This window comes from Diabrotica virgifera, chromosome 10, assembly GCF_917563875.1.
Source record: "Diabrotica virgifera virgifera chromosome 10, PGI_DIABVI_V3a".
NCBI lineage: Eukaryota > Metazoa > Arthropoda > Insecta > Coleoptera > Chrysomelidae > Diabrotica > Diabrotica virgifera.
In genome coordinates, this window is record NC_065452.1 from 107,140,399 (window position 1) to 107,212,487 (window position 72,089).

The 72,089-nt window shown below is 32.6% G+C and overlaps 1 protein-coding gene across 1 annotated transcript; it reads right to left on the bottom strand.

The window, feature by feature from the left end:
- Window positions 1–14,122: 14,122 nt before the first annotated feature.
- LOC126878555 (RNA demethylase ALKBH5-like) lies at window positions 14,123–38,154 on the bottom strand. Its single transcript, XM_050641338.1, has 4 exons — window positions 38,086–38,154; window positions 37,839–38,033; window positions 22,184–22,558; window positions 14,123–14,604 (listed from the first exon to the last, which is right to left on the bottom strand). Exons 1-4 carry the CDS (start codon window positions 38,103–38,105, stop codon window positions 14,298–14,300), a joined length of 897 nt encoding a protein of 298 aa, XP_050497295.1. The 5' UTR covers window positions 38,106–38,154; the 3' UTR covers window positions 14,123–14,297.
- Window positions 38,155–72,089: the final 33,935 nt, after the last annotated feature.

A 72,089-nucleotide genomic window follows, 5' to 3' on the forward strand; every position in this document is an offset into this window, starting at 1 on the left:
TTTGGACATTCTCTGAAATATGTCGTCAGTGATGTGACAATACCTCCTATATGTTTTTTCATGAGTTTTGCAGGAGACGAAGAACGTTTTTTAAGGCCACCTCCTGTTTTCATACGTAAGTTTTGACTTGTTTTGTAGTAAATAGATAGTTGAATTTACTACAAAACAAGTCAAAAAATATATGAAAACAGGAGGTGGCCCAAACAAGTGTTTAGTCTCTCTTACAAATCCCATGAAAAAACAGATAGGAGGTATTGTCACATCACTGACGATATGTGGCCATACCAAATAATGCATCCTTGATAAATATAAACATTTTTATTGCACAAAATCTTTTCATACATTTTTTTAATGTAATTTGCTGATATTCCTATAAAAAAATGTGTCACATTTGCTTTGTAAACCTTTCTTTTGCCTTTCGTAGCCACATATTTCGTTTCCTTCCTGGTTTTTTGTAGAACACTTCTCTCAGCTGATTCTAAAAAAAAATTAAAATGGTAATTTTTCTATCCTTTACAATTGACAATACGAAGAAATATTATTTACAGGTAATAATATGAATAAATAATAATAATAAAATAAATATTAAATAATATTTAAATAAATAATAAATAATATTTTGTATTTTGACAATGACGTCCGATGTGGAAGTAGAAACCTTAAATAGAAATAAAATTATTTTTTCAAGTAAATTGTGGATTATTTCCCAAGAATAGTTGATTACAAAATTGCCACAAAGAAATAGCTTTTTCACAAATAAATAAGTATTTATTTTATTATATTTATTGTTTTTATTATTTACTTTAACGTAAGATATTATTAATTCTTGTTTTCTACTTCTGATGTTTTTATTTATTTACATTGAATATCAAACATTGAATATTAATCAAATAATTAAACAATGTCAACTTAGATCTCTGATGTAGATAATGAAGTGCAACGGTATCTATATTGTACGGACTGTATTATTAATTAGGTTAAGCACATTACCTGTGTGACATAAGCTATTGGAACAGCACAGTCTCTCAATGAACAGATGAAAGTGAAGTTCTGTCAATATCTTTTTCTAAAAAATTCTATTAACAAATCTGATCTATACTTCACGCCTTCTTCGCAGGATCTTCTGGAAAGCTAAAAATACAAATATATGCATTACTAAGCATTATTAACGAATTTATGATTTAAATAAAAAATATGATTAATGAACTCAATAATATTATAAAACAACTTAGAAATTGTTTATTAATATAGTCGGTTCCCTAAACTCAGACACAACTGGCTAGTGATTTTAGTAGGTAATTTTTTTGTTTTTGGCCAATTTTGCCAAAATTGGCAAAATAGGGCTTTTCATCAATTGTCATTTGATTCCAGCTCCTGTCATATGTTGTATAATCTGTGTATAATATTAATATACGCGGATTATACGACATATTATATATTTTTTTATTATTAAACACAAGCTGTGTTTAGACTACTGAAATTTGGTCATCAGTTGACCAATTATCAGTTCTTCGTTAACTTATATTACTAAATGATACATAATCTAAGATCTTAACCCTATGGTGTCCTCTTATTTTTTTTAACAAGTATGAAATTTTAAAACTAAAACTAACACACAATACAACACTATGCTCTGCTTTTACACTAACACTTTACACTAACTCAAATGGTTTTCTTCGTTTGAGTCTTCTTTCTAGCCCAGTATTATCGAGGAGCTGGATGGCCTCGATGTTTACATGACTATGGAGCCGTTGTTCGTGACTACCTGCCATCTTCTTGATAACTTTGTCTACATCTTCCATCTCAAGATCCTTGTGGAGGTCGATATTTCGGATATACCAAGGAGCATCAACGATGTTCCGTAATACTTTATTCTGGAATCTCTGGATAATCTGAATATTACTTGAATTGGCACAGCCCCAGAGTTGGCAACCATACATCCATACTGGTCTAAGTATTTGTTTGTATAAAAGTATTTTGTTATATATGGACAATGCAGAGTTTCTTCCCATCAGCCAATACATTTTTTTGTAACGGATACCTAATTCTTCCCTTTTCTTTTTAATGTGGACTTTCCAGCGAAGCCTTGCATCAAGTGTGATACCTAAATATTTTGCAGAAGATGCATATGGTATTTGGGCATCATTTATTCTAATTGGAATGTTTTCGATTTTTTTATTTGTAAAATTGACATGAATAGATTTAGATTCATTTAATTTGATTTTCCATTTTTTAGTCCAGTTGTGTATTTTATTGATTGCCAACTGTAATTTTTCTGCTGCTTCTTCGCTGGTATCACCTACTGCTAAGATAGCGGTGTCATCTGCAAATGTGGCTATAGTATCATTTTCCATTTCAGGTATATCGTATGTGTATAACAGGTAGAGAACAGGACCTAATACGCTTCCTTGAGGGACTCCTGCTCTGATTTCTTTTAGATCAGTGTACACGTCTTCTTGCTTAATTCTGAAATATTTGTCAGATATATATGACTGTAAAATTTCTGAATATTGTTTAGGCATAAGAATTTTGAGTTTGTAGACTAAACCTTCATGCCAAACTTTGTCGAAGGCCTTAGCTACGTCTAAAAAGATTGTAGAACAGACTTTCTTTTCTTCTAATGATTTCTGAATTATGTTAGTCATTCTGTGTACCTGATCAATCGTAGAATGTTTATTTCTGAAGCCAAATTGGTGGTTTGGAATCATTTTTTTCTCTTCTATTATTGGTTTTATTCTTTTTAGCAGAAGTTTCTCAAACAGCTTCGACATCACTGGTAAAAGTGATAATGGTCTATATGAAGACACTTCATTTGGTGATTTTCCTGGTTTTGGTATCATTATAACCTCAGCTATTTTCCATAAATTTGGAACATATCTCAATCTAAATGCAGCATTGATGATGTTGGTCAATTTGACTATGGCTTTACGAGGCAGGTTTTTTAGTAATTCTCCAGTAATTACATCATATCCTGGTGCCTTCTTAGGATTTATATTGTCTTTTATTTTATCAGCTACTTCCTTCGGGGATGTTGGTCTGATTCTCTCCTCTGTCTGATTAGGCTCTATCGATATTTGATCATTATTTTGGTCATCATGCGGTTTAAATGTATTTTCTAAATATGTGGCAAATCTCTCTGCCTTTTGCTTATTACTTCTAGCCCAGCTACCATCTTCTAGTTTAATGGGTGGAGAATGGGTTACTGGTCTTTTTAGCCTTTTTGTAGCTTTCCATAGAGAGTACTCTGTGCTATTATTATCCGTCAACTCTCTCAGGTAATAACTGATTGACTCATTTTTTATATTTTGAATCTCTCTTAAGTTTTTGACTAGCATTGTTTAAATTTGTTTTATCTTGGGGTGCTCTGGTTTGTTGCCACTTCCTTCTAAGTTTTCTTTTCTCTTTAGTTAACTTTTTAATTTCTTTCGGATAGTTGTTTCCTTTGACGTTTGATCTCATAGTAGGAGTACTTTCCCATGCTGATTTTTGTATATTTTGTACAAGCAACTCAACTTCCTCTTCTAGTTGTTCAGGTTTTTTTAATGGTACTGCTAGTTCAATTCTATCTTCAAGGATTGATCTAAAACTTTCCCAGTCTGTTAGTTTATTTGTTAGTATTGGGTTACAATCCTTTCTGATAATCGTGTCACTCACAGTGAGTATTATGGGTGAATGATCTGAACTCATATCCCAACCTTCATTAATATCTACATAGTTGGATGAAATATTTTTAATAACAAAGAAATCAATTAAGTCCGGTATTTTGTTTGTATCTGTTGGCCAATAGGTCGGTCTACCTGTTGATATTACTTCACATTTCTGTTCTTTTATGGCTGCCAGTAACTCTTTTCCTTTAGTTGTTGTTAATCTTGATCCCCATTGGGTGTGCTTTGCATTAAAGTCACCTCCAATGATATATCTTTTTCGCAAACTTTTCAAGTATTCTACATACTGTTCTTTTTTAATGGAATGCCTAGGGGGGCTATAAATTGAGCTTACATTAACTTCGCAATTAGTTTTGAGTTTGACACATACCGTAGTTGCTTGTATGTGTTCTGTTTCATATTTTAGCTCCTCATAATGTTCAGTGTTATCTTTTATTATTAGTGCGCTGCCTCCTTTGGCTGCATTGTCAGGATGTATAGTGTGGTATATCCTGTATCCTCTAAGCTTTATAAAAGATTGTTTCGTGAAATGTGTTTCAGCTATGAGACATAAATCAACTTCTTCTGTATCTAGGATAGTTTGCAGTTTATTTTTATGTTGTAGAAGCCCATTGGCATTCCATTCCATGATTCGTAGTTGCTTAGCCATTTCGAATTTTCGGTATAGCTCCTTTAGCGCTATGTTCCAATCTAGTAACGCGTATATCTATTTGTGTTATTTTGTCATCTATCTTGATGAGTTTTTCTAATATTATTTTCAATGTATTCTCGGTTTCCAATTCTTGGTCCGTTTGTTTTACATTATTAACTACATCACTGTATTTTCTATTTGCAGTGACGTTTTGTGCTTTTGGCTTTTCCTTCTCATTGGCCCTTTGTGGTGGTTTTGGTAGACTGGCCTTATTTGTTCTCTGATTTCTCAGCTTTTGTATTTTTTTGGCTACATAACATCCTCGGTAGCTTGCAGGATGATTTTCACCACAATGGTTCACCACTTTGGTTCCTCTTTTAGTGGTTTCTGACAATCTTTGGTAAGGTGCTTACCGATGCATATATTATGATATGAAATGAAAGAAAAGCCCTATTACTAACTATTTAGTAATTATTAACTATTTAGTAATTTTTTTTTGGTAAAATTTGCAAAATTATTTACTAAAATCACTAGCCAGTTGTGTCTGAGACTCAGTGGTACTGGGACTCTGAGTTTAGCGGACCGACAATAACTTTATATTCTGTGTATTCATTATATTATGTAGTTGGTACTATTATAGTGTGTGGTCTACAGTCGTGTTTATAAACGCATACATTCGCAAAAACGCAAAAAGAATTATTATTTTAATATTACAAATAATTCTTTTATTATCTCTGTTTACTATTTTGTTATTATATTATCTCTATTTACTATTTTAGTTAGGAATAAGCGAAGTTTGTGGCTTATTCGCAATTAAAATAATAAATGGATATGACCAATTATTAACTTTTATTTTCTGAAATAGGGGTTATTCCTTTGTTTACATATTTGCATACTAACCTATCATAGTATGAAACGTTATTCCTGCAGAATATATTGCTTCTGCTACTGCAACTTCGTTGAGAACAGGACACCATTTTTTATGCACTATACAAGCACAAATACAAAACAAACAACAAAAAACATACACGTTACACGTTTCGTTTACCAAACATTACCAAACAAAACGGCAAGATGACCGAAGCGAAGCCACGCGAAGCGCCGGCGCCGAAGTGAGGTCGTTCGTTGTGGTCGTTGGTCGTTTTTAGTCACGTGATGCCCTCTGTAAGCGCCGTTCACAAATTCTGACAAATACACGCGCGGCGAATTTGAAAATGAACGCAATTAAGAATAATTATAAATGCCTCTCTTCGTTTTTGCACAAGTTTCTGTTATAAGTAATGTTATATCTGTTACACGTATTTATTATTTGGCAGCTTAAAATATAGGAACATTGGTAGTATGTTCACAGAATGTCTTATGGTAACATTCCAGGAATAATTTAATCAGATGTTCACCGAATGTTCCCTGAATGGCCAGGACATTCAAATATTGATAGAACTTTGGTAGTACATTCCTGGAATGTTTTGTGTTGTTAGGGATTCTGTCACGTAATCGGTCGCGCGATAGATTTTGTCTAACAATATGAATTTAGACGCGAATTTACAACAAATCTTTATGTTATAGTATTTTTATTTACTTGTAATGTTAGAAATATAATTTCTAACAATTATTCAAGCTAATTTTTTCTCACCAAAGCCGTAAATTCCACAACAGAAGAAAAAAGAAAAAAAAAAATAAACCTACGCATTACCACACCCTTCCTCGAGGCACTTACCGAGTGGAAAGTTATGTTGCAAAAGTTTTCATCAAGTTATCACGAAAAATGATAAAATGTTAGATTTTTTTCAACGGAGCGACTGCCCGCGGGTTAACGACCAAATTATTTTTTTTTTCAAATTTCAAAATTTTACCTAAACAGTCAGACCTGCTTATTGGAATAGCCTTCGTGCCAAGCAAAACTATTCCTATAACCGGGATATTCCAATAACCGATCATTGGTGGCTATTAGAAACGTTCGGGACCTCAAATTTTTATTCCTTAAACTGGGATATTCCTACAACCGGTGGGCTATCTCTAATAAGCGGGTTCTACTCTATATAATTATCAGTAATATTGTTTGTAATATGAAAATATCAAGTTGTTTTATATCTCTGCATGTTTGAATTTTGATCCGTCCTATAAATAGATCACTGCGGGCATTAGTGTTATCATAATTACAAGTACATACAAATGAGTTAAAAATACTTATGGGAATTAATATGAAGTATGACAATCTAATAAAGTAATAATTTACTTATTGGCTTGTTTTTAGAGTGTGAATCATGTGAATATAATATGTAAATATCACTTCTTAGCTCTAATTTTAGTGACAATATTTTCCAATAAACCAGTAGTGTTGATTCATGCCTTCTATTGAATGTATTATACAGTGAGCACGTAAAAGTTGGAATAAATTCATTTTCTCGAGAATGGCAATTTTGGAAAAAATACCGAAACAGGTCGATTTTTATTTTTTAAATTACGACTTTTTGGCATATATATCATACTAGTGACGTCATCGATGATTTTTTTAAATGAGAATAGGGATTGTGTCATAGCTCATTTGAAAGGTAATTCAATTCTCTATTCAGTAATATAAATATTAACATAAGTAATTATTTATACAGGGTATCCAAAAAAATTTTTAGAATTAAATTTATTGACATAAAAAAGAATCTGTCACTAGTATGATATACAGTATGTCCCTGTAAGTTGTATCCATATGGAAAACTTTTATTATTAATTTTACGAAAAAAAGTTATTCTTCATAAAAAGCTCTGCATGGTCCAAAACCTAAGATTTAACCATCAAATATCAAATTTTTTGAATATTATACGAGGTATGTCAAAAAGTTTGAATTTCACTCAAGAGTAAAGTAGCTTTATTTTTCACAATATTGAAAATTGCTATTGGGAAAAGTTGTTTGGAATTAAAATCTATATTCTAATATGCAATTACATCCTTCTAATTAAAAAAAAGTTTTGAAAAATTATGGATAACTTAATTATTTTCAGTTATTTCAATTCTGATAACTCTTTTATTATTAGTTTTACGAAAAAAAGTGATTCTTAATAAAAAGTTCTGGATGGTCTAAAACCTAAAATACAACCATCTTATATCAAATTTTATCAATTTTATACGAGGTATGCCAAAAAAGATAAATTTAGATCAAAAGTAAAGTACCTTTATAGTTCTGAATATTTCAATTAGAAGGATGTAATTACATACTGAAATATAGTTTTTAATTCTAAATAACTTTTTATAATATCAATTTTCGATATTGTGAACAATAAACGTATTTTACTCTTGAGCGAAATTCATATTTTTTACATACCTCGTACAAAATTGATAAAATTTGACATAAGATGGTTGTATTTTAGGTTTTAGACCATGCAGAACTTTTTATTAAGAATAACTTTTTTTCGTAAAATTAATAATAAAAGGGTTATCTGAACTGAAATAACTGGAAATAATGTTAGTTACAACATAAATTTTTCAAAAAAAAAAAAATCAATTAGAAGTATGTAATTGCATACTAGAATATAGTTTTTAATTTCAAACAACTTTTCATAATAGCAATTTTCAATATCGTGAAAAATAAAGCTACTTTACTCTTGAGTGAAATTCAAACTTTTTGACATACCTCGTATAACATGCAAAAAATTTGATATTTGATGGTTAAATCTTAGGTTTTGGACCATGCAGAGCTTTTTATGAAGAATAACTTTTTTTGTAAAATTAACAATAAAAAAGTTTTCCATATGGATACAACTTACAGGGACATACTGTATATGCCAAAAAGTCGTAATTTAGAAATAAAAATTGACCTGTTTCGGGATTTTTTTCCAAAATCATCCATTCTCGAGAAAATGAATTTATTCCAACCTTTACGTGCTCACTGTATACTTGCTATTAAGAAATAAAAATTTTCCTTTGATTTTGTGATTCCATATACTAGCTTGTGCGGGAGGTTCTGTATTATCAAAATTAGATGCTATAGTAACAAACTTATTATTATTCCATTGTACAAAAAGTATTTCTCCATTTACATCAATTTGAAAATCATACCAAATTTACCTAGAGTTTTTGTATCTTATATACTATATAGGACAGTTCGGTATTCACATTTTGTAAATGAAATAATCTCTGCTTGCAAATAAATTATTACAAATACCCAGTGGCTTGCGGGTTCAGAAATGAATCTAACATGAAGCATTACTATTGATATTCGTGATCATTTTTAGCGATTGTTTTGCCAATATAACTGGCTACTTCCACAAAAGTCTCAAAATTTGTAGCTAAATCAAATAAGCTTTCTACATATGTGTATAAATTATTTCAATGAATGTCCATATCACTTCACAATAATTTTATTTACTTTGTTTAACAAATGTAATATTAAAAAAATATATAACGACTTGTACTGTACACAGATTCACATTCGACTGAATTCTGAAATACTGCACATTTTGATAACGCTAAGTACCAGTGCCCTGTTTATAAACTTACGTGCATAGAAATCGGCCCACTTAAAAATTTGGTCATTTTTGATGTCTTATATTTCCTAAACCTGGTGGCCGATTTAAGTGATTTTTTTAACATGTTATAGCCTGACTCTTTATCAATACCACTGTAATAATATTGTTGCTAAACAGGTAAATGTTCATTGTATACCAGGTGTACCAATCAAACTGTGTTTTTTTCTCAAAGTTCGCATCTTCTTCAAGTGCCATCTTCGTTCCGAAGGTTGGCGATCATCAGGGCTATACGTATTTTCGAAACTGCTGACCGAAACAATTCGTTGTTGCTACAGCTATACCATTCCCGTAGATTCTTTAGCCAGGAGTTTCGTCTTCTTCCTATGGATCTTTTTCCTGCAATCTTCCCCTGCATAATTATTCGAAGCAGTTCATATCTTTCGCCTCTTGTAATGTGTCCCAAGTATTGCAGTTTTCGTTTTTTGATCGTAAATATGACTTTTCTTTATTCATTCTTCTCAAGACATCGACGTTTGTGACTCTCTCCGTCCATGATATTCTCAAGATTCTGCGATACATCCACAGTTCAAATGCCTCCAATTTTTTGATATCAATCTTTTTCAGCGTCCATGACTCCATTCCGTAGAACAGCACAGAAAGAACGTAACATCTCATCAGGCGAAGTTTCATTTCAAGGCTCAAATCTCTTCCACAGAACACTCTCTTCATTTTAGTGAATATGGATCTGGCTTTTTCTATTCTTATTTTGATTTCTGCTGAGCTATCGTTTTCTTCATTTGCAAAAGTGCCTAAATATTTGTATTTGCTAACTCGATCGATAATTTCATTGTGCAAATATAAATTTTGGACATTTCGTGTTGATTTCGATATTACCATAAATTTAGTTTTCTTTATGTTCAAAGATAGTCCATATTCTTCGCTGCAGTCTGCTATCTTATTCACCAATGTCTGTAGCTCTTCAAGTTTTTCTGCGATGAGAACGGTGTCGTCGGCAAATCTCAGATTGTTTAATCTAACACCATTTATTTTAATACCTATGGATTGCTCAGAGAGTGTTCTATTCATTACGTCTTCGGAATAGAGATTAAACAGGGTTGGTGACAGTATACACCCTTGTCTCACACCTCGCTTTATTTCAATTTCTTCAGTGGTATTATTCTCTACTCTCACTACTGCTTTCTGATTGTAGTACATATTTGCTATTAGTCGGATGTCTCGTTTATCTAAATTCTTTTTTGCCAGGAGTCTGATTAGATGATCATGCCGCACTTTATCAAGTTCGAATCACCCTTTGGAATATTCTAGCATTTATAAAATACTGAAATTAAAACCCAACTATAGCCTCAGGTTTTCTTAACATTCTGTTTTTTGATTCATTCGTTTATGTTGGAAAATAAAAAAGTTAGGTACTTTAACAACTAGACATGTTCTTCATCAATACCCGGTGTTTTTCAAATAAGTGCGACAAACTTTAAGGGGTAATTCTGCATGAAAAAATAATGACAGTTGGCTTTATAAATGTATGTTCGCAAATGTTTTGTTTCCGAGATACAGGATGTTGAATTTTTTCTTAAAAACTGACGATATATTTTATTGCTTTAAAACCGGTTGAGATATGCTAATGAAATTTGGTGGGTTTTAAGACGTAGTTATTGCACATTTTTTGACATACAATTAAGAATTTAATATTCACGATTAGCGCGCATACGTGTAATATGACCGATCATATTACCCGTATGCACACTAATGGTGAATATAAAATTCTTCTTAATTTTATGTCAAAAAATCCGCAATATCTATCTCTTAAAACCTACCAAATTTCATTTGCATATCTCAACTGGTTTTAAAGCAATAAATAAATCGTCAGTTTGTAAGAAAAAATTCAACATCCCGTATCTCGGAAACGAAACATTTGCGAACATACATTTATAAAGTCAACTGTCAACGGGTAATATGACCGGTCATATTACACGTATGCACGCTAATGGTGAATATAAAATTCTTCTTAATTTTATGTCAAAAAATCCGCAATAACTATCTTTTAAAACCCACCAAATTTAATTTGCATATCTCAACTGGTTTTAAAGCAATAAATAAATCGTCAGTTTGTAAGAAAAAAATCAACATCCCTTATCTCGGAAACGAAACATTTGCGGACATACATTTATAAAGTCAACTGTCATTATTTTTTCATGCAGAATTACCCCTTAAAGTTTGTCGCACTTATTTAAAAAACACCGGGTATTGATGAAGAACATGTCTAGTTGTTAAAATACCTAACTTTTTTATTGTCCAACATAAATGAATTAATCCAAAAACATAATGTTAAGAAAACCTGAGGCTATAGTTGGGTTTTAATTTCAGTATTTAATAAATGCTCGAATATTCCACAGGGTGATGCGAACTTTGAAAAAAAAACACAGTTTGATTGGTACACCCGGTATACAATGAAAATTTACCTGATTAGCAGCAATATTATTACAGGGATATTGTTAAAAAAATCAGGCTATAACGTGTTCAAAAAATCACCTAAATCGGCCAACAGATTTAGGAAATATGAGACATCAAGATTGACTAAATTTTTAAGTGGGCCGATTTCTATGCACGTAAGTTTAGATCAGGAAAATTAAACTTATTCGCGGTGTGCAAGTACTTGGAAGGGAAACGAGAAACGACTGTGCGCGAGTCGCGGAGAAATATTGCAACTATCTTAAATAATTCATATTGTCAATTGAAATTGTCAAATTGACGTATATTTCATACCTTCTGTCATTGAAGCAGAAAAATTATATATTGCTCCACAATATTGATATGATATGCAATTATTATATAAAGGTAAATTTAATTAATTGTATTTTGCTTGCACTACTGCATTTTAATAACTAATTTTATTTACTACATACAATTGTTTACGTTTGCATAACATAACCTGCATCTTATTTTTTCTTCTTATTATTTTTTTGGACTATGGCCTTGACAATTATCCAGCAACCAGGACTAATATAATTGGCCAAATAATTAAAAGTGCGAATAAAAGTACAGAGCGTAGAAATAGAGGTCGCTTTGCCGAACTTGCACGGTCCCAATAATGACGATTCACCAAATTATATTTCCGAGATGAATAACAGTAAGTTCTCGTTTTATGCGGTGGATACGTTCTTTGATGTTTTTGATGTTTTTTTTTCTTCATTGGTCCAAATAAAATCTTAAAGAAGAAATTAAAAACGCAGACTAACGATAGATATTGAGATTGAAAAAACCTCTTCTATATGGAACATAAAATTTACGACACTTAATTAAATGTTTCAATCCAGAAATCAAAATGTGCTTTTTATTATACTGCAACTTGAAATCAGCAACATTTAAATTTAATTTCAAAACAATTATTACAGGTTATATAGGTCTGGTCTGGAATAGCAAGCTGAAAATTTGTTAATAGCTTAAGGGTGTCGAGTCGGACAAACTTTGATATTTGGGAACACTGAAACAGGGGAAGTTTTAATTGTGGAACAGGTTAAAAATTTGGAACTGTCAGACCACGAAAACGTCACAGTTATTTTGTCAGACAGAACTTCCAATTGATTTGTTACCCTTTCATTAAACTCTCATGCAAAAATCAGACTGCTATTTATCACCTGTCATTTGACATATTCTACTTGTTACACTCATTAAAATGCCCGTTTGTTGATAAATAGCAGTCTGATTTTTGCATTAGAGTTTAATGAAAGGGTAACAAATCAATTGGAAGTTCTGTCGGACAAAATACATGTGACGTTTTCGTGGTATGACTATTCTAAATTTTTAACCTGTTCCACAATTAAAACTTCCCCTGTTCCAGTATTCCCATATGTCAAAGTTTGTCGGACTAGACACCCTTAAGCTATTAACAAATTTTCAGCTTGCTATTAATCAACTTTTTTTTTCTACGCGGGATCCAGACCTAATACCTTTCAATGCGAAATTCAGATTGATATAATATATAATAGCTGCATGGTACATCATGTAACAAGGGGTATACCCGAATTGCAAACTCTCAGACTACTGGATGGGAATAGTTAGTATTAATTATAGTAATTGTTAATAATAGACATTTTTGAATGAAATACCAACTGCATAACTTCAAAATCGCATAAAAATAAACCGCATAAAAAGAGACCTTACTGAATAGTTTATAATAAACATTAATAAACAAGAATAACCAGGAAACCATAAAAAAGGGCCGATATGAACTTTTATGATTAAATGTGTAAATCTAAATGAAGTTGCAAATTTGTCCAATGTTTATATTTTTTTATTGAAAGGCTGTTGGGAATATAATTCAGTTCAATAATAATAATAGGTACATTAGCACTACAGTCCTAGGAGGCCCACGGCTTGGTTGACTATTATTTTGCATTCGTTTCTCTTCCTTGCTTTTCTTTCCCAGTCGGTCACTTAATCTGATATCTTCCTGCACTTACGCTTTCCATCTTGTCCTTGGTCTTCCTATTCTCTTCTTTCCTCCTATTGCACTAGTTAGGAGGCACTTTGGTATCCTGGTTTGAGCAGTTTGAGGCATTCCCTGCAAGTATCCCATTGCTGTTATTTCAGGCTCTTTGTATAGTTCTTTTAGTTCTGGGTTTGTTCTGCGTGTCCATATGCCATTTATGGATTTTCCGCCGTATATTTTTCTCAACACTTTTCATTCCCGTATCTGAAGTTTCAACTGTTCTGCTGCTGTTCACTGTTCTGCTGCTATCACCTCGCTCTTACCAGGTTCACACGAGATGACAAGAATACCGCTTCCAGGTACTCAAATTTCTTGACTTTTTCAAATTTGTAGGTTTTATTCTTGGATCTAATCAGCGTAAGGTACTGTCCATTAATGAACGGTTCGTCCGTCCATGCCATATATTTGGTTTTCGTTTCATTAATCTTCTCACTGTCTCACTTAATTCTGTTTTACTTCTGCCTATTATCACAATATCGTCTGTAAATGCTAGGTAACGGTGTGTTTTGGAATATACGAGGCCAGACCTGTTTATGTGTGCCTCTTGTAGGTCTTTCAATTTACTACATCCTAAAATATTTTTGTGAAAGTTTTCTTAAAATTAACAAATTTTAAGGGTTGAAAACAAATTTTTAGTCATCTGTTAATAGGACGTTGGCGTATAATGGGTTAAGAATCTTCTTTCTTCTTTAGCCCATTTCTATCCAACTTTGGACATAGGTCTTCCCCAAGTCTTTCCATATCTGTCTGTTCTTGACTGTGCTTTTCCAGTGAGTTCCTGCAGCTTCTTCTGCTTCCTGTCCATGGTCTTCAGTTTTGTTAGGAAGCTGTTTGGGTTAAAAATAGTTACAATAAATTTTGTAGTCAATAGAATATATACATTTATTTTGTCTTATACGTAGCTTGGTTAACATTTACAAATACAGCTATCTAATGTATTAACATATTCCAGTAATTAACAACACAAAATTAACAATACAAATTTTAAATTCGATGTACTAGGTATATATAAATTATAAATAACATACTAATTACAGCATCTTGTACAAATTTGCAGTATAACGAGGATTGCCATTTTTCTTTTTAAAATACTTCTTTGTAACTTTTCCCGTTTGGCCATTTTCACATTGCCTTATACGCTCATAAACTTTCATGAAATCTTCCATTTTTAGTTCAATACAGTCACATATGTTAAATATTCTTTTTGAACAGTCCATTTGATCATCTTGAGGTAATCTAGGGGCATATTGATGAACTCTACGGAGGATTATAACAGCTCTTCTTTCGGTTGTGTCCTCTGGTCTCACACAGTGAGTTATTTCATTTGCTGCAAACCCACTACAACCAATTGAAAAATATTTTTTTAGGAAACTAAGCATAATTCTCATTTCTAGATACTCAATCCGCCTAGCAAGCGTGGTGTTTAAATGCCAAAACCCCCTCAGCATGACAAGACATTCAAGAAAAGTCCCCTACCCTCAGTCCCCAGCAGCTCAATTGTTTCCAACCAAGTTAGCGGTAGGATTAAGGGACAGCGGGCAGAGTGTGCGAAAAATCCCCGGGTTGTAGGAGACTACTATCAACGACAAACGCTGTAGGTACATATTACATACAGGGTGAGTCATGAGGAACTACATACTTCTACCTCGTATGGTTCACTTCACCAAACTTAATTCATAGTCAAATTTGTTTTTTTTTTATAAAAAATTAAGTAATCGTGTGGGAAAAAAATAAATATGCCATTTTAATTGCCTATTTGTCTAATTTGTAAAATTCTTATTAGAGTTTTCAAAAACCGTAGAGGGTTACATTTTTCCTAAGACCAAAACGAACTAATTTTTTAAATCCGGAGAGGATGTTTTTCTAGTTTGAATAAATCAGTTGGGTGATAACTTATAAATTAAATATTTGTTAAAAAAATTTGATTTTTTTAATAAAAGTTAATTTTTTTAAATCTATGGTTCACTTCACCAAACTTTTAATTCATAGTCAAAGGATCCCGCCGAAACCTTATGGGAAATGGCTCTCTGTCAAATGCTCTGAAACTTTGGATTCTGGTAGTCCTTGATGTGTAGAACAAAAGACTCCATGGGCGCGTAGCTCCAAAAAATCATATTTCTAAGATATAAACTTCTGAAGTTATAGGTATAGTGAGGACGTTTGAGACGGAATAAATTCATTTTCTCAAGAATGGGCGACTCTGGAGATAAATTACGAATCAGGTCAATTTTTATTTTTAAATTATAATTTTTTGGCATATATATCATACTAGTGACGTCATCCATCTGAGCGTGATGACACAATCGATGATATTTTTAAATAGGAATAGGGGTCGTGTGATAGCTCATTTGAAAGGTTATTTAATTCTCTATTCACTAATATAAACATTAACATAATCATTTATACAGGGGGCTCAAATTTGTTTTTCAATTAAATTAATTGAGACAAAAAGAAGAATGTATATAATTTATTTAATTCGAAATACATTTTACTGCTGTCAGAAAAGAGAAAAAAAAATGTTTATTTGATAAATAAATATTGTTTTTCGCTTAAATTCAATATTAAAGCTGCCACCCACCTGCCTCTTAGCAGTTTGAACATTTAATTTAAGCGAAAAGCAATGTTTATTTTTCAAATTAACATTTTTTTCTGTTTTCTGACAGCAGTTAAATGTATTTCGAAATAAATAAATTATATACATTTTCCAAATTTGCCTCAATTAATTTATTTAAAAAAAAATGTTTGGCCACCCTGTATATGTAATTACGTTAATGTTTATATTAGTGAATAGAGAATTGAATTACCTTTCAAATGATCTATCACACGACCCCTATTCCTTATTTAAAAATAAGCGTTGGAGGAAGTGGAAGGGAGGGGGTTGACAAATTAATATTTTTTTCTGTTTTCTGACAGCAGTAAAATGTATTTCGAATTAAATAAATTATATACATTCTTCTTTTTCTCTATCTTAGAACTATGATTTTTTGGAGCTACGCGCCCATGGAGTCTTTTGTTCTACATATCAAGGACTACCAGAATCCAAATTTTTAGAGCATTTGGCAGAGAGCCATTTCCCATAAGGTTTCTGCGGGGTTCTTTGATTTTTTTATAAAAAATTAAGTAATCGTGTGGGGAAAAAATAAATATGCCATTTTAATTGCCTATTTGTCTAATTTGTAAAATTCTTATTAGAGTTTTCAAAAACCGTATACAGGGTGAAATTTTTTTTAAGACCAAAACGAACTAATTTTTTTAAGCTGGACCTGATTTTTTTCTAGTTTGAATAAATCAGTTGATTGGGTGGTAATAGTGTAACGATTGACCAAAATAAGAGACACATCGATCTTACCGTTCAAAAATTATGACGAATACAAATTTCTGTAAAAATGAACAACTCGCCCTGTATATTATTAAAAAATTGGGGCAGACACTTTTTAATGGTCATTTGTTATCCCCCATAGGGGCCTCCATACGAGGTAGGAGTATGTACAATTCCTCATGACTCACCCTGTATAATAGTAAGAAATTTACCGAAAGATGAGAAAATTATGCAACTGGAAAACTCAAATATGTCAAATGGGGTATTATAAGAATTAGCGAAGTCAAAAGAAGAAGCGAAGATCAGGTCAAACTAAAATAGCAACATATTCCACTATAAAGGGGAAACAGAATCGACAACTTGAGGAATATATATGTTTATTAATACACAAAAATACAACAAAACATACAGAGGAAAATGCATCGAGGACAACATATACCACTGGTCCTTGCATTTGTCGATTACGAGAAGGCTTTTCATTCTGTAAAGTTTGGAATAGTACTGGAAACATTAAAGCAAAGCCGAATAGATTACAGGTATTAAGTCACTAATCAAAACATTTATGAGAACGCTACACCAAGTATGCGACTACACGAAGACACAGAAAAATTCAGCTTAGGTCGAGGAGTAAGACAAGGAGACAATATTTCACAAAAATTGTTCACGGCAGCTTTAAAGACAATATTTAAGCACAATCAATGGTAAGATATGGGCATCAATATAGACGGAAAAAGATTAAATCCTACGAGGTTTGCGGATGGCGTTGTATTAATCTCAGAAAACTTACAGGACACAATTTATATAATAAATTCGCTTAAAACTATGTCTGATAGAGCAGGATTAAAAATAAACTTTGAGAAAACTAAACTTATAACAAATCCCGTAATGAGTGGAAATATAACTACTGACAATAAAGCCATACAACAAACAGACACAACTCAAATGGACATCGCATATAAATGAATTAATTAAATCATGCCAACAGAGAATAAACCTTCTAAAAGTTCTTTCTAATCACAAATGGGGTGCAGATACAACTATTCTTCTATGGTTGTATCAAGCTCTAATTAGAAGCAAACTAGATTACGGATGTATATGCTACGAAACTGCTACTAAAAATCAATTGAACAAACTGGACATCATCCAATCCACAGCATTACGCATAGTTTTCGGAGCTTCCAGAAACACGCCAGTTAGCAGCCTTCAGGTCCTTGCAAGAGAACCTCCACTAAATGTGTTGTGCTAGTAAATATCTCAGTGTAAATGAAAATGAAAATCCCTTCATAACAAGCTTAATAAAGAAAAACTCTCCAAATCTCTACTCAAGTTCTACTCTTAGAAACTTATCATTCAACGAACGCATTAGTCGATTTGAATATGATGTATATCAGTTGAGAGCCTCGTCTACAAACAGATGCCAGTCTCCTCCCTGGAATGTTCAAATACCAAAAGTAGATTTTACCTGACTCAACCATCCCAAGCATTCACACAATCCTTCTGAATTAAAACAACATTTCCACTCTATCATCTCCAGATATCCTGATTTCAGACTAATTAGCAATGGTGTAGCTGCTGCAGCTATTTTCGAAGACAGTACCTCTGTCATCCGCCTAGCCAATGAGTGTAGCATATATACTGAAGAACTGCAAGCAATCTGCAATGCAATAAACCTGTGAACCACCTCAGATATAAATTTTCTCATCATATCAGATTCTATGAGTGCCTTAAAGGGTATCAAACAGATGTATCCTACTCATGGCAACTTAACACAAATAAAAGACATGCTTTACAATGCTCAAACACGCAACAAAAACATAAGATTCTTATAGGTGCCATCCCATGTTGGGATAATAGGCAATGAAGCGGCTGATAGAGCATCAACAGAAACAATCAATAACACAGCAATTCCTGTGATGGAAAACATACCATTTTCAGACCAAAAAACATTAATAAAAACCCTCCTTCACAAAACCTGGCAGGAAAGATAGAGCCAAACAGAAGCAAAACTAAAAATTATCAAACCAGATGTTGCTTGGGCTTCACTACCACTCCCAGCTCAAAGACATGACCAAGTAGTCCTCAACAAATTGCGGCTAGGTCATACAAAATTCACACATGGATACATAATTTCCAAGAATCCTCAGCCGATGTGCCACAACTGCCAAATACCAACTTTAGTACAACATATAATGATAGACTGTCCAGTATATATAACAGCAAGATCCACAGCAAAAATACATCCCAACCTGAAAGAAGCTTAATAAAAAACATTACTGAAACAGTAAACTATCTTAAAAATTGTAAACCTTATAACAAACGGTAAGATTTCACATGTATTTTTCAAAATTGCTATGTAAATATGTCATGTATAAAAACTATTTCTAAAATAAAATAAACCACCCCGCTAATAACCCTAGGGGTTGACGCAGTTAAAAAAAAACAGACACTTACAAATATCTGAGATATGATGCAAAAATCCGTAAATAAACTCACAATGAGCCATGCAACGTGCAATGCTAAACGTAAGCCTTCGAGACCACATACATAAACCAACAAATTAGGCAAATATCAAGAGTTCAAGACTTCATCGAAAGAATCACGACGCTTAAGTGGAACTGGGAAGAGCACTTAGCTAGAACACAAGATGGTCGATGGACAACACGAGTCATGGAATGGAGGCCCAGAAACTATAAAAGAAGCCGAGGACGACCACCGGCTAGACGAACCGAAGACATAAAAAGAGTAACGGAAAACTGGCTACAAGTGGTCCAGTGTAGAGAACATTGAAAGAAAACTGAGAGAGGTCTATGTCCAGCAGTGGATGCGATTGGCTGACTGATCATGATACTGAATGTAGTCTGCAAGAATACATTGAATAAAACATAAAACAAATAGCAAAACCATCCATCAAAGAAAAATTTAGTTTCTACTGGAAATGTACATTCAAAAGAAATATAATACTAATTCAAATTCCTAATCCTAAAGAAGAACAGGAAGCATTTACAATACCGTAGATACAATTGAATCCAAACAGCTTTTATTGTAAGGGCATATGTAATGCGAATGAATAATGAACGATGGCCAAAAATTAAACTATATGTTCCATGGAACAGAAAAATGAGAGGAAGACCAGCACTGGAATTGAGAGAAGGAATCAGAGGAATAATGAGAGATAGAGCCATAAATGAGGAAGAATGGACCGACCGAAAAAGGTGGAGATCGAAATGTGGAATGCGGCAGAGGCTGTAGGACCCCCGTAGGCATCTAAACATACCGTATATGTATTTGGAACCTAGGAGTTTTCTATTGGTTCGTTGCAGCACGCGGTCATATTTTAACCAATAGGCGGCGAGGTCCCAAACGCATATACGGAATGTTATTCGGTTCCAAATTCATATACGGAATGTTAAATATTCGTACACCGAAAAAGATAAGTTTTTATTAGAGTCTGTTAAAAGGAGATTAATTTTAAAATACTTGTTTTGTTACTGTATTATTAAATAAAAATAAAACAATTATAGTATTTGGAATGTTATTTGGTGCGAAATTCATATAGTGTATGTTAAATATTCGTAGAACAAAAAGACGTTTTTTATTAAAGCCAATTAAAATGAGACTGGTTTTTAATAGTATATTATGCAACGAGCATTTTTATATGATGGTCATTATGAAGCGCGTATAAGGGATACGAAACGAGCCGCCTAGCGGCGAGTTTCGTATAGAGTACGAGATTCATAATTATAATTAAATGCAAGTTGTTTACACGATTTTTTCTATGATCATTCACAAAAAAATATATTCAAATTTATTAATTTTGTAACGAAAACAAATTAAGTAGTTTGTCAGTCTGACAGTTTGTTTACATATTGAGAACTGTCAAAGAGTATGTATTTGATTCGCCATTGGTTACTGCGCGTGTGCCACTTTTATCGCGAATGTCATATCGCGATTCTATTGGTTAAAAATCTGTATCCTAATGAAAATATGTATCATAATGAAGTTTATTATGATACAGGTAGTGACATCATAATTGATATATTATAGTATGAGAATAGAAAAATTATTGTTAATGTATTATTAAAGATCCACAAGGAAAAAGGTTTTCCTGTAGTTGGCTGTATATCATATAATACAAAAAAAAACGAATAAAGTCCTTTATAAAAAGTCTATATTTACAATCCCTAAAAAGGCTACATCACAGAACTAGTTTTAGATTGATTGACCAATCATCATCAGTGCTTTCCTAAAATGAATATAACCTGATAAAATGATGCAAAGGTTTTAAAATTTTGAGTACGTTTAAAAAAGTCGTAGGTTATACCTACTCACGTGTCCTTACCACGCTAACCACCAAAATATAATATTACAAATTTTATTTACATATATTACATAATTACAAATATTTTGGTGGTTAGCATGTAAGATCACGTGAGTATTACGTACAACTTTTTTTAACCGTAGTCAAAATTTTAAAACCTTTGCACCATTTTATAAGGTTATATTCATTTTAGGAAAGCACTGATGATGATTGGTCAACCAATCGAAAACTAGTTCTGTGATGTAGCCCTTTTTAGGGATTTTAAATATAGACCTTTTATAAAGGACTTTATTTGTTTTTTTGTATTATATGGTATACAGCCAACTACAGGAAAACCTTTTTCCTTATGGATCTTTAATAATACATTAACAATAATTTTTCTATTCTCATACTATAATATATCAACTATGATGTCACTACCTGTATCATAATGAACTTCATTGTGATACAGATTTTTAACCAATACAATCGCCATATGACATTCCCGATAAAGCTGGCACACATGCAGTAACCAATGGCGAGTCAAATATATACGCTTTGACAGTTCTCAATATGTAAACAAACTGTCAGACTGACAAACTACTTAATTTGTTTGCGTTACAAAATTAATAAAGTTGAAAAAATTTTTTTTGTGAACGATCATAGAAAAAATCGTGTATACAACTTGCATTTAATTATCATTATGAAGCTCGTATTCTATACGAGACTCGCCGCTAGGCGGCTCGTTTCGTATCCCTTATACTCGCTTCGTAATGACCATCATCAAAATATACTATTAAAAATGTATAATAAAATGTATAATAAAATGTGTATAAAATGTGTAATATACTATTAAAAACCAGTCTCATTTTAACTGGCTTTAATAAAAATTATCTTTTTGTTCTACGAATATTTAACATGCCGTATATGAATTTCGCACCAAATAGCATTCCAAATACTAAAATTGTTTTATTTTCATTTAATAATACAGTAACAAGTATTTTAAAATTAATCTCCTTTTAACAGACTCTAATAAAAACTTATCTTTTTCGGTGTACGAATATTTAACATTCCGTATATGAATTCGGAACCGAATAACATTCCGTATATGCGTTTGGAACCTCGCCGCCTATTGGTTAAAATATGACCGCGTGCTGCAACGAACCAATAGAAAACTCCTAGGTTCCAAATACATATACGGAATGTTTAGATGAACCCCATAGATAACAAAATAAAATTCCAGATTTATTATTATACATTGAGTTTTAAATAATATACAATTTTCTATGATTCTTAATTACCTGATTGAAGTGATGACTCCTCTGGGCATTGCTAATTCAAATAATGGTTTGGAGCATCTTAGAGGCTTATATTTAAACTTACATCCAAAGCAAAGGCAGCTATCACTAAAAAGACTCAGAGACACTATTGGTCTGTCGAAAATATGAGGCGGATCAATATGAGACACTATGCAACCACCTGGTCGATAATCGTTGATGACTACACTGTTAACGAAATTCTTTGGAAGAATTTTTGCTTCAATGAGGGGATTGATAATGCTTACTGTAATCCAACTTGGTATAGGATCTACGGAATTCTTTGGGAACAATTTTTCTCTTCCTATACCACTTTGTGGATTCTGTGAGCCATAGGTGTACCGTTCGCCAAAAAAATACCTTAAACATATAAATAGGTATACACGTAGACAAAAATATTGCATATTTTATCTTCAATCATTATTTTTTTTATATTTTTTATCTTTGAAATATTATGTATTTTTTTTATTTGCACGACCTTTTCGCGACTTTTTCGATTTTTTGCACTTCATTCAAAAGCTAAAGAGTTGACATAAAATTACAAAATTAAGTTTTTTAGAACATTGAAATGAACCTTCAAAATGCCGGTATTTGAAAGTTAAAAAGCTAATTTGTTGCTACGCAAACTGCAAAATAAGTGAAAATGGTTATTTGTTAATAACTTTTACTAAAACTAACCTTAGAACTTTAGTGTGTCACCCAAAGTTGGCTATTGACGTACTTAACAAACCTTCAAAATTTGAGACCGATCCATTAATTAGTTTAAGAGTTATTCTATTTATTTATCCCAGATACCTTTATTTTGCAATAAGATAAGACAGCAAATAATGAAGTTAGGGCAATTCTGAGTATGCCAAATGAAAGTAGAAAAGTGATAGTATCAAAATATATGAAAAAAGATAAAAAAATAATTAAAATAGTCAAAAATCCTAATGCCAAATTTTTGAAATTTGGTAGTTTATAAACATTTAGAATAACTTTAAAAATGTTCTCCGTGGAAACAATCTTTTTATATATTCGAAAAGATAGTGTTTTAACACGAATTTTCAAATAAAAAAATTTAGCCTGGGTTTATTTGGGACAAAGTTAGCCATATGTTTTTTGTTTAATTCACAGCTAATTTGTTTATAATAATTAAGAAATCTCATTAATGCCATTTTAAAGAATGGGATTTTTATTTTTTCTTAAAAAATTTGCACAAACATTGTAACTTCACTGTACCCTCTACGATTTTTCAAAAATGCAGTTCAAACGATTACTAGGGGGAACCTACAAATCCACCAAGTTAAAATACCGAAAAAGCAATTTCAAACGAATATAATTTTCTGTATCTCCGGATCAGCTCATGGGATTTTGATCTTTCTTTTTTTAATATGTATGTAATTTCTACGTACATTACAAATATGCAATTTGTTTATAAATTTATTAATTAATAAACAGTCTAATTTGTTTAAACAATTTTTGAAAAATATTTTTTTTACAAAAGTCTATTTTTTTAATCATAGTATCATTAATGATCATAGAAAAAGTTAAAGTACACTTTAATAAATAAATTATTTTTATTAGATAATTATTTATTGAAGATAATTTATTTATTAAAGTATACCTTGACTTTATCTATGATTAATAACGATAGTATGATTAAAATCATGGATTTTTGGAAAAACATTATTTTTTCAAAAATTGTTTAAACAAATTAGACTGTTTATTAATTAATAAATGTCTAGACAAATTGCATATTTGTAATGCACAGAAAAATTACATGCAAATTAAAAAAAGAACGATCAAAATATATTCAGTAGATCCCGAGATATAGAAAATGATAGTAGTTTTAAGTTGCCTTTTTAGTTTTTGAACTCGTGCATTTGTCGGCTCCCAGCTCCCCCTTCACTTGTGAGAGGGCGGCACAGGGGCTTGAAATTTTGATTGGGGGGGGGCAAGCATTATATAATATACAATACATTATATTATATAATGTAATGATGAAAACTGAAAGTATTTTTTGTAAATTTCAGTCATTTTCAGTTTCAGGGGAGGGGGCAACTGCCTCCCCTAACCCTATCAAATGACGCCGCTGGGGCGGCAAAAATACTGTACAAAAAATATTTGTATTTAAAAATTAAAATCGAATAGCAAATATGTATATTCATCATTCATCCATCAATGAAATAGAAGTGGGCGTTCGTTTCTAAATAAAAGAAATTGCATTCATATCAAAAATAAAACAAACATAGCATTCTGTTATCTGAAACCTAACACTATTCATCCAAAAAAACGGAAGTCATAAATTTAGTGATTATTGGGCCGCCAGAAGCTCCGCAAAGACGGTGAATTGACTGATCACATCAATATTGCACATATTGCAGAAACTAAAGATTACCAGTAGGAAATCGAGTTAGAGTTGGGATTTTCAAACTGAATTATTACAAGGAGATAATATTCGTGTCGTCGCACTGATATAATACTCCAGCCAGGGAAATAAGCAAGAAATAGACCATGTTCGGGACAATGAAATTAATATCAAGGTAGCTGACTACTTTTTAGTTATTGTGGACTTGACCTATAGGATGAAAACCATCATGTTTCCTGCCTAGAGTTCGTGTTTTTAATTATTAACAATTTGGTGCAATCAACGCGATTTTTTCCATTTCTTGCACTCAATTAAAAAGCTAAATAGTTGATATAAAATTACAAAATTTATTTTTTTAGAACATTGAAAACCTTCAAAATGACGATTTTTGAAAGTCAAAAAGTTAATTTGTAGCTTCGTAAACTGCAAAATAACTGAAAATCGTTATTTATTAATAAGTTTTCCTAAAACTAACTTAGAACTGTAGTGTTTCGCTTTACTCAAAGTTGGGTATTGGGGTACATAACAAACTGCCAAAATTTGAGACCGATCCATTAATTAGTTTAAAAGTTAGGTATTCTATTTGTTTATCCCAAAGACCTTTGTTTTACAATAACAAATGACAGAAAATAATGAAGATAGGACAATTCTGCGTATGCCAAATGAAAGTAGAAAAGTGATCCTATCAAAATGTATTAAGAAAAGATAAAAAATTATCTAATATAGTAAAAAATACTAGTTTATAAACATTTACAATAACTTTAAAAATTTTGTCGTAGAAAACATCTTCTTACATAGATATTCGGAAAGATGATATTTTACTCGAATTTTTAAAAATGTAGTTCAAATGATTAGTCATAGTAAGTGAAGGGGGAGCTTCTGCGTTGATTGCACTAAATTGTTAATAATTAAAAAACGAACGCGAACTCTAGGTAGGAAACATGTACGTTTTCATCCTATAGGTCAACAATTAAAACAGTTGTCAGCTACCTGGCGGGAGCCGAAAAATGCACGAGTTCAAAAACTAAAAAAGCAACTTAAATCTACTACCATTTTCTATATCTTGGGATCTACTCAATGAATTTTGATATTTCTTCTTTTAATTTGTATGTACTTTTGTGTAAATTACAAATATGCAATTTGCCTAGACATTTAATAATTAATAAACAGTCTAATTTTTTAAAAAAATTTTGAAAAAATAATATTTTCTCAAAAATCCATTTTTTGTAATGATACTATCATTATTAATCATAGAAAAAGTTAAGGTATATTTTAATGAATAAATTATGTTCAATAAATTATTATTTAATAAAAATAATTTATTTATTAAAATATACTTTAACTTTTTCTATGATCATTAATAGTATGATAGAATTGATTCAAAAAATGACATAACCCAGACATCCAAAGTGAAAGTTATCCTCGAACATCAAATTGTTCTATATCGTCCATATAATGTTCAGAAAAAAGGTACACTTTTTGAGCGTCGGGCTTGGGGGGGAGAGGGAGAAGTCGGTAAATTCGTAGTTTTTTACGTTTTTCGTCAATATTTCTAAAACTATGTGGTTTAGCATGAACAACATTTTATACAAAAATGTTCTACAATAAATTTGAAATAAAAAATGTCCGATACATAATCCTTCTAAAATTAACGATTCCAAAGTTACGGAGGTAGTATAGTATAATTGGTCCAAAAAAAGGCCTAACCTAGACATCCAAAGTAAAAGTTTTCGTCAATATTTCTAAAACTATGTTTAAGCGTAAACAATGTTATATACAAAAACGTTCTACATAAAATTTAAAACAAAAATGGTCCTATCCTTAATTGTTATAAAATCAACGGTTCCAGAGTTACGGAGGGTGAAATGTGGAGGTTTTCGATACTTTTTACATTTTTTGGGCAATTGAAGATGATTTTGGGTGGTGAGGTTGACGTTTAATTCTTCAAGGGATTATCACTAACATACCATCGGCCACTGAAATAGCAAATCCTGTTAAAGAAAATTTATTTCAATCAGTAAAAATATTATAAATTGCCCAAAAAATATAAAAAGTATCGAAAACCTCCAATTTTCACCCTCCGTAACTGTGGAATCGTTGATTTTATAACAATTATGTATAGGACCTTTTTTGGTTTAAATTTAATGTAGAACATTTTTGTAGAGAACGTTAAAGTATATTTTTAGAAATATTGACGAAAAACATAAAAAAACTACTAATTTACCGATTTCTCCTCTATTTACCCTCCAAACGGGACGCTCAAAATGGTGTAACTTTTTTCTGAATAATATCTGGAGCATATAGAACAATTTGGTGTTGGAGGAAAACTTTTACTTTTAATGTCTGGGTTAGGCCTTTTTTGGACCAATTATACTATACTACCTCCATAACTTTGGAGCCGTTCATTTTAGACGGATTATGCAGAGGACCTTTTTTGTTTCAAATTTAATGTAGAACATTTTTGTATAGAAGGTTGTTCATGCTAAACCGCATAGTTTTAGAAATATTGACGAAAAACTTAAAAAACTACGAATTTACCGATTTCTCCCCCCTCTTCCCCCCAAACCCGACGCTCAAAATGGTGTGACTTTTTTCTGAACATTATGTAGACCATATATAGTATTTTTACTACAAAAACGTTATTACGTAGCTCAAAATTTTTGACGTAAGAGAACTGTCAAAACATTAGAATGTGACTTTCCATTACTGCCATGTTTATTATAAATATGGCAATAATGAAAAGTCACATTCTAATGTTTTGACAGTTCTCTTACGTCAAAAATTTTGACCTACGTAATAACGTTTTTGTAGTAAAAATACTATAGAACAATTTGGTGCTGGAGGATAACTTTCATTTTATATGCCTGGGTTTGGATCTAGTTATACCATACCATAATGATGTGATTAAGAAAATAGGTATTTGGAAAAAAATAATTTTTTCAAGAAATGTTTAAACAAAGTAGACCCTTTATTAATTAATACATTTATAATAAAATTGCATATATGTAATGTATGTAGAAATTACATACAAATTAAATTGTTAATAATTAAAAAAAGGGACGTGAACTCTAGACAGGACACGGGTAGGTTTTCTTCCTATAGGTCTACAATAATTAAAAAAGTAGTCAGCTACCTGAATATTTCAGTTGTTATGAAAATGATGCAACAGTGTGAAATAGCTTCAGTGAAATACCAGTTAAAAAAATAACGGCTACTGCTATCGCAACACATTCCTATCTTATACTAGTGCAAATTGCAAATTATACATAATCATAATTTTTCATTTTTATGTAAAACATTCTGTGTTTATTTTCACCGGTCAAAAGTGAATTCATACCATACTGTGATCAGTGTGATTTTTGTTCTTCTCACTTGTGTAAAATATTATTTTTTATAAATTCTATGTTTCTCATTTTAATACATTTCCAGACAATACATTTCTTATTTAAGGGACCGTTCAAGTATTACGTAACGCAGGTTGGGAGGGGGGTCAAAAATCTTCAAAAATTGCGTTACGTAGGGGGGAAGGGGGGTCAAAAATCTTCAAAAATCGTGTTACATAATACTTGAACGCTCCCTAAATAAAAAATTCTGCTTGCATTTTTTTTCGCAAAAATGGTACATGTTTGAAGGGCGGCTACTAGAGAATTGCCTAGGGCGGCAAAATTCGTCTAAAATGCCAGCTTTTCTAATATGTATAATGATTTTTTCTACGGACAATATTTTTTAAAGTTATTCTAAATGTTTATAATCTACAAAATTTCAAAAATTTGGCATTAGGATTTTTGACTATATTAATTATTTTTTTTTATCTTTTTTAAATACATTTCGATAATATCACTCTTCTAGTTAAATTTGGCATACTCAGAATTGCCCTATCTTCATCATTTTCTTTCTTATCTTATTGCAAGATAAAGGTCTCTGGGATAAACAAATAGAATACCTTTTAAACTAATTGATAAATCGTTCTCAAGTTTTGAAGATTTATTAAGTACCCCAATACCCAACTTTGGGCGAAACACTAAAGTTATAAGGTAGTTTTAGTAAAAGTTATTAACAAATAACGATTTTCACTTATTTTGCAGTTTGCGTAGCAACAAATTAACTTTTTAACTTTCAAGAATCGGCATTTTGAAGGTTTTTAAATGTTCTAAAAAATTAAATCTTGTAATTTTATGTCAACTATTTAGCTGAGGGTTTTATGTCAATGAGGGTTACACAAAAGAATATATCCTAGAAGCCGTAAAAACCTTTACAACAACAACAGGGGAAGAGTTAAAACCGGCAATAAATACTCCAACGAATTTAAGACTACAAATGGCTTATTGCAGGGATGCTGTACATCTCCGACACTGTTCAAGATATTCCTGGAACAAATACTTCTTAAAATCATGGAAAAGGAAATGTGAAGGGATGGGAATACCAATCCGGGACAACTTCTTGTACACATTAAGTTTTGCAGATGACCAAGTGGTAACGGCTCAAGATGAAGAAGATCTGTCCTATATGCTCCGAAAAATAGAAGAGGAATACACAAAAATGGACTGGAAATAAACCTAGAAAAGACCGAATACTTAACAACAGAACAAGAACCAGTGAGAAACTTGGAAATGGACGATGATATGGAAATTAACGGCACTGAAAAATTCAAATACTTCATACGGATTCATACTCTCAAAGAATGGAACCACCAAGCAAGAGATAACCAGCAGAGTAACACAGACAAGAACATGTATTAAACAAATGAACGAGGTACTGTGGGATAGACAGATTACTATAAATACAAAGAAGAGATGAATATATACAGTGGCGTACTGAGCATGGTTCCGCGGGTTCTGCGGAACCCGGGCCCGCTTTAACGCGCTTTTTGCTTCTTTTGTTTCTTATTTGTTTGGCACATTTTAAACTACTATTCGTTGCAAGATATTTCGGATTTAATCAGATTTATCATTTAGTAAAGTACCTTTAAACTTTGGATATAATTTAAAATTGAACCTAATGTAACGAAAGACTAAGGGTGACTATTCGTTACAGCATTAATCGAGTACAGTCATTTTGTGCTTGATATCAGTCCAGTCCCTTACTCTGGGGAATTCCATCCGAATTATCTTGCAACGGATAGTGCACAAGTACACACTACGAAATGTAACTGCTTAACAAATTTTAACTTTTGTGTAGGTATTTATAAATAAAAACAAAAAATACCTATTCATCAAAAAATTTGAAAACCAAATTTATCAAGTAACACAGAGAACGTTATTTATTGTAAGGTTCCTTCATTTTACCTGCTAAACAAATCCCTTGTCTCAACATTTGTTTAAAGAATAACCGCCGTTGCCTACCTAAACACGTGCTAACACAAACACTTTTGTATTTTTAATATTAGCACGAAGTTGTAAAACTGCAAAGTTGCAAATTCGGAAACAGATATTCAATGCAAGTTTTCTACTGTCATAAAAATAATCCCAAGGCGCTCGATACTTCTTTTGTTTGTATAGCACCCTCATAAACTGCATAAATATAGACAATTATAGTGGTATTTAAGTTGTAAGGATAATAAGGATAAAATATAGACACTAATTTATTTTTAAAAAAATCTCGTCGTTTGATCAACCTCACCGATCCAAGGTTTTTTTTTTGATATTTTTTTATTTAAGGGTTTTATCTCCCTAGAGATTTGTATGTAATTATTTAACTTATTAATAGATGTATTATAATAAGCAATTTGAAAATCTATTTTGTTGATATAAATTTCATTCCAATGTTCATTTTTTAAAAGCTGTAGTAGTTTTCCGATATTGGTTTTTAATTTATTATGACTGGAGATTTAGATGTAGAAAATTTTTGAATTTTATTATTTATAAAAGCGGCTGGCATAAAGTAATCAGTTATGTCAGTATGAAAAACGATAATATTAATATTAATTTACTGCTTTAACACGGTAAAATATTGCAAAACCTTCAAACCAAAAAAATTTAAAGAACGGCTTGGATAGACATGAAATTTGGCATACACATAGCTAATAATGCATATGGGATGACTTTCGCCCCTTCTTGGGGTGAACAAATATACGTTTAAAATAAGTCCTGAATTGGATGAACTAGGTAAATAATTCTAAGCAACTTTTTTTCTATATTGTTTTTTCACTAAGTCAATACTTTTCGAGTTAATTGCGAGTGCAAATGTTTATTTTTCTACAAAAAACCACATTTTCAGGCGTGTTTTCGCAAATAATTCAAGAAGTATTTTATTAAAAAAATACTATTAGCAAAAATATAGCTGATAAAAAAGTAAAAAAAATGGAGTATATATAAAGTTTGTAGACCCGTATATAGCAGTAGTGTTATAGATAATAAAAAATAAGTTCTACCACATAACCAAAATATCAAGCAACATTTTCGCGGGAAGACTGATTTCAATTTTTTTTAAATTATTTTAAAAAACTTGGTTTTTCTTTGTTAAAAAAGTTTCTAACATGAAAAGTAATAAGTTACGATCAAAATAAGGTTGGTCGAAAAATTGAAAAATGTAATTAATCGTTACCGCTTCACAAATTACTTTACTTATGTATTTTTTATAAGATCTGTAAGATTCATTGGTTCATAGTTCTTATTTTTGAAAAGGTTGTAGTTAAATGGGCTAAACGAGTCACTAATCACGCTTGTATACAAATTTTGAATAGTCATATCTTAACCAATTTTTGTCTTCAGGAAAACAAAAAGTCCAAAATATTTTAAATAGCATATTTTTTTACTACTTGAGATTTTTGGTATCACCAATAATTTTTAAGTTATTTCAAAACAATTTTCATAATTAAAAAACAATTTTTACTCAACCAATTTTTTTCAAAAATGAGAACTTTGAACTGATAAAACTTACAGATGATATTAACAATACATAGGTAAGTCAAGTAACTTGTGAAGCGGTAACGATTAGTTTCATTTAAGATGCTAATTAGGTAGTGATTTTTACGATTTTTTTTTACCAAGAAACGGGACCAACTTTGTTTTGAGCGTTCCTTGTTTACTTTTGATGCTAGAAACTTTTAAAGAAAAACAGAAATTCAGCTTTTTTAAACACTTTAAAAAAGGTGTGATGAATTAAAATATTCAATTTGGAATTTGACGAATAAGAACCTACTTTTCATTACCTACGACTCTGCTCGTGCTCCTACTGGGTCTACAGAGGACTTTTTGAGTTATTTCCGAAAAACCCTCTAAAAACGTAGTTTTTTTTGTTGAAAAAATGAACATATTCACTCGCAAATAACTCAAAAAGTATTGACTTAGTGAAAACAATCTATGGAACTAAAATTGCTTAGAATTAGTTAGTTTATCTATTTCCGCACTTATCTTGAACGTGTGTTTTTCACCCCCGAGAAGGGAAGAAACTCACTTCTCGGACAACATCACACATCAGCACAATATAACCTTGTTTCTTTGACATGTTAGCTATGTTTATGCCAAATTTCATGTCAATCCAAACGGTTCTTTAAAATTTGGAGCAACAACCGTGAGTAAAATGAACTATACATTAGCTTGAATTTTTATAAAAAATCTGTGATACATTTCATGATATATGATGATTTATATTCAATGTTTATTAAAAACTTTTGATATACAATGCGTGATTTTATAGGGCAGGCGGGCCCGCATCCCAACTGGAACCAGGGCCCGCTGATCTGTCAGTACGCCACTGAATATTATAACACCTTGGTACGTAAAGTAATAACCTATGGAGCAGAGAATTGGGTAATAAACAAACGAAACAGGTAAAAAATTACAGCAACTGGAATGTAGTTCATGAGAACATGGGCGGCATTTGATAGGGTCATTTGCCCCCCCTGACCCTAAAATTGACTGAAATTTACAAAAAATACATAAATTTTCATCATTACATCATACATAATGTACATCAGAAATGGAGGAAGTAAGGGAAATACTGGAAGATATGAGAAAGGACATAAAAGAAGACATAAAAGAAATAAGACAGGGACAGGAAGAGTACCTGCAAGTAATTATGGAACTGAAAAGAGAAAACTTAGTCTTAAAGAAAGAAATATTGAAACTGAATGAACACGTCGAAGAATTAGAGAAAGATAAAAGGAAAAATAACGTCGTAATCACAGGGTTAAATCTACAAAGCTCAAATCAAAAAGACATGAAAACTGAAATAAAGAATTTGATAAGAAATGAACTAGAAGTTGAATCAGACATAAAAGAAGTTAAGAAAATCAGCGAAAACAAATGCCTAGTGAAATTGTTAGATACAGAAGGAAAAACGAAAGTAATAGAAAATAAACATAAATTAAAGAAAAAGAGAAATCCAGTCTATAGTAACAATGATCTCACCGCAAAAGAAAGGGAAATAGATTACCACATAAGAAAAAGGGCACAAGCAGAGAAGAATAGGAGTAAACAAGTACAGATTAAATACCAAAAAATTATAATAGAAAATGAAGAATGGATATGGAATAAAGAAAAACGAGAACTCGAAGTCAGAATTGTGAAAAATTCAAAAAACTGATATACGAAAATACGACGGAAATAATGGAGACGACAATGGCAGGAATAAAGACAAAAAAACCAGAGAACGATAATAAAATAAAAAATAATAACGGAAAACAGCAAGGGCATGAAATAATAAATAACGAAACGATAGAAATAGGTATTTGGAACACAAGAGGAATAAATGGCAAAGAAGAGGAAATAGTCGAAGAAATGAAAAAACTGAAAATTGACATATTAGGAGTCACAGAAACAAAGAAGAAAGGAACAGGAATTAAAGAAATAAAAGACGGATACAATATGTCCTACATGAAGAACATCATCGATGTCCAATTTACAAATGAGAAGATTTTAACAGTTCAAGTAAAGATTAAACAAGAAAAGTATAGTTACATCATAACATATGCACCAACTGATAATACAAACAAAAATGAAAAAAATGAGTATTTTGAAAAACTTCAAGAAAGAATAGATAAGACAGAGAATAACAATTTAATAGATAATAATAGGCGACATGAATGGAAGAGTGGGAAAACAAAATACTGGTATAGAAAAATGGCTAGGAATAGAGGGAGAAGAGAGGAGGAACGATAATGGAACACGGACTATAAATTTATGCATCGAAAATGATCTGATAATAGGAAATTCAAAGTTTACACACAAAGACGTCCACAAATACACAAGGGAAGAGAGGGGTAGAGGCGAGAGATCAATCATTGATTATTTCCTAATTAACTCCGAGATATGGAAAGCAGTCCAAAATATTAAGGTAAAAAGGAGCGCAGAGATTGGAAGTGACCATTACCTAGTCAAAATGAGTTTTAGAATAATAAAAGACATACAAAATTACAAGAAGAGAAAAATAATAAAAGAAAAAATCAGAAGCTACAAACTGAAAGAAATAGAAGTTAAGAATAGATACCAGAAATGCCTAGAGGAACATAGGAAAAGAGAAAATAAGTACCAAAATATAGAAGAAAGATGGAAAGATTATAAACATAGTCTATTAGCAGCTGCAAAAGAGAGTTGTGGAGTAATAAAATTAAGTAATAACCCCAAAAAACGCACGGCATGGTGGACAAACGACTTAGAAAAAATAGTACAATAAAAGAAGCAACTGTGGAAAAAATACCTAACAGACAGAAAGCAAGAAAGCTATGACAAATACAAAGAAAAAGGAACAGAAGTTAAACAGATGGTTAAAAATAACAAAGACAGAACGTGGGTAGAATTTGGAAATAAATTAACAGAAGCATTCGGTGAAAACCAGAAATTGTTCTATAGCACACTTAAGAGCATGAGAAAACCAAAACCAAATACATTGAAAAACGTGAAGGATAAGAATGGAACCATACTTACAAAAGAGAATGAGATTATGGAGAGGTGGAGAGAATACTTTGAAGAACTCTTGGAAGTGGAACAACTAGAAGGAAATAAGATAGAACAAAACAAAAATCAACACACTCCACAAGAGCAACAGGAACAGATAGGAAATATAACACAAAAATAATTAACAAATGTAATCAACAAAATCAAGATGGGAAAAGCACCGGGACATGACGATATAACTGCAGAAATGGTGAAAGACACGAATGAAGAAAGACAACAAGAATTACTAAACATCATGAACCAAGCTAAAAATGAAAAGAAAGTACCACTAGACTGGCAGATAGGCATTATAACACCATTGTATAAAAAAGGAGATAGCAAAGAATGCTCAAATTATAGAGGAATGACACTTGGAAGCACAGTAGGAAAACTTTATGCTAGTATACTAGAAAACAGGCTAAGAGAAAAACTGGAAAACACCTTTGAGGAGAGCCAGAGTGGTTTCAGAAAAGAAAGAGGGACGAACGATCAGATTTTCATAATAAGACAAATAATAGAAAAAGCTCTTAAAACAGAAAAAGAAATACATGTATGTTTCATAGAATGGAAAAAGCTTCCGACAGAATTAAAAGAGAAGATATTTGGAAAATACTAGAGAAGAGAAAAATTTAACAAGATCTCATAGGATGCATCCAGAATTTATACGAAAAAATGAAAAGCTATGTAAGGACAAGAAATGAAAAATCAAAAGTATTCGATAGCAACATTGGATTAAAACAGGGTTGTGTCCTGAGCCCACTACCTACTCTTTAACCTAGTATTAGATGACGTAATAAAAGAATACAAACACAAATGGAGAAAATATAATGTAGGATATTGGAAGTTGAGAATGATACATATAACAGAACTATGCTACGCAGACGACCTGGTGATCATTGGGGAGTCAGAAAAACAATTACAAGAAAATATAAACATATTGTATGAAGAGCTTAAAATCAGAAATATGAAAATAAACAAAGAAAAATCAAAAACAATGATCATTGGAAGACAAAAAGGAAAACATGAAATAAAAGTAATGGCAAGCAACTTGAACAGGTAGACAGATACAAGTATTTGGGGGTAATCATAAGCCGGGATGGAAAATTAGAAGATGAGATAAATGAACGAATTGGAAAGACTGGTAAGCTGTACAATATTATTAAGAGTAACTTTTTAAAAAAGAAAGAAATACCCAAGAATATAAAAACGGAAATAGTAAAAAAGATTGTGAAACCCACTCTAACCTATGCCTGTGAATCTTGGGCATTAACAAAAAGACAAAAGAATAGACTAATAAGCACAGAAATGAGATTTTTGAGAACAATAGAGGGGAAAACAAGGAAAGATAAAATTAGAAATCAAACCTTTAGAGAAAATCTGAAAATACATCCAGTTACAACAACAATCGAACAAGGACAACTTAGATGGCTCGGACATGTACTGAGAAGAGGAGAAGAGAAAATAGTAAGAGAAATATATGAAGCGAGAGATATGGGAAGAAAGAAGAGAGGAAGACCAAGAAAGACGTGGACAGAAGAAGTGAGAGAAGCGGCCGACAAAACAGGAATAAAATGGGAGGAAACAAAAACATTGGCCATGGATAGAAGGAAATGGAAGGAAATGTGGAAGAAAACGACGGAGAACCTAACTCTGTAATAACTCACACCGAAAGGTAGACGAGTTCTGGATTAAGTAAGTGAGTACATAATGTATTGTATATACAGGGTGTCCCTAAAAGATTGGTCATAAATTATACAACAGATTCTAGTGGTAAAAATAGGTTGATTGAACTGCACTTACCTATATACAATAGTGCACACAAAAAAGTTACAGCCCTTTGAAATTACAAAATGAAAATCGATTTTTTTTCATATATCGAAAACTCTTAGAGATTTTTTATTGAAAATGTGCCATTATTATAGTAGCAACATCTTAAAAAAAAATTAAAGTGAAATTTGTGCACCCCACAAAAATTTTATGGGGGTTTTGTTTCCTTTCACCCCCCCAAACTTTTGGGTACGTTCCATTTAAATTATTTTTGTTGCACTATTAGGTAAACACAATATTTTTAAAACTTTTTTGCCTCTTAGTACTTTTTCGATAAGCCAGTGTTTATCGAGATATTTTGAATATTTGTCGAATCCACCACATATTTGTACTATATATGGTTAGGTATGATTATAGAGAGCTGTTAATAATCTGAAAATTTATTTATAATTTACATTATTAGGCATATTTTGAAAAAGAAGCCACATCTCGATAAAAGGTGACTTATCAAAAAAAGACTAAGAGGCAAAAAAGTTTTAAAAACACTGTGTTTACCTAATGGTACCACAATAATAGTTTAATTGGAACGTACACAAACATTTGAGGTGTTTAAAGGAACAAAACCCCCGTAAATTTTTTATGTAAATATATTAAAAAAGAAGCTGCATCCCGATAAAAACTGGCTTATCTAAAAAATACCAAGAGGAACAAAAGTTTTAGAAACGTTGTGTTTAACTAATGGTACCACAATAATGCATTAATTGGAACATACAAAAAAGTTTGGGGGGGTTTAAGGGAACCAAACCCCCATAAAATTTTTATGGGGTGGGCAAATTTCACTATAATTTTGTTTTAAGATGTTCCTGCCATCAGAATACCCCATGTCCATTTTCAATAAAAAATCTCTAATAGTTTTCGATATATTGAAAAAAATCGATTTTCATTTTGTAACTGCAAAGGGTAAGTTTTGTAACTTTTTTTATGAGCACATTTGTACTAAGGTAAGTTAGGTTCAATCGAACTATTTTTGACCCCAGAATGTGTGGTATAATTTATGACCAATCTTTTCGGGACACCCTGTATAATGCTTGCCCCCCCCCCCCAATCAAAATTTCAAATGACGCTTCTGCATGAGAAGAAGCTGTAGAGTGACAAGAATAGATCGCATTAGAAATGAGGAGATAAAACGAAGAATGGCAGTAGATACTCTGCTATACATCGAAGAAAAACGTTTAATTTGGTATGGACATGCGAGAAGAGCAGATCGTACAAGGTGGATATCAAAGATTTCGGATTGGAGCCCAATAGGAAAGAAAAGAAGAGGTAGCCCCTCGAGATCATGGAAGGATGAAGTGGACGAGGCCACGGAAAGACGAGAGTTTAGAGAATGAGAATGGCAGAACAAAAAGGACAGGAGACTGGAGACGTTGGGTGAAAGAAGGAAGGCGGCGACAGCTGTAAATTCCTTATATAGATAGATAGATAGATAGTCCAGCACAACTTATTTAACAATAAAAAGTACAAAACTTTACCAAAGGAAAAAATATACTTCAAAACAAACTCAAAATAAAATATGCAATATTTTTGTCTGCGAGTGTATAATCTTTTTAATTATGAGTTTGCACATTGTAATAATTGTTAAACTTACTTATTTCTTAAAGGTGTTACATCGATTGTAGATATTTTTAACATTCCATTCCTAGCTTTCTGTACAATTTCGTTTACATATGCCTCAAATGTCTCAATTTTATCATCTGAAAACACAAAATACTGGCGAATACTGTTCTGTAACTTTTGGATTAGTACATCTTCCTTTTGAATATTAGAAAATAGCTCAGTTTGACTAAAAAACAAATAAATTAAAATTAACAAACAAAATTGCAGACAAAACTTACTACTCCATAGAATTGTACATCTTTCTTGTATGGTTAACTATATTCGAGAATATAGTAATTATTAGTAGTTTTTTTTTTGTTAAAAAAACAATAAAACAAATATTCTATTAATTCGATAACATCTTTTGCTTTCCAGTATTATTAGTTGCCTATATTCAGGATGAGATTAAGTATTCATTTTATAGAGCCATTTATTAAATTTAATTTTTAAAGCCAAATTCAAAATCTGGCCTTTGATGTCTAAAACTATGCCTGTAGTGCGTTGTTTTCGGTGTTATGTACCTCTTTAATCTTTTTGTGAAATATTTTATCTGTCATTTTGCTTCTTTTCTCTTTCCGATTAAATATTTTCAAGCGAAAGTACCTATAATTTATATGGTAATAGATGTGTTCATTTCGTTTCAATGTTCTACTATGCCACTAGTACCGTTGACTGAAATATTAATATGTCAATCAACGCTAGTAACTAATGTTTTCAACTATTTTCGGAAAATATGTATTAAGCTCTGTTTTTACTTTTTCTTCGGCGTTTTTTTCTTTCAGTTGTATTATATCTTTCTATTTTGGGCTTCAGTTTCTTATGAATTATTGTGAGTCGTATGTTGATAGTTACTAATAGACTATGGATCCGAGAAGACATCTGCGCCTGGATATGTTGTTGATGAGGTGATAGAATTTCGAAACATTTTGTTTATGTTGATAAAATCAGTTTGGTTTCTTTCCTGGGGTATCACCGGGTGCTTTCCATAATATAAAGCTTTCTTATATATAATTTAAAAATGTATTCGTTACAACCATATCCGTCTCTTGGAAGAATAATTGGATCAGCCTGTCTCTTCTTTCGTTTGTTGTATCAAGACCTTATGTCCCCGCAACATTCTCTACTGTACAGTGTACGCTGTCCTATTTTGGAGTTAAAATCGCCCATAATAATAGTTAGTTTATTTTTTTGTCAGTTTTAGAGAGCAACCTCCTCATTAATCTGGCAAAAGACAATAAGGTGTCTTTAATATGGATGCCGGGTCATGAAGGGGTGGATGGGAATGAACTAGTAGATATGTTACCAAAACAAGGCTTGGGAGAAACCTTTGAAGGACCAGAGCCTTTCTATGAATCACAAAAGATTTTACGAAAAACGAGGTTCAGGAATGGCTGATAAGGAGTCATCAAAAGAAATGAAGAGCCACTCAAGAGTAATTCCAGACTAAAAAAATAATCAAGAATATTTATATACAACTCTTGAACAATTTGATGAACCTCAGTAAACGAGAGATCAAAACGGTCACTGAAATGGTGACTAGACATTGCCATTTAAGAAATCACCTGTACAAACTAGTTAAGATGAATGGACCATGGTGCAGAAAGTGCAAAATGGAAGAAGAGACTGTCATACGCATACTTGCAATGTGCTAAGTGATCTGAGGCAGGATCTTTCACCTGAAATGTGAACCAGAAGAGATCCTAAAACTACCAATAAGAAAACTGTTGGCCTTTGTTGAGACCACAAAATCATTACAGTTTAAGGAAAAAACAAGGTATGGTACAAAGGCCTTGCGATCAAGTGGCAGAACCTAACAAGTCTCGCCTGATTTAAGAAGAAGAAGAAAAGGGGAAAGGGGATATTGCAAAACACGAAATTACAATTATGTCAAAAACAATGATTCTCAAAGCTTCAACAATGTCAACTATGTACTAGATACTCACATGTTCTTAGTTTTAGAAGACAAATTTTCATAAAAGAAGATACCTACTCCAACAATACCTCCAAACATGAGAATAAATTTGAAGGAATATCTAAATCTAACTAGATTTATTTGTAATACACTGATACAGTAACCTGTTTTTTGGGTAAAGAAGGCTTTTGCTTTAGGGATCATGGGGTAGTTTTGGGGGTTGACCAATGTAGCAATTAATTAGCATTAAAATATGCCTCCAAGATGGGCTCTGCTCCTTTTCCTTGCCGCTTGTGCTGCTAGCTTTACCGTAAAGTTAACATATCCATTGTTCCTCGGAAACTCTTAAAAAGTTTTTAAATAAATAAATATTTATGGTAAATATTTATTTAAAATACTCTTTCTTTATACGAGCAAACCACAAATTAGGAATACTGGTCCTAGCATTACCGGAGAGAGATACAACTTGCTCCAATTCATTATGTAGGGAAAGATCCAAGGAAAATAGACGAGGGCATTTAGCACAAAATAAATAAAATTTTAAATACAGCACCTAGAGACTTGCAGTTTTTTGCATTATGTCCAGGATGATGTCAGGAAAAAAGTCTACTACTCAATTGCACTGTAAAGTGCATAAAATGCATCCAAAATTACATAAATATAAGAATAAAGTCAAAATCAGTATACTAAGAAAAAAAAATTATTATTTGGGTGTTTTTGGGGTCACTGAATACGATTACGCCATCAGATCTGACCCCCGGATCACCTGGTGCCCAAGGTAAGTGCAAGAGACGTCATCTCCTGGAGTTTCGTTGGTTTTCGGCATTAAATCAATGCAAACGGATTTCTCACAGGTTTTAGGGGTCACTAAGTACTAATATGCCATCAGAATTGACCTTCGAAGTACCTGGTGCTCAGGGTCGCTACTAAAGCACGTCATCTTCTGGAGTTTCAAGGGATTTCGGCACTAAATTGATGCAACTGGACTATTCGGGGGGTTTTTGAGGTGGTTAAAAACGAATATGCCATCAGAACAGACCTCTGGATCACCTGGTGCCCAAGGTCACTGCAAGGGACGTCATATTCTGGACTTTCGGTATTAAATTGTTGCAAACGGATTACTCGGGGGTTTTTGAGATCGCCAAACACGAATATGCCATCAGTATAGACCACCGGATTACCTGGTGCCCAAGGTTACTGCAAGGGACGCCATCTTCTGGAGTTTCCAGTCCTTTCGGTATTAAGTTGATGCAAATGGATTAGTTAAGGTTTTTTGGCGTCGTTAAACACGAATATGCCATCAGAACTGAACTCCGGAGTAGCTGGTGCCCAAGGTCACTGCAAGAGACGTCCTCTTCTGAAGTTTTGAGGAACTTCGACATTAAATTGATGAAAATGGATTACTCGGGGGGTTTTTAAAGTCGTTTAACACGAACATGCGATCAAAACACACCATCGCAGCACCTGGTGCCCGCGGTCACTGCAAGGGGCGTCATCTTCTGGGCGAGGTGTTTCGGTACTACATCGAATATGCTGAACACGAATATGCCATCAGAACAGACACCGGACCAGCTGGTGCCTAGGGCACGCTATCTTCTGAAGTTGCGCGAGTTTTCGGTACCAAATTGATGCAAATTACTTTTGGGTTTTTGGGGTTGTTGAACACGAGTATGACTTAGATGAAGGATTCTGGAATATCTAGTGATTATCTGATGGCATATTCGTGTTTAACGACTCAAAAACCCTCGAGTAATCCATTTTTATCAATTTAATGCCGAAATCTCTCAAACTCTAGACGAGGACGCCCCTTGCAGTAGGGTCTAGCTAGGACATTTCGCTGTCGCCGTTTCGCCGTCGCCATTTCGCCATCGCCGTTTCGCCGTCGCCGTTTCGCCGTCGCCGTTTCGCCGTCGAGCCATTTCGTCGTCGCCATTTCGTTGTTAGCATTCGTACTTATAATTTCGGGATGATCATTACTTGTATATAAGTTTTGAATAGTTTTCGAAGGATTATAACTTCAAACAGAATTAGGAGTCGACCACCCTACAATACGGAGATTTATCGATAGCCTCCGTAAGGTGCAGAAGAGTAGGGACGTTCACTATGAACAATTAGTTGCTGGGAATCTGCCACCCTTGAAAAAGAAAAAATATAGGGACGCGGATGAGCGAATTTTAAGATTAGTCCGAAACTTCAATACCGATGGAGATATTTTAGAATATCTTAGAGGACTTGCCCATAATTATGAAATGTAACTTTTTAAATATTTTTAATACTGTAAATATTTTATTTTTTAGACAAAAACAATGCACAGTTGAATAAGAAAATATAACTTGGTTTTACTAGCAACATCAGCATTTTATTTACACTGTCATTTAGTATAAAAAAAGTTAGTATGTTATCACGTTCTTGCGACATTTAGTATAAAAAAAGTTAGTATGTTATCACGTTCTTGTAAACTTAACCAATGCCGGGATGGCGACGGTGAAACGGCCGACGGCGAACTGGCTCGACGGCGAAACGGCGACGGCGAAATGTCGAAGGCGAAACGGCGACGGCGAAACGTCCCAGTCCGCTTGCAGTAAGCTTGGGCTCCAGGTGCACAGGGAGTCGATTTTAATGGCATATTCGTGTTTAGCGACCTCAAAAACCCGTAAGTAATCCGTTTGCTTCAATTTGATACCGAAAGCCCTCGGAACTCCAGAAGATGACGTGCCTTTGTAGAGACCCTGGGTAACAGGTACTCCCGAGGTCAATTCTGATGACATATTCGTGATTAGCGACCGCAAAACCCCGCATGTAATCCATTTGCATCAATTTAAAACTGAAAGCCCTCGAAACTCCAGAAGATGACGCCCCTTGCAGTGACTTTGGGCACCAGGCGATCCGGTGGTCTGTTCTGATGGCATATTCGTGTTTACCGACTCAAAAACCACCGAGTAATCCATTTTTATCAATTTAATGTCGAAATCTCTCAAACTGCAGAAAAAGAAGCCCCTTGCAGTGAGCTTGGGCACCAAGTACCCCGGAGGCCAATTCTGATGGCATATTCGTGTTCAGCGGCTTCAAAAACCCGTAAGTAATCCGTTTGTATCAATTTGATACCGCAACTCCAGAAAATGACGTCGCTTGCAGTGACCTTGGGCACCAGATGATCCAGAGGTCTGTCCTGATGGCATATTCGTGTTTAACCACCTCAATAGCCCCCCGAATAGTCCAGTTGCATCAATTTAGTGCCAAAATCCCTCGAAACTCCAGAAGATGACGTGCCTTAGTAGCAAACCTGGGCACCAGGTACTCCGGAGGTCAATTCTAATAGCATATTCGTATTTAGCGACCCCTAAAAGCCGTGATAAATCCATTTGCATCGATTTAATGCCGAAAACCATCGAAACTCCAGAAGATGACATCTCTTGCCGAGACCTTGGGAACCAGGTGATCCAGGGGTTAGACCCCAAAAACCCCCCAAATAATAAATTTTGTTCCTTAGTATACTGATTTTGACTTTATTTTTATATTTATGCTATTTTTGATGCCTTTTATGCACTTTACAGTGCAATTATGCATTTCCACCCATTTATGAATAGTAGACTTTTTTCCTGACGTCATCCTGAACATAATGCAAAAAACTGCAAGTCTCTAGGTGCGGTATTTAAAAATTTATTTATTCGGGTGTTTTTAGTGCTAAATGCCCTGGTCTAAAAAGAAGCATAGGGAGATGTAGAATATCATGGCTGTACAACCTGAGAGAATGGTACGGATCTACATCAAAAACTTTTCAGAGCAGTCGTCTCTAAAGTCCGAATAGCTGCGATGATTGCCGATAGCATTTTAAATGCGAAAGTAGAAGAAGCCATGAAACAAGGCAAAAATGAAAAAGCTCCTTGCTCTGACTAAATACCATCAGACTGGCTTAAATTTCTAAATGATGAGAATGTCATAAAACTGATAAACCTCTATTACTGTTGTTTTAAACAGCCAACCACTGGAAAATTTCCCTTTGTTATCTATTATTAATACATTTTATAAAACTGGAATAATTTTACAATAAAGTTGGAGTCTACATTTATCTCACGAGTCATTCTTGTCTATCCTACTTTGGTTTGATTATTTCATAATTTCTCAAGTTATATTTCACTTTATTATAATTTGACAAATTACCTATAATACACTGAAAATAACAGGAATTCATTGCTGACTAATCGGACATTATAATGGTATGTCACTTATTAAAATTCAATCAAAATTGATGTATGTATGACAAAAACTTGATGTTCCTTTGACATTATTAATGCGGGTTGTTTTCTCCCTAAATTTTAATTTATTTGGTGGAATATTTTTCGGTATCTCGTAGAAAAAGCAAACAGTTTTTTGTCCCTAATTTATCGCAAAAGCTATGCACTCATTTACGAATACATTCGCTGCGCATCGCATTACCTTTGATAGCCGTCAAAATGATTTTAAGTTTGTGTCAAACCTGAAATAATTCTCTCTTTTCGCGTCCATTTCTTGGCTGCATTGTTCAAAATGTGAAAAATTGATGAAATCGGTAAGTACCTATTTGTATCAAATAAGTAAAATTTTATTGGTTAAAACCATCGTTTTTGTTTAAAATAACGTGACGAATGTGTGTTACATAAGTTTATTCCAAAAAAACTGATGAATTTTGATTTTCATGATTTATTTATGTTGTATCTTGTTAATGGGTAGGTAACTACCTATTCTGAGTTAGGTTTGTAAGTTATATTTGATAGTATCTATTACGAGTAAAAATAATTAATAGGTATGATATCATTTATTGAAAATATTGCATATTTTGATACATTCTTAAACCTACTATGTACTTAAATATACCTATTGTGTTTATATTTTGATATAAATATATTATGTGATTTTGTTTATATGTAGGTATATGGGATTAGCAACATTTGATTGTAATGACAATTACATTTTTACCTAAATGGTCATTACAAACAAATGTGGCTAATCCCATATAACACAATATTATTTAACCTAGATATTACGTTCTCAACGTAACCTAGGTCTCTCGGCATATTTTGTGCAATTCTAGTTTCTAGTTCTAGTTTTTATATTGTGATTGTATCCGGTCTTGTTTCTGATGTATACTTATAGTCCAGAAAGCCACTGCGCATCCGCTAGGAAAAATATTTTAATTCGAATTTTTTGCACAATCTTATTCAAAAAGGATCCCTTTTAACAAATTTGCATGTTGCCAGGACCAAAAGTTGGTCAAAAATTTTTTTAATCTTTTTTTGGTTTTTTTCCTAAAATTATTTTTTTTGCATGGAACAAAATTTTTTTAGGTTTTTTGGATCATTCTAAACAGAAAAGGTCTTTAGTGACTTTTCTCTAAAGTTGATAGTTTTTGACATATTATAAGCGATTAAAAATTGAAAAATTGCGAAATCGGCCATTATTAACCCTCAAAAACTATGTGAAAAACTGAAAATTTAAATGTTGGCAAGGTAGGTAGATATTCTTTAAACATCGATTGATGAAATCCCGAAGAGTGTTTTGCAATACAATATTCAAAACTCCTTTATTTTTTAATTGCTAATCAAGCGTGCGCGACACTATTTTCCACCGTTGCATGTGTATACAGTATGGTGCAAATGAAAGGAATAAATTCGTTATTTCGTAAACCGGCGACTTTAAGGAAAAATCCCAAAACAGGTCGATTTTTATTTTTAAGTTATGATATTTTGGCATATGGTATACTAGTGACGTCATCCATCTGGGCGTGATGACGTAATCGATGATTTTTTAAATGAGAATATGGGTCGTGTGCTGGCTCATTTGAAAAGTACTTCAATTCTATATTCAGTAATATAAACATTTACATAATTATTTACACAGGGTGTCCAAAAATTATTTATTAAATTAAATCATTTGGCAAATTGACAAAAAAATTTAATTATTGGACACCCTGTATAAATAATTATGTAAATGTTTATATTACTGAATAGAGAATTGAAGAACCTTTCAAATGAGCTAGCACACGACCCCTATTCTCATTTAAAAAAATCATCGATTACGTCATCACGCCCAGATGGATGATCATCACTAGTATACCATATATGCCAAAATATCATAACTTAAAAATAAAAACTGACCTGTTTCGGGATTTTTCCTTAAAGTCGCCGGTTTACGAAATAACGAATTTATTCCTTTCATTTGCACCATACTGTATACACATGCAACGGTGGAAAATAGTGTCGCGCACGCTTGATTAGAAATTAAAAAACAAAGGAGTTTTGAATATTGTATTATTGCAAAAAACTCTTCGGGATTTCATCAATCGATGTTTGAAGAATATGTACCTACTTTAGCAACATTCAAATTTTCAGTTTTTCACATAGTTTTTGAGGGTTAAAAATGGCCGATTTCGCAATTTTTCAATTTTTAATCTCTTATATGTCAAAACCTATCAACTTTAGAGAAAAGTCACTAAAGACCTTTTCTGTTTGGAATGATCCAAAAAACCTAAAAAAAAATTGTTCCATGCAAAAAATATAATTTTAGAAAAAAACAAAAAAAAAAACGTTTAAAAAATTTTTTACCAACTTTTGGTCCTGGCAACATGCAAATTTGTTAAAAGGGATCCTTTTTGAGTAAGATTGTGCAAAAAATCCGAATTAGAATATTTTTCCTAACGGATGCGCAGTGGCTTTCTGGACTATTAGTGAGTTTATCTCAGTATTAATATATGCCCGTTTTTCCACAAGTATAGTAACATTAACCCTTAAGTACTAACACCCCGTCTCTCAGACGGCATCGCTTGTCGAAAGTGGGATATTTCCTTTCCTAGAAAATTTTGAAGGTCACCCGCTTATGACTTTTCAAGTTGGGTTGTTCTTTAGTAGTATTGAATTCGCAATTTGCGGCAGGTTGTTATTCGAAAGATATTTAGGCTCAAAGTGTGATTTCCGTCTAATAAATGGGGTGTTAGTGTTTTTGCCCAGTTCGTCATTACTAGAGCTCGGGAAATATGCACTTAAACAACCCGAAAATATGCATGCGAATATGCACAAAAAACAGTTGAAATATGCACTAAAATATGTTTTTATGCATTTAATGCGTATAAATAAAAAACGCAGTAATCCTTGTTTTGAAGGTATTTAAATTATAACCTACATCATTATATTCATTTATTCTTTATATTAATCATCATTTTTTATTATTTATTATTACAATTAATATTAAAACTATATATTATTAAACGTTTTTCTAAATTTTCTACAGAAAAACAGCCTTAGATACTCGTAAGTGTAAGATCTGATTGTAAGTGTTTAAGTATACTATTTTCCCCATCATAATAATATTTTTTTAATTTATTTTTTGATGCCCCTTATTTTTCTTTAAGACCGTGCAGCAGAACTATTGATACACTTTGTTGCTTTCACGAAAGTGTTTAATTATTTCGTTTAATGAATTGATAATTTTAATATTTTGGTCTAAAGAAATGCTTCGCTTTTCCAATTTAGTAATTGGCTAAGCAATATTTGCAAAATTGGTTTGGATATTAATGTGTCAAATTAATTTTTAATAACGGTTTTTTTAAACATCCACACATTTTTTATAGTACCTGAGTTACGTCTACATCGAAACTACAAATCACGTGTCTAATTCCCTCAAAATTATCGGTTATGAAATTTACAGAATTTAACCATGTTCTCCATCTAGTTATCACAGCTTCAGGTGGTAAATGCACATTAGGTAAACGATCTTTATACACCTATACTCGCAGAGGGGCTTTTAAAAATATGTTTTTATATTTGATACAAGGGTATTGACCATTGGAAATTCCATCCTGACAGTTTGTAGCATCCTGCTATTCTATTTGTAGCAGACTTGTGCTCTAGACAAGTAACAAATTTGAAAAAAATATTTTCAAATGTTGTCCACCTTTGGTCACATGGCGCAGCATCACTTAACAATAACAAAATGTTTTACTAACAAAATTTGACTGCATATTGTAGAGTCCCCTTCGTCTCCTTTATTCGTCGCCTTATAAATTGTAAAAGGCAGATATTAAGGATATTATCAGAAAGTGGTTCCACGAGAATTTTCAGATTTATTGTTTAGATCTAAGTACTCATTTCTCTTTAAAATGCATATATATGCAAAAAAATGCAAGAAAGTCTAAAAATATGCAATTTTAATAAATGCATATGTACTTATAAAATTTATCCAAAATATGCAAATATGCACTTAATATGCATTTTGCATATTTCCCGAGCTCTAGTCATTACACATAATGTGCCCCAGTTCGTAAAAAAACATCAAATAAGGGAATAAAGACCCTGAGGAAACTGTTTTGAAATGGTTTGATGAGGAAGAAGACGACATAAGCGAAGTGGAATTAATTTGTGATGAAAATATTGCCAGTGACTACCATTGCTACACTGTACTAACTATAGTAGGTACCTGCCAGTTTTTTTTGTTTTAACATTTTTTAAAAACCTTTTTATTTTCACTTTTCTTACTCTTTGTTTAACTTGATTATAAATTTTTGTTAAAATTTTTAATTTGTTTAATTTTTATCACACTTTTTTTCAGGAGTTAAAAGGTATACAAACAATCCTTCCATTCTTGTTATAATGTTTTTTATTTTAATAAATACAGAAAAACTAGATTAACTACTATGTTTTTTAGATAATCAATACTTTCAGGAAGTCATCGAGATATTTTTTTGCATTAAAATATGTAACAAAAACAAAAATTACCACTAAAATGTTAAACCCGTCTGTCAGGCGGTTAGTTAGTGTTTACGTCATTGATTTAAGATGTTAGTACTTAAGGGTTAAGACGCCCTGCCAGTTTACTTGGTTTTGGTAGATACTTTCTGCAAGTCTCCACAGCATAACAAGTTTTTTGTCTTTCTCTACCTCATCAATCTATTTTTTCTAGGGCTCGTCTGTAGTTGTAGTCGTTCATTTAAAACAATATTTTGCTGCACGGTGGCGGACACCAATGTCAGACACCAGTGTCCCAGTCTGAAAGGGTATTAAGTCGCTGTGTTTTAATGAATGTTACGACGTCTGGTTCATTTCTGAACTTCTTCTTTTCCGCTATAAGCAATTTTTCTTGTTTTTCTTCTGATGGTTTCACTCATCTTTCGGTCTGTCGATGTATTTTATGTAATTCTTCTCAGTATTCTCATCTTTGCCATTTCTAATAACTAGTTTTTGTACTGTGTGATTGTATCGGGTCTTGTTTCTGATGTATAAGTGGTTATGGTCTTTTAACCTATATATACACTAATATAAACTAGTGACATCTCAGTATTAATATGCTTGTTTTGCCATAAGTATAGTAATATTAAGGTGCCCTACCAGATTCCTTGGTTTTGGTACTTTCTGCAAGTTTCCATAACTTGACAAGTTTTTCTGTTGCTAGTCTTTGGCATAATGCAGACGAAGCGTATCGTCATAGACGCGTATTAGATGCGACGTATGAAAAGCATACGCTTTCGTGCTGCTCACTTGTGTCTTTATGGAATACTGTAGCGGCGCGGAATCGTCAATGCAGACAAGCTTCAAGCCGCCAGGCGTACAACGATGTCAGTCGCTTGCAGTACGCTTGAGTATTAGAATACCTTTTTTGACGGAATTTTATGAGAATGGTGGGTCAAATATTAAAATTTGTCCAACTGATTGAAAATTATCAGTGTTTATATAATAATACCCAAACAAGAGTACCCCAGAAAAATGTGTGGAATTTAGAGTCATCTTCCGACAACTCTTTGGCGGAAATAAATAACCTTCTGTTGTAGTTTTTGTAGATATAAGGATGCACCCAAAATGTCCTCTGTTTCTTTTTTTTTGCGGTGGCGAAGATAATTTAACAAATGTAAGTCCTCTTCATCACTTAACATCTTTGCAACTACTGTAAAAGCATGGAAAACCTTAAAACAAGACGATCACATGCCGCTTGCAAATCGAATCGTTTGCGGATGATAAGGCGTAAAGGAATCGTCGCTGCATGACGAAACTTATACGCGTCTATGACGATATGCTTCGTGTGCAGAATGCCTTTCTCTATTTTATCAAGCTATTTTTTTAGGATGACGTACTCCTTCTTACTTCCCAACTATATTTGTCTTAATTTTTGCGATAACCTTTCTTAATTCATTCTTTCTAGATAACCTAGCCATATTATTTTACGACATTTTGCCGTTTTTAGTTTTTAGTTTTTCTTCTTTTTTGTTTCATTCACGAACAGGGACAATTTCAGAGTGCTGGAGAGCGGCACTGAGGTCTCAATCTGCCTACTCCTCACTCGACAATGAGGAGTAGGCAGATTGAGACTTCAGTGCCGTTTGACCGTTCTCCTAGAAAATAAGGCACTACTGGTACGTCACGAGTAGTGTTGCCAGGCCCGATTTGTTTTTAATCGGTACATAAGCAAAAACAAATCGGGATTTAGAGTTGTAGATCGGGACAAATAAACAACAATAGCCCAGTAAATGACCGTTTTCGAGTGTAATTTTCAGAGTCAGCTCAGAATTGCATGAAGATCTGGTTTTAGGTTCTACTTACTGTCTACTTCAAAGTTGAACTTGTACCGTTGGTTGCTTTTACTTTGAGGATGACAGTTACAGTTACCCCTTCTCGGGGGTAAAAACGCGCGTTTAAATAAGTCCCAAAATGGATCGACTGACTAACTCTAAAAAACTTTTGTTCTATATAATTTTTAAACTAACTCGATACTTTTCGAGTAATTTTATCGAAAAAAATATTCTTAGCAAAAATGTAGCTTTTAAAAAAGCAAAAAAAATTGTATGTTCAGAAAGTCTATAAAACCAGTAAAAGCAAAGTTGTAGCTCATCAAAAATACGTTCTTATTCGTCAAATTCCAAATCGAATTTTTCAACTTGAATTAACCAAAAAATTAAGCAATTTTCGTGCAAAACCTATTAGAATTTTTAAAGTGTTTAAAAAAATTTTTAATTTGGTTTTATATAAAAGTCGAGCATTAAAACTAAGCGAGTTACGCTCAAAATAAAGTTGGCTCCTTTTTTTGGGAAAAAAAAAATCGTGAAAATCTCCCCCTAGTTATCGCTTTACCATTTACTTTATATGTGTATTGTTTATACAATCTGTAAGGTTTACCGGTTGGGAGTGCTTAGTTTTGAAAAAAATTGGATTTATAATAAAAAAAAAATTTCCTAAAATATTGGAACATGCCATTTTTTCAAAATCACTTAAACAGTATTAGGGATACTAAAACTCTCAAGGAGTAAAAAGTAGGTAGGTTTTGTTTTTATAAAAAATATGATAGATTCATTTTGTTTTTCTGAAAGACAAAAATTGGTTAAAATATGGCTGTTCATATTCTGCATACACTCGTGATTAGTGACTCGTTCAGGCCCTTTCAATCATGTAAAAAATACATAAGTAAAGTAAATTGTTTGTAAAGCGGTAACGATTAATTTCATTTGGGGTGCTAAGTAGGGGAAAATTTTCACGATTTTTTTTACAAAAAAAGGAGGCAACTTGATTTTGAGCATAACTCGCTTAGTTTTGATGCTAGAAACTTTTTTAAAACATCAAATTAAAGCTTTATCTATTAAAAAAGTTTTAATTGGTTTTTCCCGAAAAGTGCTTTATTTCTTGGTTATTTCACGTTGAAATATTTAATTTGGAATTTGACGAATGAGAACGTATTTTTCTTGAGCTGCAACTTTGCTTTTGCTGGATATATACACTTTACGAGTTCACAATTTTTTCATTTTTTTTTATTATGCTACATTTTTGCTAAGAATATATTTTTCGATCAAATAGGTACTTACTTTTTGAGTTATTTGTGAAAATCGCCTGAAAACGTAATTTTTTGTCGAAAAATAAACATTTTCAATCGTAAATAACTTGAAAAGTATTAACTAAGTTAAAATTCTATAGAACTAAAATTGCTTAGAATTAGTAAATTTATCCATCTCCGGACTTATTTTAAACGCGCGGTTTTCACCCCCAACTCGATTAAAAGCAACCAACGGCACAAGCCGTCCATAAGTACTACCCAAAGAGCAATGGAGAGGGCCATGCTAGGGATTAGTTTGAGAGACAAAATTCGAAATATCGACATTCGTGAAAGAACAAAGATTACTGATGTCGCAGAACGTATAGCAAGGCTCAAGTGGCAATGGGTCGGATATGTTGCCTGAGATAATCCCGAAAAATGGACACAGAGACTAACAAACAAGAGAGAACAGGCGAGTAAGTAGGTAGACCGCAGAAGAGGTGGGCAGATGATACTAAACAAGTCGCGGGCAAGCAGTGGATGAGAATTGCCAAGAGTAGATATCGGTGGAAGCAAATGGAAGAGGCCTATGTCCAGCAGTGGACGAACACAGGCTGAAGAACAACAAGAAGAATCCTACATAATAATAATAATCAGACGAAATTCAAAAATAATCGTAGATTAAGTAAATTATTTATTTTTTATTAAAATTATATTTTTCATTCGATTTTGCCGCTTTTAGGAGTGCCTTGTTTTTATAACATAGTTATAAAATTCACAGCAAGTCCTCCTGAAATTGGTTTTCGTGGCTGAAAATCGGGACATTTAGTGTCCCGATCAGGTACAAATCGGTACGCGTCCCCAGACCCCTGAAAATCGGGACGTCCCGCGCAAATCGGGACACCTGGTAACGCTAGTCACGAGTGAGGGGAGTAGGCAGATTGAGACCCCGAACTCGAACGGAATCATACCCCTCTTGATAATAGCTACAAAAAGGATGCCGAAACGTCGAGTTTTAAATTCTCAACACGGTTCATCCCGAGAACTTAGTAATTTTCATATATACAGGGTGTTTCATTGGGAAACGGAAATACTTGAATAGTGAATTAAGGTCACTGAGACGGTTCTATATATACCACATTTATTGCCTTACCGATTTTTATAACCGAGTTACAGGGTGTTTTATCGATTTTGCCCATTTCTTTCTGGACCCATAACTTTAGAACCACCCTGTATATTTTTTGATATTTGGTACACATATGTCTCATTTAAAACACAAACCATCTTACTACTAGCCAAAAGAAAAATCCAGGTCCGAACTAAAAAAAAAAATTATAAATACATTGTGACCTTGAAACAACACCCTGTATATTGAAATTTTTAAAATCCGTTTACATATTTGAAAAGAGCACAAAAAACTAAGTATAATGGTTCGCTTAAATTTTTAGGTCAGACAATTTAATGACTTTAATTTTGAAATTATAATGAAGTTTTTAAGAAATCTTAGATTAAAAAGCATGTAACTTTTAATAATAAATTATTAAAGTTAATGAACAAATACTCATTTTAAAAATAATCAATACTTATTTACTACATTAGAACGACCCATTTACTAATCACAAGAAAAATCTAGGTCCGGATTAACAAAAAAAACAAAGTAATTGTGACCTTGAAACAACACCCTGTATATTGAAATTTTCTAAATTGGTTTGCACATTTGAAAAGAGCACAAAAAGCTAAGTTTACAGGTTCGTTTTAATTTTTTGTACAGAAAATTTATTAAATTTAAATTTTCAAATTAAATTTATTGAGATTTTTTATAACTCTGAGATTAAAAATCAGGTACTTATTAGTAACTTTGAATAATAAGTTAATGACTAAATACTCATTTTACTATACTCATTTACCATCACAAGAAAAATCCAGGTCCGGATTAACAAAAAAATATAATGTAATAGTCACCTTGAAAAAACACACTGTATATTGAAATTTTCAAAATCAGTTTAAACATTCGAAAAGATCACAAAAACGCAGACAATTTTTTGCGCCGACAATTTAATGAAATTATTACTTTTGAAATTATCGAAATTTTTGTCAAACTTCTCAGAGTTCTTAAAAAATTCGGCATAATTTCAAAATTAAAGTCATTAAATTGTCTGTGCAAAAAATGGAAGCGAACCATTAAACTTCGTTTTTGTGCTCTTTTCAAATGTTAAAACGGATTTTGAAAATTTCAATATAAAGGGTGTTTTTTCAAGGTCACTATTACTTTATATTTTTTTTGTTAATCCAGACCTGGATTTTTGTTGTGATTAGTATGTGGGTCGATCCAATGTATCTAGTAAATAAGTATTCATTACTTTTAAAATAAGTATTTAGTCATTAACTTTATTAATCTATTATTAACAGTTACTAATACCTACTTTTTATTCTCAGAGTTCTAAAAAATTTCAATAGATTTAATTTCAAAATAAAGTTATTAAAATTTCTGCGCAAAAAATAAAAGCGCAGCTATAAACTCAGTTTTTTGTGCTCTTTTCAAATGTGCAAATCAATTTGAAAAAATTCAATATGCAGGGTGTTTTTTCAAGGTCAGTATTACTTTATATTTTTTTTGTTAATCCAGACCTGGATTTTTGTTGTGATTAGTATGTTGGTCGTTCCAATGTACCTAGTAAATAAGTATTCATTATTTTTAAAATACGTATTTAGTCGTTAACTTTATTAATTTATTATTAACAGTTACTAATACATACCTGCTTTTTAATCTCAGAGTTCTAAAAAATTTCAATAGATTAAATTTCAAAATTAAAGTTATTAAAATTTCTGTGCAAAAAGTTAAAGCGAAGCTATAAACTCAGTTTTTGTGCTCTTTTCAAATGTGCAAACCAATTTGGAACATTTAAATATACAGGGTGTTGTTTCAAGGTCACAATTACTTTATGTTTTTTGTTAATCTGGACCTGGGTTTTTCTTGTGATTGGTAAATGGATCGTTCTAATGTAGTAAATAAGTACTGATTATTTTTAGAATGAGTATTTGTATATATATATCAATCGGTTTTAAACCGTCTTGCGACGTTGTCCGATGCCTAATTTCCATGACACTCTATCATCCCATTGGCCCTCTCTAAGATCTCTTGCGCTCATCGCCTTCGTTACTTCCTCTCTCCAAGATTTCTTGGGTCTTCCTCTCTTTCTGCGGTTTGGTGGTACCCATTGCATAATTATTTTAGGGAGTCTTGAGTTATCCATCCTCTGGACGTGTCCGTACCATATCAGCTGTTTTCTTTCTATGTCTGTTGTTAGAGAGCCGTCAACCCCCATTCGCTGTCTTATCTCATCATTACGTATTCTCTCTCTGCGTGACACTCCTACTGATCTTCTAAAAGCGTCCATTTCTACTGCCTCCAGCTTTCTTCTGTTGTTTTCGGTTATCCGCCAAGTTTCTGCTCCGTACAATAGACTGCTTTTAATAAGAGATTCATAGATATTGTGTTTTCTTCTTTTTCCTATTTCATGATTCCACAGTATGCTGTTTAGACAACCTATTGTTTTTCTGGATTGTGTTATTCTTCTCTTTATTTCTTCATCATCTTTCCCGGTTGTGTCAAAAACGATTCCTAGATATGTGTAATGGTCGCAGGGCATGATGATTTCATTATTTTCTAATGTGATGTTCGATAGTTCGGTACCTATTGGCAGGTATTTTGTTTTTTCTGTATTAATTTCTAGTCCCCACTTTCTATATTCTTCTTGTAATTTCCTTGCCATGTACTCTAAATTATCTTTATCGTTTGCTATAACAACCTGGTCATCAGCAAACTGCAACGTATATAAGCAAATCTCTCCAAGGTCTACGCCCATGCCTCTGCATTTTCGTTTCCACTCGTTCAATGCTTTTGCAACATATATTTTAAATAAGGTCGGTGATACACAACACCCCTGACGTAGACCTTTATTAACCAGGAAGCTTTGCGATAATCTGTTTCCAGTTTTTATTTGTGATGTTGACCCTTCATACAAATTTCTTAAGGCTTTTATTAAGGTGACACTAATATTCGTCTGTCGTAACACGTTCCAGAGTTTGTTTACAGGAACTGTATCGTACGCCTTCTGCAAGTCAATAAACATGAGGTGGGTTTCTTGATTTGTGCTTAATTTTTTTTCTATTAGTTGTTTGAGGCAGAAGATATTATCAGTACAGCTTCTTCCTGTTCGAAAACCGGATTGTTCTTCTTCCTCTTGGTCTTTGTACTCCTTCTCAATGCGGTCTCTAATTATTCGTCCATACAAACGGCTGAATGTACTAGTCACTGATATCCCTCTATAGTTTTCACATTTAAGCTTATCTCCTTTCTTATGGATCGATGAAATATAAGCAATTTTCCACTCGTCGGGTACGGGAGAACCATTTATAAATTGATTTATGCACCAAGTGACGGTTTCAAACAATTTTTGTGATCCACATTTTATTAGTTCGGCTGGGATATCGCCTGGTCCTGGAGACCTACCGTTTTTCAGTTCTTTTATAGCTTTTCTAATTTCTGTCACTTGTATTGTTATATCTTCTCCTTCAATGTTAACCTCTGTTGGTGATTGAGTTAAGTATTCGTCCCTATTTTCTGTCAGTAGTTCCCCATAGTACTTTTCCCATTTTTGTGTGGATATTAATTGAATGTTTGTGCTCTTCCTTTCGTTAGTTCTTATTTTATTGAGGAACTTCCATGTTTCTGTACATTTTCTGCCTCCCAGGTAGGTATTAATTTCCTGGCACTTCTTATCCCACATTTCTCTTTTTGCTTTAACTGTTGTTCTTCTTGTTATTCTTTTGAGTTCCAGGTATTCATCTCTATCTTTTTGTTGTTTACTGCTCAGCCATCTGATATACGCTTGCTTTTTCTCTTCTACGAGTGCTTCTATTTCTTTGTTCCACCATAGTTTTTCACTTTGTCTTTGAGTGTTAAAGCCGAGTGCTTCTTCTGCAGCTTTTTTAACACTAACGACTACGTTTCTATATACCTCCTCTACTGTTGATGTTTCAGTTATATTCATTAGTTTGCCATCCAGTCTTTGTTGATATAGTATTCTTGTACTCTCTTGGGTCAAACTATCCAAATTATAACTTCTTTTTTCCAAAGTTTCTTCTTGTTGGGGTTGACAATTTGTTTGATTATGTGTTATTTTATATCTAAATGGACAGGTTACTTTTGATTTTACGACATAATGATCTGAACCACATGTTATTCCTCTGTATGCTCTTGTGTCCTGTACTTGCATATTAGTATTTTGTTTTATGATGATATAGTCTATAATTGATTTTAAATTTCTTGTAGTTTGGGTCCAGGTGTACTTGTGTACATCTCTATGTTTAAAAAATCCATTGGTTATTTTTAATTGATGGTTTTCACATATTTCAATTATGAATACTATGAGTATTACTATGAGTATTTGTTCATTAATTTTAATAATTTATTATTAAAAGTTAATAATACCTGTTTTTTAATCTAAGAATTCTTAAAAACTTAAATATGATTTCAAAATTAAAGTCATTAAATTGTCTGGCCGAAAAATTTAAGCGAACCATTAAACTTAGTTTTTTGTGCTCTTTTCAAATATGTAAACTCTTCTTCTTTTTTTCTTCTTCTTTATTTCAAGGTCACAAAGAATTTATAATTTTTTTTAGTCCGGACCTGGATTTTTCTTGTGATTAGTAGTTGGATGGGTTGTGTTGTAAATGATACATATGTGTACCAAATATCAAAAAAGTATACAGGGAGATTTTAAAGTTATGGGTCCAGAAAAAATGGGCAAAATCGATAAAACACCCTGTAACTCGGTTATAAAAATCGGTGATTCAATAAATGTAGTATATCTAGAACCGCCTCAGTGATCTCTATTCACCATTCAAGTATTTCCGTTTCCTAATGAAACACCCTGTATAACAAATCACTAAAATTATTGGGTAGGCAGCTCAATAAGACAAGGTCGCGTGGTCGCGTGATCGCGTGGCTCTGGGCACGTGCCCAGTGTGCCCAGTGGAGATAGTCCCAAATCTACAAATTTTAGGATCCACTGCAACAAACACGAAGGGCCTCCCATGAGCGGTTATAGACATTTTCGGTGTCTACCGGGGGTCTGGGGGTTTAACCCCCAGGGAAACCCCCCGTTTCGGAGTTCCAGGTTCCTCCCCCGGAAAATTAAAAAAAATGAATGTTAAAATGGTGAGTTTTAAGGCACTTTACAATGTCATAAATAGTTCAAAGGTTTTCCAAGTATGTATTAATATTTTCCTCCTGTCAAGTTGGGCAGTTTCCTCTGAGTTGATTGCCAATAATCCAAGGCCATTTAATATCTTCTGACCCATACCACTCCTTGAATAACTTTTAATTCGCTTTAATATGTACTGAAAATTATTTTTCAGCTGATGCAACCGAAAAAGGAACATCAAAAATAGCTGTAGGGCAGTCAGTATTTCAGGATAACTTGAGGATAGTGTATCGAACTTGTATCGAACTAATTAATCAGTACGCAGGCCATTCCATATACTGTTTTTAGGGTTATTATTTCAGTTTTCAACCCTTTCCGAAGAGAAATTACTTCGCTAATTTTCAATTCTTCTGATATTTTAATATCTGAAAATGAAAGTATTTGGCAATATAAAGACCCATACTAACCTTCGGTTGCGAATCGTGGACATTAACAGAGAGGCAGAAGAGCAGAAAGACAAGCGATAGAAATGAAGTACCTAAGAAGATTGAGAGGAGTCACAAGATTTGACAGGGTAAGATATGAGCAGATAAAAGAAGAACTGAAGGTGGAATCAATACTAGAATTCATCGAAAAAAGACAAATCAGCTGATGGGGACATTTACAACGACTAGACGATAGAAGACCATTAAAAATGATTTGGGAAGCGCGATTAAATATCAAGAGGAAGAGAGGCAGACCAAGAGAAACATGGTACCAAGCTATTGGAAAAGTTCTGCAAAAGAGAGGCAACCCCTAGAAACAAGTAAAAGTCTTGGCACAAAACAGAAATCAGTGGCGCAAATTTGTACCCAATATCTAAGGTATTATTGTAATCCCTACACCCAGGCCCGGCCCTAGGAAATTTGCCGCCCTGGGCAAGATCGTCGACCCCCTTGGTAGACCCAAAAACTCAAAAATTTCACCATGGCTCTTAATTTGCTGAAATCTATCACTTAATACATTAACGGTTGTGTCTATAATTTTTAAATCGAAGTCAACTTAATACCATTTTTCACTTTTCTCTTATCACTGTGCCTCCGATTTTCGGATTCTCGATTTCTAACTTTGATGATAGCTCTTTTGCGCCTGTCAAATAGCCCTAGAATTTTAAATCACTTCTGAGAGACCTAAAATGGATTTCCGTTTTTTTTTCTAATAAACTTACAGCTTGATACACTCCCATATTAATACTCTGCAGTGATTTGCTGACTACTTTGATGTGAATTAAAATGTTATACCATATTACCACAGAGCAAAGAAAAGTAAAATCACGAATTTGATTTGCCAAACAGCTTGCCTCATGAGCAACTATTTTATTGTTGTTTTTATTGATAGTCATTTCTACAAAAGCATTGTAGATTTCTTCAATTTGGTATCTGATGGGAGTAATGGCATCAATTCTACTTTCCAATCTAGTTTCGGAGAAAGGTTTCAATTTTAGGCTAGAAATATGATTTTTCAGTACATCCCAACGATAAATAGAGGCTGAGAAAAAGTTGTAAATTTTTGTCACTAAGGAAAAGAAAGAAACTGCAAACTGTCAGGCTTTAGCAGCATTGTTCACGACTAAACTGAGTGAATAGCTAGGCTAGAACATGGGACAAAAATGTTCCCAAGTTCTTCCCAAACTTCATGTTTGCCCCATTATCATACCCTTGTCCTCTCATATCTTCCAAAGGAATTCCCAGTTCATTCAGTTTTTGCAAAATAACTTCTGCAAGTCCCAAGCCAGTGGTTGCCAGTACAGGCACAAATCTAAGAAAATGTTCTGCAATTTTTACACTTTCTGAAAAACAGGAACCTAAATCGACAAAACGTACAACAATAGTCATCTGTTCCACTCCAGAAATATCAGGATGTACAATCTAAAATTATGCTATAATACTTTGCTGATTTCAAAAAGTTCAAAATTTTATTTTTGATTTGGTCATAGAGAAGCTGAATAATTTCGTTTTGAATACGTTTTCCCAAGTAGTGATGCTAATTGGCTACCATTCGTTGTTCTCCTAATGTGCTCTTGTAAAACAGAATAAAATTTTCCAAAGAGCTCAACAAATTTTAAAAAATTACCATTGTTGTGATGAAAAAGTCTATCAGAATCGCTTCTCAATCGAAGACAATGTTGTGCTGGGAACTGTATTATTGATATAAGTCGTTCCAAATAACTTTTTGTGTTTCTTCGTCTATGGTTTTGTCTGATTCTTGTCTAATTGCTAGTTCTACCCACTGTCGCTGTGACTGTCGATGAGCTGGAGACTTAGTGTGGCTGGACAAAGTCAGCCATATGTTTCCAAGTATTATATCCATTTTCACTAAATTTAATTTTGACATTGGAAAATATTTTACAGAAAAACCAATACACAGAAATATTTGTCTTAGAACAAATTAACCACTTTCTCTCAAGAGTTTCACCATTGCACATTTTGTATCTGTAGTACTTAGTTGTAAATCTACGGGCATCTATCTAAAAACCTGAATTATCTTTCGGGCACAACTGAGCCTCTGCAATGGATAATTTTGGCGGGGGCGTCTTGTTACCAAAGTTGTTCTAACAAAATCATTAATGTTGTTCTGAAGCTATTTCCTTGTGGCATTTTTATAATTAAGTATTTTCTATGGGAAATAAGCCACAATTTTACTAAAAAATGAATTTATTAACGTTTCGAAGCCCAAATCGGGTTTCGTTGTCAAAATACAAAATACTATTAAAATAAACAAAAATGTTGTTGCTAAGTAAAAAAATTCTTCTAATAATTTATTTAATCTGACTCATTTATATTGGCAATTCAGACGTATTATACATTTTAAAGTAGAAGACTTTAAAATGATATCGCCAATATTTATGAGTTGCGTTCCTGGGACGACTTTACTATAGTTCATTCAATTACATGAAATCAATCCCAACTCAAGAATATCCGTCGCAAAAAAATCATAGCATGTGATCTGTCTTTAAAAAGACAACCAAATGCAACGATGATTCTCGGATAGTCCTTTTATATAATATGGTATTGTTATTTTCCTCGTATTATTTCTTGTAAATGTTGTAACAAAAAATTACTTGTTCTAACGAAAATTCATTTTTAGAAGAAAAACAATTGTTAACATATGTTTTATTAAAAAATGATTATCCTTTATCGTTTATAAATAAGGAATTGACAAGATTGGATCGAATGGAACAGAACAACTTAGAACGGGATCCTACAACATTTACATGAAATAATACGGGGAAAATAACAATACCATATATAAAAGGACTATCCGAGAAACTTAAAACAATAGGAAATAAATTCAACATTTCAACAACATTCAAAACAACAAACACATTGAGATCTATTCTATCTAAAACTAAACCTAACAATGAACAAGAAAGAACAAAGAATTGCATTTATAAAATACCTTGTGAATGCGAACAATCTTATTTAGGTGAAACATCAAGACCATTAAACGTTAGAATAAGTGAACATCAGTCTTATATTAAAAATAGAGAATTTGATAGATCTCAAATATGTCAATACGCATGGGATAATGAACATAGAGTTCAGTGGAGAGATTCAAGTATAGTCCCGAAAGAATCAGATAGTAAAAAGAGAAAAATCAAAGAAGCGGCTCTAATTATGCTAAATGAAACCAATTGTGTCGCAAATTCCTCGGTAGAATGCAGTAGGATGTGGTTACCCATACTGAAAGAGGAAGTCAATAGAAAGAAAATACCACGGTTAGTAAGTTAATAACATATCGAGTTAGTACAAATTTTATATTTTAGTATTACTTATTGTATATCTATGTATTATTTATATTATTTATAATTTAAACATATTAAAGTCAGAATTTGGTATTAGTTTTTTGAAGGTAAATTAAATGTAAGACCAAATACTTACGATGTCGGGATAGTATCACGAGGTTTTTCCCTGGTTTTCCCTCGTGATTTACTATGGAATCTCTAACGCGAGAATTTTACTGTCATCGTTGCATTTGGTTGTCTTTTTAAAGACAGATGACATGCTATGATTTTTTTTGCGACGGATATTCTTGAGTTGGGATTGATTTCATGTAATCGAATGAACTATAGTAAAGTCGTCCCAGGGACGCAACTCATAAATATTGGCGATATCATTTTAAAGTCTTCTACTTTAAAATGTATAATACGTCTGAATTGCCAATATAAATGAGTCACATTAAATAAATTATTAGAAGAATTTTTTTACTTAGCAACAACATTTTTGTTTATTTTAATAGTATTTTGTATTTTGACAACGAAACCCGATTTGGGCTTCGAAGCGTTAATAAATTCATTTTTTAGTAAAATTGTGGCTTATTTCCCATAGAAAATACTTAATAATAAAATCATTAATTTTATTGGGCCAATTTGCTGAATCATAATAAATAATAACATTGTTACCTGTGATAGTAGTAGTGTCATCAGTAGCTGACGTAGATGCTGATGATTCTCCTAGGTCCTAGATGACCGTCGTTCGACTGAGAGGGGGCGGCAGCAGATGTGGATGCTGATGATAGTCCTAGGTGACTGTCGTTGGTTTTGCCGCTCTTGTTCATAATATTGATTTTTTACAATATTAAAAACATAATTTATTATTTCTTCAATTTCAAAAATTAGCTGTCCTCTAAAATTTCCCGCCCCTAAATTTGCAGCCCTGGGCGGCCGCCCAGTTCGTCCACCCCTGGGGCCGGGCCTGCCGAGACCAATAGGGTAGAAGGGAATTTGATTTGATTATATGTGTATGACCGATGCACATCTCCAACTTTTTTAAATTTAACTAATGCAAAACATCTGTACTAACAAATCTTCTCTTTTTTACAGCATCCAGTACCGTGTCGTTAATGTCCGGTCATTATTATCGGTAAAGGTAGGAGTATGCTTCTGGTGGAGATGTGAGATTCATAAAAGTTTAAATAATATCTATAAAATGAAATACAAAATTACTAATATAATAGTTTAAGTTCAAATATTGAAATATTTATTTACAAAATTACTAATATCTTCTTCTTCTTTGAGTGCCTCTCCTATCGGATATTGGATATCATTAGGGCGATTCTAATTTTATTTACTGCTGTTTTGAACAATTCGTTAGTGGTACAGCCAAACCACTCTCTCAAATTTCTCATCCAGGATATTCTTCTACGGCCTGGATTTCTTCGTCCTTGGATTTTTCCTTGCATTATTTTTTTTTAGGAATGTGTACTTTTGTCCCCTCATCAGGTGGCCCAAGTATTCAAGTTTTCTCTTTTTTATATTCAGTAGAACTTCTGGCTCGTTATTTATTCTGAGTATTACTTCTTCATTTGTAATTTTATCCACCCAACTTATTCTTAGTATACGGCGGTAGCACCACATCTCAAAGCTTTCAAGATTTTTAATATTCCTCTGTTTAAGAGTCCATGCCCATCCCATGCCCAGAATAGAATGGGATGGGCTGCATTCGGAAAACTCTCATATATACTAAAAGACAAAAAGATACCAGAATACCTTCGAACCAAAGTGTTCGATTCTTGTATCCTTCCCGTTTTCACTTACGGAGCTCAAACTTGGACATTCACAAAAATGAACATGGACAAGATTAGAAAAACTCAGAGCCATGGAACGACAGATGCTTGGTATCTCACTCATAGATCGGCAAACAAACGAAGCAACCCGAAACAAAACAAAAGTAAGGGATGCCGTGGAACAAGCGGCTAAATTAAAATGGAAATGGGCTGGACACAACGAACGTCTCGAAAATGGTAGATGGAGCAAGGAAGTTGGAAACTGGCGACCGTACGAAGTGAAGAGACCAAGAGGAAGACCTCAAATGCGCTGGAGCGATGACATCAGAAGAGTCGCAGGACCAATGTGGAAATGCCTCACATACAACAGAGATGAATGGCGAGAAATGGGAGAGGCCTTTATTCGACATTTCGAATAGAAAAAGGCTATAAAAAAAGGAGTCCATCAACACCGTAGAGCAAAGTACTGAATACATAGCATTTTAACATTATAGTTCGTAGATGAATACTAATATCACGATTACAAAATAATTTTTTCATTTTTATAAAAGTAGACCTGGCAATTTCAATACGTCTTTTTATCTCGTGATTTTGGTCACCTGTTTCACTGATAAGGGTTCCCAAGTATTTGTATTCGTTTACTTTTTCAAGTTGGGTACCGTTTATTGTGATACTAGTGTCATTTATTGGATTCTTACTGAAGGTCATATATTTGGTTTTTTGACGTTCATCCTTATGCCGTAGTTATTACATATCTCATTCATACTTTCAACTAGATGTTGTAGATCTTCCGCTATTCTTGCCATTATCACAGTATCGTCAGCATACCGAATGTTATTGATAACTTCTCCATTGACTATTATCCCTTCGTTTGCATATGAGAGAGCTTCTTGGCATAATTGTTCGCTGTAGATATTAAACAAGAACGGTGACAATATACAACCCTGTCGTACCCCTCTACGTATTTCTATTTCGTCAGATGTTTGGTCTTCTATTTTTATGTTAGCTCGCTGATTCCAGTACAGATTTAATATTATTTGTATGTCTCTGGTGTCAATGTTCTTACTCTCCCGGATTTCTTTGAATTTACTGTGGCGTACTTTGTCAAAGGCCTTTTCAAAGTCTATAAAGCAGGCGTGTACCTCTTGGTTAACATCTAGGCATCTCTGTGTTAATACGTTCAAGGCAAAGAGAGCATCCCTTGTACCTAATCCTTTTCTGAATCCCATCTGTGTATCGTTAATATCGATGTCTAGTTTTTGATAGATTCAGTTGTGGATGACTCTAAGAAATATTTTAAGCAGGTGACTCATCAAGGAGATTGTTCGATGATCTGAACATTGCATTGCCTTAGTTTTCTTCGGTATGGTGACAAACGTAGACAGCAACCATTCTTGCGGTATTATACCAGTACTGTATATTGTATTGAATATATTCAATATTATGGTTACGGATTTATCATTCAAAAGCTTCAGCAGTTCTGTAGGGATTTTATCAGGTCCGTTTGCTTTTCCATTTTTAGCGTTTCTTATTGCGTATTCTACTTCTTCTTTCAATATGTCTGGCCCAGTTGCATTGATTATCTGAGTTAAGTTGTTTCTATCGTCTTCAAATAATTCATTCAGATATTCTGTCCATCTTTTTATTTTATTCTCTAGATCTACAATAAGATTTCCATCTTTGTCTTTAAGTTTACCTATTTGGCATTTATTTACGCTTCCTGTTATCTCTTTTACTTTTTTGTGCATATTGAACGCATCGTACTTTTTCTCATAGGTTTTCATTTCTTCACACTGTTCTTTAATCCACGCCTCTTTGGCTTCTTTTATTCTCTTTTTTATGTGTTTATTTATTTCTTTGTATTTGTTTAGGTAATTCTTCATCTTTCTTCTTTGTTCCATCAAGTCTAGTATGTCCTGTGTCATCCACCCCTTGTTCTTTGTTGTCGTTTTTGTCAGATGTTTCTTTCCTGCTGTTTGTATAGCTGTATTTATGTACTTTAATTTTTTGTTCACGTTATCTATATCGTTAATTTGTTGTTGCACTGAACATAGGTTTTCGTTTATTTCTTCTCCTGTTTCTTGTCGTATATTTTTGTTTCTAAGTTTATCTGAATCTAGTGTCTTTCTGTGTGGTCTCCTAATCTTTTTTGGTCTCGCCTCTATCACAGTAACTACCGGGTTATGATCTGAGCCTATATCAGCTCCTGGGTACGTCTTAGTACATTTAACAGCATTACGATACCTCCTTGCTATCAGAATGTAGTCTATTTGATTTCTCACTATTTTTTCTTTGGTATGTTGTGGAGATGTCCATGTATATAATCGCCGAGGAGGTAATTTGAAAAGGGTGTTTGTTATTATGAAGTCTTCGCTCTGGCAAAATTGAATCAATCGATCTCCTCTGTCGTTTCTGTTTCCAAGTCCATAGTTTCCTACATGTTCCTCTACCTTACCTTGACCGACCTTATATTACTAATATAATAATTATTTAAGATCAAATATTGAAATACTTATTAAATATAGGGACTCCACACAGAGTAAGAGTTGAGTGCGATTTTGATAACTGTTACGTGGGATCATTAGACAGTTTCTGGGTCAATAAGCGTAACTAATCTTCGGGGCGCTATTGTTGACCGTACGTAAACTTCAAAGTCCTCGCGATTTAGTATAAAAATATTATACTTCATCGAGACCCACAGCGAAGTTTACGATCGGTCAAGAATATGGACCAGGGTAAGTGGTTCGAGGCTGACCAAGGTCAATCCAAAAAGTTTTCTAAAATAGGAATTTTTATACGAAGAACAAAGTGGAAAGGAAGTGGAATAAAAAGAAAAACGAAGAGGAGGCTAGCAATGTAATTGCTAAAATACAAGAACATTACAAAAGCTCGATACCCACAAATAGATTTTTGTGCAGGCAGGAGAGTAACAAAACATGCTCTGCATGCGAAAGTCATTAGACCTAAATGGAGAATTGTTGATTTAAAATCAAGGTATTAATTAGTATTACCTTGATATTGAATCAATAATTCTCTAGTTAGGTTTGGCAATTCTCGCATGCAGAGCATGTTTTGTTACTCTGCTGCACAAAAACCCATTTGTGGGTTGCGAGCTTTTGCATCTTAAGCGACGACATTGATTAGGAATCATCAAAATTCTTTCTTTAGACAACTTAATGGATAAATAATAGCAACTGTTTTGTGATGGTGTGTATATATGTCAGAAAGAGTTGGTCGCCGCCGGTATCAGAAGCAGGGCCGCGTTTAGGTCAATTGACGCCCTAGGCAATTCTCTAGTAGCCGCCCTTCAAACATGTACCATTTTTGCAAAAAAAATTGCAGAAATTTGTATTTAAATAAGAATACACTAAAAATGGATTTAAACTACTATGTTTATATACCTATAATAGAAAAAAATTGTCATTCTTCATTAAAAAAAATTCTTTCAAAAAGACTTTTCAAAAAAAATTTGTTCTTGACAAAATCGACAAATTGTTAACACGTTCGTGCGTCATACAATGGGAAAATATTTTTAATTCTTGACATTTTCGAAAATGGCCTTTCAGCGGACACGTTGGTTGGCAACTGGGATGCACACATAAATGTGCAAAGCAATGTCAAAATTAGGGAAAATATATTTACCGTGGTGGTGAAAACTACCACTTTAAGTGGGGGTGAAAGAAATAATACAATAAATCGATAGAGAGACAAATTCTAAGCAAAAGGACATCGCACACATCTAATGGAAAATATAATGTCACTCAAATTCAATAAAATTTATACGATTAGATTCGTTTTAAATTAACGATAAATTCTTATCATTGCGCTAACTCTTAATTATGATTAATTACGGCGCAAATTGCAGTTAAAGTTTATCGAAATCACATTTTTGGAGTCCATAAAATGTTAGTTACAATCATTATTGCTCTGAGTGCTATTCATAACAGCTTAAATCCCGCTGGGCCTAAGCGGATTAGTGAAACTAATCCGCTGATTTATGGAGTACCGAAAATCTGGGTATTTTAAAATATTTTTCTCTCTCTAACTTATGTACACTTCGCGTCATATAAAAGTGGTACACTTTTTTTTCCCAATGTAAACCTGTCTTCAGACTGACAATTATTGTTCGTGAGTCACTTCGTTGTTGCCATCACAGATAACGGAATTGCACTAAATCTAAATACAAAAAAAATAACGTTTAAAATGTATATTTCGAATTGTAATACATATATTTAAATTACACACTACTTGTTCACTGTAAAAGTTATTCATTTTGTATTAATTTCAAATTAAATTTTTAATGTTTCCAGTGTGTTTTATTTATTCTACACAACTTAATGCAGTTTTGTCCTACAATTTACGAGAAACCAATCACACCTCTCGATTTGACATTAAACATAATAATTTAAAGTCATGTCAAGATTTATATCTATCCAATGTATGGATACTTAATTGAGATGACGGAAAATTACAATTGTTTTAGTTTTTAGTACATTAAAAAATGCGGTCTGTCGCACAGCCCCGTTTTTATCTAGTTTGATATAATATTTTCGTTGAACTGACAACGTTGCCCTAGAAATTGGAATGACACTTGTGACAAGATCAACTTACACAACTTGAAAAACACGATTTTCGGTTATAAGAGTTGTACCAGTTTTTTTTGACGCGAAGTGTACCTTACCCATTTGATTTCAGATTTATTTATATCAATTTCTGCTCTTATTTTTGAAAATAGAGAGTTGGCGCAATGATAAGATTTGATCGTTAATTTAAAACGAATCTATTGGTATAAATTTTATTGAATTTGAGTGACATTATATTTTCCATAAGATGTGTGCGATGTGCGATGTGTGTTATATAAAGTTATTAATATAAATCAATACTTTTTGAGTTATTAAAGATCAAAGATTTTATTTTTTCGTAAAAAATGCATGATTTAAAGTTGTTTTTCACGTATAACTCGAAAACTGTAAGCTTTTACAAAAAGTTATTATTGCCAAAATTGTAGATAATAAAAAGCTGAATATACTCCTTACTTAGAGAACTAAATAATTTTAATTCAAAGTGAGTTATAAGTAAGTAATTGAATGTATATTTTTCGACGAGTACTCAAATCTAAGTATTCAAGCTTAAATAACGGGAAAACGATGCATTTTATAAAATATACCTGCTAAGCACCTGTCAAAGTACCTCGGAGTACCTATCAAATGAGCTCCAGTAGAAGTTAATAGCATCACAATTAAGCAAGTTATGATGAAAATAAGAGAACCCTTTAGAACATTTTAGGAAATAGTGAAAAATAAAACATCGCCATTTCCACAAAAATCAAATTTTATAGTAGGTAATCCTTAGAAGAATTTGTTTATATTAGCATAAATAATGATTTCAACAATTTTGACCGGTTTAGAATGCATATTTTTGAAAAAAAGATGTAATTTAAAAAAATCAGAATTTTTAAAATTATCGTAATTTTCATTTTCTTTTAATAATAATACCTAACTCCAAAAATACTCAATATACGTAAAAAGTGATAAATACCAATATATTTTACCTTTTTACTATTTCTGCAGGGTAAAAAATAACCGAGATAGAAATGTTTAAAGCTTAAATTTGGCTGTGAGAACCATGTAACCGGGGCCATTTAACCTTTTATTTTTAAAAAGGTAAGGGGTTTAAAAGATTAAATTCAACGTGGTTTAATAGCCATTAAAATTATCTTTCAAATTGTTTTTAGACAAACCTGATATCGTAAAAATTAACGGAGTTAAAATTAAATTAAAAAAAAACAATAACTGTTTTGGAAAAATTTTGAAAAATATTTGGTGCATAAATTTTAATGCTATCAACTTGTTCGGGGGCTCATTTGATAGTTATTTCTAAGTACTTTGACAAATGTTTAATAAGGTTATGTTATAAAATGCATCATTTTCCCGTTATTTAAGTACTCGCCGAAAAAATATACATTCAGTTACCTATAACTCACTTTTAGTTAACATTAAAAGGTTTTTCCAGTACGGAGTTTATTTCGTTTTCTATTAGCTTTAATTTTGGTAATAAATTTTTTGGAAAATCTTATAGTTTTTGAGTTATTTATGAAAAATCGGTAAAAAACATGCATTTATCTCACGAAAAATTAAAATCTTTAATCTTTAATAACTCAAAAAGTATTGATTTATTTTAATAACTTTATGTAACAAATTTTGCTTAAAATTTGTCCCTCTATCGAATTTCAAATAAAATTTCTAATCTTCGGGGGATATTTCTAATAAAATAGTTTTCAGTCTCGAGAAGGGGTGGCATCCACCTCCAGGGTAAAAGCGCAAGTTGACACCATGTCACCTTTGTTCCTTGAGATATCCTCTAATCACTCACCAATTTTCATGCAAATCGATGGAGGTTCAACGAAATCGGAGGTAATAACTCATATCCACCTTCAGTGACTGCACTAACTCTTCTTTAAATATTAAGATAAAATATGTCAATTGGTGATTTTATTGTGGTATCCAAATGACCCTTTAAGTGAATGCATTCATGTATAAATGATGTATCTTGGTCGTCTTTATTTTGTATCAGATTTTCAGCTTCTTTATTAATTTCTTTATTGTTTGATTTTGGCAAATCTGTTAATAACACGAAAACGTTGATAAATAAGTCGATAAGATTCCAGACGTCTATTCAGGTCTCTTATAAGTGTGATTATAACATAGAATGTGTGGATTTTCATCTCATCACTAGCTGAAAAGTTTAGTTCATCATCGGCCCCCTCGTCAAATTGAATTTCTCTTTCTTATTTCTTTATATACAGCGTGTCTACTTAAGTTGGAAACAAATGGGAAACTTTTTTATTATTAATTTTACGAAAAAAAGTTATTGTTTATAAAAAGTTCTGCATGACCCAAAACCTAAGATTCAATCATCATATATCAAATTTTCTCAATATTATACGAGGTATGTCAAAAAATATGAATTTCGGTCAAGGGTAAAGTACCTTTATTTGTCTCAATATCGAAAATTCTTATGATAAAAAGTTGTTTGGAATTAAAAACTAAGATCAAATATACAATTACATGCTTCTAATTGAAAAAAAAATTTTTTTCTCAAATTTATGGGTACCCAACATCGTTTTTAATTTTTACAAAAATGATAACTCGTTTATTATTCATTTTACGAAAAAAAGTTATTTTTTATAAAAAGCTTTGCATGGTCTAAAATCTAAGACACAACCATGATATATCAACTTTTATTAATTTTATACGAGGTGTGTCAAAAAATATGAAATTCGCTCAAGATTATAGTACCTTTATATTTCACAATATTTCAATTAGAAGGATGTAATTGCATATTGAAACATAGTTTTTAATTCTAAACAACTTTTTTAATAACCGTTTTCAATATTGTGAAAAATAAAGGTACTTTACTCTTGAGTGAAATTCAAATTTTTTGACATACCTCGTATAAAATTAATAAAATGTGATATCTGATGGTTGCATCTTTGGTCTTAGGACATACAGAGCTTTTTATAAAGAATACCTTTTTTTCGTAAAAGTAATAATAAAAGAGTTATCGTATGTGTAATAAATAAAAACGAAGTTAGTATCAATAAATTTGAGAAAAATTTGGAAAATATTTTTTTCCAATTAGAAGCATGTAATTGCATATTTGATCTTAGTTTTTATTTCCAAACAACTTTTCGTAATAAGAATTTTCGATATTGAGAGAAATAAAGGTACTTTACTCTTGAACGAAGTTCATATTTTTTGACATACCTCGTATAATATTGACAAAATTTGATATCTGATGATTGAATCTTAGGTTTTAGAGCATGGAGAACTTTTTATAAAGAATAAGTTTTTTTCGTAAAATGAATAACAAAAAAGTTTCCCATATGTTTCCAACTTAAGTAGACACGCTGTATGTTTTATTTGGGCACAATTTTTTGGCTTCCTTGCGGTAAAGTAATTTGAAAGAGATACTCTTTAATGTCAGAACCTAGATTCATAATTTTTATATACAAATATTTTTGTACAGTATTTTTGCCGCCCTCTCATAATGTGCCGCCCTAGGCAACTGCCTATATTGCCTAATGGATAAAGCAGCCCTGATCAGAAGATGTCCGGAGTGATTCACGCGAACTAGGGTTGAAAGGATGCAGAGCAACGCCTGTTTAGGAGTAATGGATGCTGATACAGACCAGCAGCATAGTGGATAATAATATAGTTTTACGTAGATTTTGTTGTGGAGGTAAGTTTTAATGTAAGTCTTTTTTATTTATCTAAACTAGATGTTTTTGACTTTTGTTACCTCATTTAAAAATATTAACGTATAGGCTGACTGGCCGGGTCAGCGCATCTTCTTTTGTGTTTATTCTCTGGATAAACTGTGCACTAGTTTCTTCCATTTTCTACTATTTTTTGCTATGATTTTGACTTCACTCCATCTTAGTCCAATTTTTTGGTGTTCTTTCGTTGTAGTTATTTTCAAGCTTTTTCCAGTTGTCTGGTCTTTCTCTCTGTCTTTTCCCCTCTGCTTGATATTCAAGTGCTTGTCTTGCTATACTGCTTTGATCTTTCCTCAAAATGTGGCCGATCCATTTCCATTTTTTTCCTTGACTGTAATATAAAATAAGAAAGAAAAAAAATATAATTAACTAGTGATAGTGATTTTTATATTTTTTTATTAATTTTAAAATTTCGTTTGAGTTTGACGAATCTGTCAAACTCAAATGTAAACAACGTACGCTTTGTTGATACATACAAACATAATAATTTATTATTATTTGAATATAACATTATATTATAGTTTAGCTCTCCAAGCC

What these genes read in the sequence shown, in the direction of transcription:
- LOC126878555 (XM_050641338.1), bottom strand. Translation starts at nt 38,105, where the DNA reads ATGTACAATTCTATGGAGTA. An exon ending in GTAACACCTTTAAGAAATAA is followed by an intron (nt 22,559 to 37,838) that starts GTAAGTTTAACA and finishes TATATGTTTAAG; the next exon opens with GTATTTTTTTGGCGAACGGT. An exon ending in GGAGTCATCACTTCAATCAG is followed by an intron (nt 14,605 to 22,183) that starts GTAATTAAGAAT and finishes AATTGGTTGTAG; the next exon opens with TGGGTTTGCAGCAAATGAAA.